General features: G+C 39.8%; 2 protein-coding genes across 23 annotated transcripts; one reads left to right on the top strand and one right to left on the bottom strand.

Moving 5' to 3' along the window:
- Positions 1 to 7,783: 7,783 nt before the first annotated feature.
- On the bottom strand, positions 7,784 to 17,691 carry WDR12 (WD repeat domain 12). Its single transcript, XM_037396776.1, has 13 exons — positions 17,588 to 17,691; positions 17,409 to 17,503; positions 16,160 to 16,254; positions 15,390 to 15,496; positions 14,428 to 14,543; positions 13,864 to 14,018; positions 13,071 to 13,116; positions 12,163 to 12,248; positions 11,825 to 11,965; positions 11,615 to 11,720; positions 10,713 to 10,845; positions 9,850 to 9,922; positions 7,784 to 9,138 (listed from the first exon to the last, which is right to left on the bottom strand). The coding sequence occupies exons 1-13, from the start codon at positions 17,626 to 17,628 to the stop codon at positions 9,061 to 9,063; spliced, it is 1,272 nt and encodes a 423-aa protein (XP_037252673.1). The 5' UTR covers positions 17,629 to 17,691; the 3' UTR covers positions 7,784 to 9,060.
- A 160-nt stretch (positions 17,692 to 17,851) lies between these two features.
- Positions 17,852 to 59,269, top strand: CARF (calcium responsive transcription factor). 22 transcript variants are annotated; one of them, XM_037396760.1, is made up of 21 exons: positions 17,852 to 17,950; positions 22,699 to 22,820; positions 24,370 to 24,591; positions 25,579 to 25,699; positions 27,168 to 27,297; positions 28,866 to 28,950; positions 33,333 to 33,522; positions 36,463 to 36,583; positions 37,520 to 37,663; positions 38,087 to 38,320; positions 38,700 to 38,862; positions 39,862 to 39,937; positions 43,542 to 43,672; positions 44,714 to 45,080; positions 47,440 to 51,788; positions 52,447 to 52,477; positions 53,837 to 53,904; positions 54,456 to 54,508; positions 55,700 to 55,863; positions 55,982 to 56,182; positions 59,019 to 59,269. In XM_037396760.1, exons 2-15 carry the CDS (start codon positions 22,710 to 22,712, stop codon positions 47,556 to 47,558), a joined length of 2,214 nt encoding a protein of 737 aa, XP_037252657.1. In that variant the 5' UTR covers positions 17,852 to 17,950; positions 22,699 to 22,709; the 3' UTR covers positions 47,559 to 51,788; positions 52,447 to 52,477; positions 53,837 to 53,904; positions 54,456 to 54,508; positions 55,700 to 55,863; positions 55,982 to 56,182; positions 59,019 to 59,269. The 22 variants fall into 22 exon arrangements, with proteins under 22 accessions (XP_037252657.1, XP_037252651.1, XP_037252659.1 ...); XM_037396754.1 differs by lacking the exon at positions 59,019 to 59,269 and having other exon boundaries at positions 47,440 to 48,131; positions 51,657 to 51,788; positions 55,982 to 58,888; XM_037396762.1 differs by lacking the exon at positions 59,019 to 59,269 and adding an exon at positions 54,044 to 54,121 and having other exon boundaries at positions 53,863 to 53,904; positions 55,982 to 58,888.
- The last annotated feature ends 374 nt before the right edge of the window (positions 59,270 to 59,643 follow it).

The raw sequence follows: 59,643 nt of genomic DNA, 5'->3' as shown, positions 1-59,643 counted from the left end.
TTCTTTTTTCTCAGAGCAGTCAAGCTTTCCAGCAAGAAAAAGAAAACAAGCTGCAAGTCAAGTTGAACAGAATTCTTTTTCAGGGGTCATGGAGGTATTTCTGGTGAGAGGGTCTTGTGTCAGTATGGTGTTTCCCCGTGTCAGTATGGTGTTTCATGGGGTGGCAGTGCAGCAGAATCACGTCCAAGGACTAAGCCAGATTTCTACTTGATACAAACAGATGACGTCTCTGTTTGAAACAAGAGTCGAACTTGATTGCTGACAAGTGCTGAGTGTAAACATTTTGTAAACAATTCATGAAATACGATCAAGACAAAAGTTACACCCATAAAAAAGCAATGGTTCATGCTGTTTGGGCCTTTCATTGAAGGTAATGAGGACCGCAGGCACGGAGGGAGGATTAGCTTCTGGAGAATGGGTACTGGCTTAATTTACAGGGGTGCAGATACCAGACTGTGCCCGTAGACCATGGGTGATGCCTCTTCACGGAGCCCTGCTGTTTAGCGCAGGCGAGCTGTTAGCAACCAGCGCTGGTGCTTATCAGTTGAGCATCACCTGTGCTTCCTTCCACTGACTCCCTGTCCTTCAGGTGCTTGGTAGTTCTTCTGAAGGTGGGAAAAAAACTAATAGCAGAGACACTGGCAGAATAAATGTCAGTGATCAAAGGTGTGACAAAGGCTGATACTGCCTGCTGTAATGGCCCTAATGTTGTAATATAGTTGGTAATGTATGTGGGAGGAGAAATGCAGTGGCAGTGCATTAGGCACCTGGAGTGCCTGCTCTCTCAGGACATGCTGGCCTAAAGGTCAAACCCAATATATTTAAATGGAGGGAGACTTTTGCCTCACTGATCTTGAAACACCTGTGAGGAATAAGAAACTAGTAAGATACTTCAGTTCTAAAACAGGGAGTGGGTGGCAAAATAAGGAGAATAAACAACAAGAAAAGACTACTGCAGAGGGAAATTAAAAAGCTTATGTTTCTCTGTAAATTTCTACAGTAGCAGCCCCGCAAACTGCTGTGTCAAAATTATAAAAAATAATTGTAGAAGGCCAGTAGGAAATGGTGAAAGCAATACTTGAGCCAGCTAAACAAAATTACTAGCTTCAAATGTGTCTGTCAAGGTATGAGAGATACAGTTCAGACATCCCAAAACTGAAAATATTTTTCAGTTGCTGCATTATACTGCAGCAAGCTGAGAAAAGATTAGAAATAGTGATTTCATTAATAAAAACAGAATTTTCTGGTACATAGTCTAATATTATCATCATCATTACAGTAGAATTATCATTATTCTATGATCTGGTCAGATAAAATTTTGTATCTCGTAATCCTCTGTTTACATCTAGCAGGCAATACTATAGATACTGCAGAGATTCAGAATGGTGTGTGGTGGGATGGTGCCTGGGTTGCAAACTGCTCTTCTGGCAAAAATGATGGCTTTTTAACAGGACGCTCTGGACTCGCGCATTCAAATTGCAGCAGCCTAGAGAATGGTAAAACTGAAATAGGAAAACAGTACTCTCTTCATCTTCTCATCTTTGGTGAGTTCATGCTGGATTCTGTGGTGCCAGTATCTCAGGCAGCATTTTTCATACTAAACATCTGTTGTTTTGATTCCTTTGTTTAAATAGATTGGATTAGAAGTGGAGAAAAACCATCATCTCCTCCCCCACGCCATTCTGCTCCAAGGCTTAGTTACTATGAAGACAAATCTTATTTATTTCCTTCCAGAAAGAGCTTCACTGACATGCAGTATTAGATTTTTTGGAAACTGGTTCTGACTCAATTTTCAGCTATGTCAATATACAAGATCTAATTATTGTAAATTACATTCAGATAAGGCTGCGTGTAAGCTCCTCTGTAAATCTATATAAAGTCCATTGATTCTGATAGGCTTCACTGTCTTAACTGACATGCTCTGGAATTACAGCAGGGTGACTGAAACCAAAATCTGCTTAGATCTGTGCTGTTGAGATCTAGGAAGCATTTTGTTTAGTGTTTTAACTGCAGGTGATAACTATTGGCCGTAGTGCAGTTTTCTGAGAAGCAACAGAGACTGTCCATTGAGGGTCTTTATATGGCCTTAAACCTAAAGGCAAAACCTTATTATGAATTAATTTATTATTCTTTTAAATGCTGTGGATATATCAAAAGGACCACTTGCATGTTGATGCAAGACAGAAGAAAGTTCTTTTGTGTAACACAGAGAATATACTTGATCCCTGTTCCAAGTAATAAAAACCTACTGCCAGCAAATTCCAACATTTCATCCTGTGCATGAAGTCCACCAAAATAATGATCTCCTAATCCAAGAGATGTGCTGAAAGTTAAGGTCTCATTTGAAATTGAGAGTGGAAGAGTCAAACATCACTGTGATCTTAGCAGCACGCAGATGGATTCTGGGCCCTGATGGAACAGAGTGTAATTCTGTCAGATTTGGACTTTATAATTATTTTTTTTTTTTAGGGACAAAAAGAGTTCCCAAACTTGCATGAACCTTCCAAGATTCAGGCTAAAGTTGATGCAGAACGTGAGAGGGAAAAGATAGGTGAGAGATTGAAATTTGTGCATTTTCAATTAGAAAGCAAATTACTGTATTTACTTTAACAGGGGACATTAGAGATGTTTGCTGTGAGTCCAAACCACGTTGTAGTATGATCAGCTCTTCCCACGAATGCACACACACGCCACACCTTCCAGACTCTGGTTCAAAGTACATGTTTTCAGCAGATGCCTCTGGGTGTCCACATTCGGTCAGCCACATACCTTCAGGCTTAGAATCACACAAGTGAGGGGTTTATGTCCCCCCAGTAGCCTTCAGTGCTGCAAGTACTTTAAAAAAGGAAAGTGTAGTTTGCCTGTTCTTGTCACCCTCCCGATCTCCAGACAAGCCCTGTGTGACAGAGTGTTCCCGATCTGGCCGGCAGACTCCATGGTAGCGCTTGGGTTAGTGCAGGAAACTCAGAAGTGCTGAGCGGTTCCACCAGACTTCCAGTGCACGCAGGGGTGTGTGCACAGACGTGGCAGTGACACCATTTAGAGAAAAATTTAAGAAAGTTCTCTTTGCTCAATAGGTTCAGAAAACTAATGCAATTCTAACACTAGATACCTTTTTCTTGGGCTTCTCAAATGATACAGGTGGCTGAGACTGCCCTTTTGAAAGTAACCGGTGCTTGTTAGTGGCAGGAAAAATGATGCCATTTTCATGTGTTCTTATTCTGCGTATCAATTCATACTGACACTGTTCACAATCCTCAGGTTTAACTCTGATTTGGCACCCAGCTCTGCATCAGATGTCGCCAGGTATTCATCTTCATTCTTTGGTGGGCTTGTTTCAGTTTCCAGTATTTCTTCTGCATTTTTTCAACCACTGGCCAATCCTTTGACCTGTCTTGGGTGCAGAAATCCATGAGATAGCTCTGTGTGTGTGCATGTGTGACAGGCTCAAATGTTTTTCAGCTGGGACAGACGTAGAGTTAAAGGAGAGCAACTAAGTCAGTGAGCATTTCCTGAGTGTTCTTCCAAGTGATCTCAGCTACGGTTCACATGCAGTTTACAGCAGCTGTGGTCTGACCGAAGATCCCTCCTCTAAATTTATAGACCATAGACAATAGAAAGCATGATGAGAGGGACCCTTTTGGAGGAGCGATCTAGATTATTGGGATGGTTTGCTATAACTGGTATATCATATTTCCCCATGCAGCTTTTTGTGAATTCTGGTTTGCGTTCAGAGGTTGCAAACATTTAAAGAAAGGTCTTTGCTGGAATTATAAGCTGAAAGTCTCAGTCGCAATCACAGGGCATTTATGTTGATGTTTAGTTTTACAGACATCTAAACTCGTACTAAGATCCCCTGATGGTCACAGGCTACTAGTTGCCCAATGGAATAAATCGCAAAGATATGCAAAGTTGACATTTTGAAGTTTTGGATAGGAATATTGCAACTGATACAGAAATTTACATTTTTGTGGTTTGAGTTAAGTTTTCAGCATTCCATACGGTGCATGCCTTGATTTGGACGGCTTGGTAGACTCATCCAGATGGAGCAGCTGTCTTTCCTCGACCAGGCTCAGCCAGCGTTTTGCTGGCAGCTGAAAAGCCACTCATTTCATGCTATTTACAGGACAATTTAAATTGGTTTTCATGACAATGAATTTTAACCCAAGTTTTGCCCCTAATTTGGGATCTCTGCCAATGTGCTTACATCAAACAAAACTGGTGACTTAACTCAGTTGGCCTTTTTTGGGGGTATGAATTGGGACATAAGCCAGTGTAACTGGTTGCTGTCAGACAGTGGTGTGTGCAGCGACTTGTGGCTGTGTCTCCCACCTGGGCTGCCCGGGCAGGTGCCAGCTGCCAGGAAGGCTGGGGCTCAGGCTGGCCTTGGTGCCAAACCAGTGAAATAGCCGTTCTGTTTGCTGGGATGTTGGGCTGGAAATCAAGGGTAGGTTGTAGTTCTGCCCATCAGAACAGGATCATCAGCTTTGCTGTCTGCAATGCTGTCATCTTAGCCACAACTCTCCCCCAGAGGTGCAGCAGGGATGGTGTGATGGGGCATCCTGCCACGGTTGTGCGTTCTCAAAGCACGTTAGGTAAAACCTACAGGCAAACAAAAACTAATCCTACCAAATGTGAGTACCTTTTTTTATTTTAAAATACTTAAAAAAAACCAAAACAAAAAACCCCCAAGGAAACAAAAAGATGCAATAAAACAAATAAAAGCATTAAATGAAGCAGGATGATAATCCATAGTATCTTCTGCTGGGCTGGGGTACGTGGGGGCCAGCTTGGCAGCCCCGTTCTGACAAAAAGTAGAAATCAAAAGTCAGGTGTGTTGACCTAGTTCACATTAAGTATTTAATCTGATAATTTTCACCTTTCCTACAGCAGGGGAAAAGAGTACATGCTGAAATTTCAGTGAGGTCATGGAACAGATCTGCCCAAATCTGATGTTTCTTTTAAAAAAAAAAATAAATGTTTAGAATCACACAATCCTGGAAATAACTTTGTAGCCTCCTTTAATTCAGTGATGAGAAAAACCATTAATTTCTGAAATTCATTAACTTTATATCCACGTTCAAGTAGGAAGTTGATAATTAACAAGATACAGATCAACTTAAGAGTGTGTGTATTTTTCCACTGGGGAATCTGCACATGCCTATCTAGCGCTTTCTGTTGTAGAAATGTCACAGAACATGCAGGAGAAAACCTCGTGTCAGGATTTTTCATTGAAGTGTGTTCCTTTTTCTGTGTAAGTCTTTCCTTCCAAACTCTGTGAAATATTTTTGTTTAAATTATAGAAGTCACTTTAAACACATGTAGATCTATATCCTAATGTATGTGTGCTGAAGTCTGGGGGAGTGTTGAGCTTACACTGGACATTAATCAGCTTGCGCCAAAACGCAGTTAAACTTCATGTAAGTTTATTTTCATTTAGGAAAAACCTCACCACCAGGCTATGGGCTGTAGGTTGACAGGAACGGGAGGCACCACAGCACTGGCTGGAGATCTGCATCCTGGCCCCGAACTCATAAAAACTGCAGCCTGAGAAGCCCCTGTCAGCCTGTCCCCTCCTGTCACCTGTGCCTGCAGGGTGTGCGCTGGCTCCGGAGCAGCTCACACCCAGAGAGGGTCTGGGTCTGGCACCAAACCGTTTGACTGGGGAGCTGGTATTTTGCATCTGGGGGTCTCAAAGAGCGACTGGCTTGTGGGCTGAGGCTGCCCGCAGTGCTGCTGGTGAGCTGACGTGCTGTCCCTGGTGGTTATCTGTATGGCTTATGCAGAAGGCGCTTACCCTGCGGGTGGCACCACGGTGAGTGGCATTATCCACACATGCGGGTTTAGGTTGTATGTCACTTCCACTGGAATGCTTAAGTGTCCTTCCCTCCCCCCTTGATTTTAGTTCAGTCTCCTCATTGAGAGAAGGCTGAGAAATTAAAGATTAGAAAACTAAACAAAATGCCAACAAGAGAGAAAACACAGTGCTCTGCCAGGGCTGGCTGTGGGGGAGCGAGGGCGCTCATCCAGAAGCAAAGATTAAAGTCTCAAAGCAAGAAGCTGAAAGAACCAGCTGGGAAAAAGCAAACATTAACGGAAAATGCAAGTGTGACACTAAACAGAGGACTGGGCAGGTGAGCCCTTAAAGTCTTAAACTAACACTTTCAATGTGTGTCTTCAGTGCATGACGTTGTTTGAACTGTCTTTAGAGGCAGGGCATGTGTGCTACTAAAGCTAACAGTTTCTGCCAGCTGTCAATGCAGAATTAAAAGTTGAAATATAACAATGTACTGCACAACTCTCAAAACCGAACCTACCTCCACCCCATTGATACAAAAAATAAGTTTGCAGTACTCGACTACTGTCTTTATTCCTCTCACTTGTAGTATCACTGATGTTTAAGGAAAGCTAGGAGTTAGTACATAAAATTTCATTCTGGTTCCATATTATGCTACCTGGGCACTGCAAATATGCAGAAAGGTGGGGGGGTTGTGTGGTTTTTTGTTTTGCTTTTGGGGTTTCTTTTGGGGGGTGTGTGTGTGGAAGTATTGTGAGTAATGTCGCCATCAGCACCTTGCTTCTGGACTGTGTTTCTGGCTCAGTTCTTCTGAGAAATTTTAAAATCAACTCGTGCTGGCTATTCTAATTTCACATTATTTTAAATGAAGGAGTGTGTTTGGAGAAATAAAGATATTCTTACTAAAATGTTTTAAGATGACAGATTATATAAAGAACTGTCACTCAGCCAAATCTAAAAAGTATTTTTGTAGGTTCTAGAATAACTTGTAGATGGTGATACAGATGCATTTCAAAAACGTTGTACTTACGCTGTATCACTTCATGTTAATATGTGCTACTTAGTTGGTTCTTTGTGTGTCTGACATTCTTCCCAGTAAGAGAACCCAAACTTAAGAGGGTGTGAAAACCCTCCCACTTCTGAACTGTGGTCTACCAAAACCTGCCTTTCTAGTTACTCTCTATATTTACTACAGGTGACAAGTGTAGTAGATCTCATGGATTCAGTGTTTGAAACTTAAGAAATCCCAGTTGGCATGAATTATTTAAGTCTAAATAATAATAATCATAATCTCTCTCCATTAAGCTGACAGTCCAAGTGATGTGACCTTTTTAATAAGTATTTTTTAAAGCTGGGAAAGCAAGAAAACTGTATTAAGGTTAACTATCCTGCATTCACAGGTCTTTAGACATATGCACGTAAGAGCACCCACTTACTTTTATCAACTACTTAATTGGCTGGAGGTGCTCCACAGCTATCTGACTGCAAAATACAGCTACGCTCAAGCATAATTTACCTGAAAGAAAAACTGAAGAGACAGTAATAAAATTGGCATTTCTTATAATACAGAAAATAGCTCAAGACTGTAAATTAAATGGTCACTGTGAGTCTTGAAATGAAAAACTTCACTTGGTTAAGACCTCCAAAAGTAAGGTGTACTGGATTAAGGATTAGCTAAAGAGGATATTACTCTTTTCTGTTTTCATACTAAAAAATTATTAGAAAGTTTTTCAAACTTTCATGAATATTAAGCTAATGATTGCTAAATTAAGACTAGCTAGCCACAAATGTGTATGTGAAATTAATCTGCGATAGTAGGGAGGAAGGAATGCTGCATGTTCCAGCACATACTAAATTCCTGCTCAAAAAATGCTTTGTATTTTTGGTAGGTTTACAAAACAAAACATTTATTCACACCATATTTACATGTTCCAGCTTGTGGAGTAAGTAGAAGGCAATGTTTTAAAGGAAAAAAAATAGAATTAGTTGCTATAATCAGGTATATTGCTTTATAAAGGATAAAGCACATACTAAGAACGTGCACATGGATTAAGATGATGGCAAGACAACATATTCCTTGTAAGTAGCATTTGTAAATAAAGGTTGGTCTGTTAGTTGCAGTACATTACTTGCAGAGCCAAGGGATCAGAGCTCTTTCCCCTGTACTCTTGCTGTTTTCTCCATAGTTTTGCTCTTCTAGTTATTTCCTAAACAGCTTACTCAGAACTTGTCCATATTGTAAACCTGGAGGTCAGAGTTTTCACTCTAAACAAAAATTAACCTTGCAATTTAATCATTTGACTTGATTGTGCTGAACAGGTCTTACATTTATTGAAAGCTAAGACAGCAGTGAGGATATTCAATTTTGGTTTCCACATTGTGAAACTTATGTGCTGGTTTGGCGTCTTAATAAACTGCAGTGATAGCTTTTTCTTCTAAATATTGAATTAAAAGCAAGACCACCTGCAGAGAAAAGGAGCTTGTTTGGATAGTCCTTGCCCTATCTCAAACCAAAAGTTATTGCGACTTTTTATATCCATTCTTTCTACGGACAAACTAATTTTTCTTCTGCCTTCTCTGTGTGATCCTCCACTTGTTTCTGTACAGTATCACAGTTATCGTACTGCAACATAACACATACCGTAATACAAGGCAGGCACCTTCTTTGAAAGTAATTTACAGCCCTAATTTATGAGCAAAACCAAAACGGAGTATTTAATCTGCTAGTAAATCTGTCAAGTTCCTTTCCATCATACCACTTGTGCTGTAAACATACTAAGTCTTTATTCTAGAAAGCAGCCTGGGTTCCTCAAGTAAAGGCTTAATCAAAAAACTGCCAACAGCCATACTGAAAGGAGGGCTGAAGTCTGATTTTTAGCTGCAGTGAGGCACTAAACCAATGGCTGTAGACAACAGCTTTATTTTTTTTTTTTTAAGAGAAAGCAGGTAAGCTCAAAAAATAATTTAGTCCAGTGAGTAACTTTTCTGTATCAGGAACAGTTTACTCCTTATTAAAAGGGCTATACAAAGTCACTTAAAAGATGTTAATTCGAAACTGTCAAAAAGGGAGGAAACTCCCTTTGCTTTGTTTCACACTGATCACATTCCTAACTGCTTGTTGCTATTTTTCTGTGACAAATACCAATACAGGTTACCAATACAAAAACCAGGAACAACAGCTCTCTACACTAACAGAATGACTGCTGCAAAAAAAAAACCCTTTTTTTTTAATTTATTAAGAAAAGTCTTCTGGCTGTTAACCTTCATGCTCCAACATCAGAGGCTGTAGCTGGGTATCTGTAGCAATACAGTTTGTTGTCTGCACCTCCACTCAACAGCAACTGATAGAGGAAAATAAAATTGTGATTAATACCAGAACTAAGCAAAATACCAAAACAAAAGTTGAAGACTGATTTTTTTTTTAAGACATAAAAAGAAGTAATGAATAATGAACTGCTACTGCATGACTAAAATCCAGAATCAAAGTGCAGAAGCAACCTTGTGTCTTACCCTCTTCCTCCTCAAAGCAGAAACAAAGTTTTTGCAGGATTACTTCTAAATTTACTGAGAACAGGAGCCACAGAGAATCCTGAACCTCTAACAAAATGGTTTTTTTCCATTTTATACATGTGTGTACCACTACAGTAGCAGAGCAGTTTGCTATAGATGATTATATAGTTTTCCCCTTCTACATGTACTGCCATGCCCCAGCTGTCAGTTCATGCTACTGCTTTAGTCTCCATGGCAGCAAATGGTGCTTTGGAATATGTATTTTCCCAGTGAGGTGTGCTGTTCTCATGTCTCCTTGTTTGGAGTATCGGTGTAACACCCACTTAATACTACAGAGCTTATACTCCCATCCTACTCCTTTGTACAGTAGCGTGGGCAAATGCTGCAGCACGTATGACAGTAACACCTAGTTATCGATGACAGCACAACTAAAACTTCTTCTATCTTTAAGCATAACAGAAAAAATAGTCCATGACTGCTTTTAGCCCTCTTCCTAAACCACTATGTATATAAATTGAGTAACTTGCTCTTCAGATTCTTACCCCTGCTTCTGTCCAGTCCACGCACAAAACCTTGTCTTCATGTGCAGCCAAGTCATACAGAGGAGCTTTGCAACTGGGGAAACACACTTATTTATAGTGACACATTTGAAGTTAAGTGAGCAATCACAGAAAACAAAGTTGGTCCCAGGAAAAAATACTATCATGATGCTATCAAACAGATGCGGTCTAGCAGTTATGAACACTTGTAGAGAGTACAGGTATCTACCATCTGTGACATTTTCACTACTTTCTCCAGAGCTGATTGCATCAGTGTTAACCTCTCCTGCATCCCCAAAGAGAAACACAGCAACATTTTTCACCTGCTGGCAAACTACCTTGAGACTGAAATTTAATCAATCTGCTGATTAGGAACAGTTTATTATATAGTTTCTTCCATGTGTAGATGCTGTGTGTTTTCCAGAAAAGACATTTATGTCTTCTGAATGCAAACCCTTTCATCGCTTGGAAATTTGTAATGAAAGGTATGAAAGAGTATGAAGTGAAACTTCCCGCTGTTAGGGTCATTCCATAGAGGAACGGTAAGCAGACCACCTGCGGTCACTAATCCTAGTAGCAATGTTATGGGTGCTGCCTTCTGCATGTCAGCCAATAGTGCTGTTAATGCCAGGTAAGTGCCGTGTTGGAAAGCCATATAGCTCTTGCAGATATTAAGTCACAGGTCCTCTGATAGACTACAAGTATTTTTCTCCCTTTTGTTATACACTTTACTCCTAAGACCTGGAGAATTTTCACAAACGCCACAGAAGTTTCCAGTGCCTGAAACTGCTTTTGCTGTTTCATTAGGTTAACTTGACTCTACAAGCTTACATGCTTTTGAACAGCAAAGAACACATTTATTTTACCTCCTTGTGTCCCAGAGTTTCACTATGTTGTCCAGAGAACCAGAGATCAGCTGATGCTCGTGGGTAGGTGACCACTTCACAGATGTCACCCAGCCTGTGTGAGATGTGAGAGACAGGAGAACCAAGGAACCATCTGAACAGAAGAGAGAGAGGAGGCCGGGGGGGGGGGGGAGATATCAGTAATGCATACAAAATCCAGTGAGAAAAGCAGTCAGCAACGTATTTGTGTTCAAGGCAAGTGTTTCTGCCACCACTAATTCTAACTTCAAAAAAATCAAAGTGAACTTTAAAGAAAGCAAACAAAAATATAAGGCACAGAAGCTGGGGACACACACACACAAAAAAAACCCCAAAAGCCCAGAACTAAAAATCAATTTTCTTGCCACTAAACTCCGTTTTCAAAGATTTTTGAAACAAAGGATACAATACATGCTTTTATTATTAACATAGGAAGATAATGCTGTTAAACTCTGGATTAGATTTACAGAAGCTAAACAAGTAAACATGTCTATGAAAAATCTGGTGGCTCAGTCATGTTATCCGCAATCCTGTCAGGTGGGGCACCACTCTGTCATAACAAAGTGACTACTGTTTCACTCTAATGATGGTCTGACCAACTTAAGTGTGAAGGTTAAAAAAAAAGTACAGGCCCGCAACTGCAAAGTTGAACATTCATTAGTAAGTTAAAAAAAACCACCAACCCTAAGCTGCGTTACTTTAAATTATTAGAAATTAAAAGAAGCCTTGCACCAGATTATGGAAAATCTTGGTATTTGATAAAAGCCCCCAAACGGCTTCTTTCAAGCAGAGGGACTAGGAAACAGTTTGTGAGGTGTCTCTCAACAGGGAAAAGTTTTGATTTTGGAAAAAATAACCTGGAGAACATTCAAGTTTTAGCTCACCTTTGCTGCGAGGATCCCATAGCCTAATGTGTCTGTCAGTGCTCCCAGATGCGAGGCGTCGACACAGTGGTGAGTAGGAGATGGAATTAAACACTTTGTTTCCTGTCTGTCAGAAAAGAAAATAATAACTCAGACTGGAGCTACTATTTTGCAGAATTTTTTTGAGCTGGACTTTAACTGAACCTACTGATAAAAGTATAATGATCTCACCAAAGTTGATTTGAGATCTCCAGTCTCAGCATCCCAGAGTTTAATAGTGTGGTCCCATGATGCACTGCAAATTTCTTCAGCATCTGACCACAGCACAGAGGAGATGGCTTCTGTGTGGCCAGAGAGGGTTGCAAGGGGAGTCTAGAATTTAGAGTGGAGAGGGGATTAGATTGAAAGAATACATTTTTTTAATGATATTCAACAAATAAGAATACCTGTCTGATCAGCCTGATACATACCACCAGAAGTTTTCCTATAGTCATTTTTAACAAAGGGAAATTATTTTGCATGGCCACACTTCCAATATAAAATCCTGGACAAGCTGGAGTTCATCTTACCCTTGTTAGTCCCAGCTGTTCAGTTTTCTGCTTCTTCCGTGGTCTGTTAGCTGCTTCTTCCATTTCATCCTCTTCATCTGTAGGTACTGTGACAAAAGACAGTCAGACTTGACCCGGAGGTTTCTGAATTGCATTTCCGTAAAAGTAATTAAGCGAAACGCCATATTTACAGTACCTAACCCATCTATGATGCATGAATATTTTAACCCTATGCCTCTGACCAGACTAGTATTATATCCATTCTGAGAAAAGGAAAATGAATACAAATTAAGTGATGTTCTCTAGGTCACTCAGTTTTAAAGTGAAGTCCCAAATAATTTTTAAGACCATCCTCGTTCACAGAAAATTCGAACAGTAATTCAGGTGTGTGACAAACACAATCTTTTATTTTTTTAGATACAGTACCTATATATATACTCCTAAACTGACTCATCAGGACTTGGAACAGTGAAAGAAAGCATTCAGCTCAAATGGGATTAGTCTACATTCCTAGAAGAGACCTGATCAACTTGCTGTCCTCCCTATTATGGTGTCAATAACAGAACAGGAAAATAACCCACAAACTTAATTTGTAAGAAGTCTACACTCCAATCTGCACACTTACATAAATCGATTAAAAATAAATGAAAGAAATAAAGTACTGTGTTCTGAATAAAATAAGCCATCAGCACACAGTTGACAACCATATCTGAAATTGTGTTACCAACCAAAACAGTAACTTCATATAAAGATGTATATGGCCTTACAAAGCTTAGGGGAAAAACAAGTTCTTGATAGCTTTTACTATTACAGACTCAAATTTTCTTAATGAAAAAAACTATTCAGTATCCATCTTTTAGGTTGTTTTAAGTAGAGTTTTTGATTATTTTTTTGGAGAGCCAAGAATCCCAGCTTAACACTTATCTTACCTGCAGACCAGATCTTTAACATCTTATCCCAAGATCCACTGCAGAACTGTATGAACAGAAACATTGTTAATATTGATCCAGACAGACCTTGTAAGCCATACTAAATACACTTCTTGCTTGAAAAGTTAATCAATGGGTTATAACGCATGAAAACCAGTGCTGGGCTCCTCCAAAAAACCAATTTTGGCATAGATAAACTATTATTTTTCCTCCCTTTGCAGAAATATCTACAAAACAGAAATATTTCCCTCAACACCGAAAAGTTTTATTTTAACCTGTCTGATATTGAGTCAAGCTGGGAGCCATGACTCCACCTTTGGTGTGAGTGCTCTTTAAACTGTTGAATTCCTGGATGAAGAAGGACCTTTTCTACCACCTGGTTTTTCTGAGTACCACTCCGGAAAGTTTTTTTCCCCACCAAAACTGCTCTGAAAATTTAGGTCATGTTTTCAAATAGTTCCATTATAATACAAAATTCATGCGTGTTAGAAGTAAAATTTACTTTAAAATAAACGTTGAACTTCACTCACAGAAGTCAAGAGCAGCATTATAATCTCTTGTGCTATCTAAAGTCACCTTCACTTTCTGTGATACTAGAGGTTAAGTGCATCACTTCAACTAGTGTTGATACAGCACTCCTAATCCTCAGTAACCACCATTTATAACAGGACTGGAAACTTATCAGCATGTCCATCATAGTAACTAGTACCTATGCAGGGACAAAAAGATTATTTTTGAGATATGGGCTGCTAACATCTCAGAAGGCAACAGTTTCTTTCCCGGAGGCACTCACTTTAGTTCTTGTGCTATCAACAGCTACAGAGTCTACACTCCCAGCGTGTCCCCTGCAGCAGTGAAGGGCTTTCACTTTGTTTTTCTCCACATTCCATTCCCATAGCAGGACAGTTTGGTCCATAGAAGCACTGAGTAACAGGCATGATAAACTATCTGAGGAAGGGGAAAAAAAAAAAAAAAAAAAAAAAAAATCATGCTTGCACCCAACTCTGCTTTCCAAAGTCTTTATAGTCTATATATAGTAATTTTAGTCAAGAAGTATCATAGACGAACTCATACACATCTCCATTTACATCATGTCACCCTGCAAGTATAATTAATGTAACTATACATACCAGTATTTGCTACAAAGACTACAAGGTGGTTAGACAATGTACATGTCAAACCTGACTCATTACTGTTGAAGGCCTGCCTTACACCATGACTTCATTTCTAACACCAATGACAGAGATCAAAAACATTGTAGCATTTAAATAATTAAATATTCACGGTTGAGGAATGCTGACATTTCTCCAATAAATCTATTACTACTTGCCTAATATATACGTATATACACACTAACCTTGCTTCACCCATGCCACGTCCTTCACTACTTCTGTATGCCCAGCTATTGTCATGATGCATTTTCCTTCCAAAGACCAAATTCGAGCAGTCTGATCATAGCAGCCAGTTAATATCCTACAGGGTACAGAATTTGAAACATTGTTTTTAAAACCAGCAATGTTTTTATGAAAAAAAGCCTCAACCAGAAACTCGAAAAATATTAGCATAGTAACTGGTTAGCTGAAACAAATTCAAAATACAGCTAATTTGTGTGTTCAAAAAAACCCCTTTTTGTTACAGAGCAAAGCTTCATTAAAACCTACAATTGCAAGGCTAGGAGTACAGACCAAAAAGAAAAGCAATAAGAGTACTGCATATTCTGGTAGGTGAGACTTAAGATTGCTTATGTTATTTAAAATAAAAAGATAATTTGTTGTTCATGGTACGTTACTAGAGGATCTCAAAGCATTTTCCAACTCTTACCTAATATAGGAACACTTCCTAGTTGATTGGAAAATGAATGTGAAAATACAGCAGAAAAACACAATTATGTTTGGTTTTTTTAAAAAAGAAAAGCTCTGCAGAAAGGTACGCTATCATATTTGTTAATACCAAATGTCACATTTGAAGTCAAGGGTTTAAGCTAAAGAGACATAAGGAAATCTTGCTGTCCTTTAAGATAAATAATAAATAGTGTATTAGCCATTTGTATTAACAGCATCTCTTGTTCAGAGACTCTAGCTGTTTTCTATTTGTGTTAAAAGTCGCTATCAGCATAGAATACAGGTGTAAAACTGAATTGCTTATAAAAGCAAGTAGCTGACTGACTTGACAGGTTAAAAACAAACAAAAAAGAGCAAAGAGGGGAACCCCCCTCCCCAGATTATTAAAGACACAGAATACCACTCCATTTGACACCTCTGTGTCCTCTGCACACAACAGGAATAAGCAAGACAAACCAGAATTGGCTTAATGCAGTACCATTCTTCAGTGGCTTGAACAGAACTGATCCAGTCATCGTGGAAGATGCACTCCTCTGGCTGAGGGGCCATGTATTTCTCCACATACTCTATTTCCACCACTTCTTCCTGAGCTCACAGACAAAATACTTACTTAGTATGGTTTTATTTTTTTAAAATCAGTAACATTTAACTGTAGTGTGGTGCAAATATACAAGTTCATTGGGCAAAGATCTTGTTATCCAAGTCCTCTGCCACAGTAGTGGAATTCAAGTCTTCAGATAGAAAAAAAAAAAAGTGAATTCTATTGCTTTCCATACTTTTTATCATATTGCTCTTAGTAGCAAGCTGGAAGAAAAATCGAATAAAGTCACTCTTCCCAGGTTTCTCTTCTGTATTTACCCGTAAAAATCTGGTGTCTAAAATACTTCACAACATTTTCTAGAGGCAATACCAACCTCCCCTATTATTCCCCAATGTAACTAATGCAGTAGGAGACAAAAACGTATTAATGATGGACTGAATAAGACAAGAATTTCCCCTCTGACCTGCATAGACAACAGACTGGATACCAATGCTCCTTGCATTGCTCAGTCCCATACTCTCTAATCACTTTGCAGTTTAGAATGGATTTAAAAATACAGGGCATTCTCTTGGGAAAGTCAGAAAAGAAATAAAAGCCAGCAAGGAAATCTACCTAGTCAGGATGACAGTGTAATACCTAAATCAGGTTGAACTAAACTGGCTGGCTGTTCTACTGTCCAAGATGCGGTGAAATCAAGTATGACTTACCGTGGAGATATTTTCCATTTCAATGTGCGTGCCCAGCGGCATACGCAAGAACTGGCCATTGATAAGGAAGTCAAATTCCACATACTTGTGATCCGCTGAAACAAATTAGGAAAAATGCATGCTCAGGTGTCACTGTTCATTTCATACCATCAAGAACAGCATCACTCTATGGCTGGTTCAGGAGAACAGAGCCAGCAAGAGGTTAGAAAAGACAAGAAAAACCCCACCCCACCCCCAACAAAACAGTATGTTTCATCTCCCAGTTTTAAGTGGGCAGCCCATGAATTCCATAGGATTATGTAAGAGTAAGGGTGATTTGCTGTTGGGGTTCAAAAGGTTGCCTCTTATTGTTAATATATTATTTTCTAAATCCTTTTCTCTGTAGCTACATTGAGCCAAACCGCCATGATGCTTCATCACTGTTCTGTATGGAATTTGCCACTAGTAGCCCACATCTTTGCCATCACTACCTAAAGCCCTGTATTTGAAGCAACAGTAGGGAACTGAGAATTTTTGGTGTGTATTTCTCTCTCTGTACTGGCACAGTTGACAAAGGCCCCACATTTGACATGAGCACTGTGCCACGCACCGGTTTTCTATTCAAGGTCGCTTGCCATTTCACGGGTTCAAAGCGACTTGCAGGAGTCTCAGCAGGTTAAGATGCAATTAAGTCTCATTTCTTACAGAAAAAGGGATTTCTTGAAGACATTGCACAGGTGTCTTCCCCCGATAATCTTTCAGGGCAGGCCCATTTCAGCCTGAGAGCTGAGGGTTGAGCTCTTCTCACAGGCTTTCAGGAAAAACAAACCTTCGGTGTCATGAGTTCTTTTGCCAGGTTTGGGGAACGCTGCCCTTCCCGCCCGCCGGGGCGGTGCAGTCAGGTGCTGGGCCCCTCGCCCAGCCTCGGGAGCGCGGCTGCTGGGCCTGCCCGCACCGGCACGGCGGCTGCCGGGGCGGAGGGGGCCCCGCTCAGCCCAGCCAGGCCGAGCCAGGGGCGGCGCACGCCGGGGCCCGCCCCCCCGGGGGACCCCAGCCCCAGGGCACCTTCAAGCTCAACCGAGGCGCTGAGCTGCCGCGCCCGGGGCCCGTGGTCAGCGACCACCGGGGTGGGACCCGGCTCCGCAGCGGGGCGGCGCTGCAGGAAGGGCGAGGCGCGGGGCCAGCGCCCGCTCGGGGGGTCCCGTAGCTCCCGCCCGCTCCCCTCCTCCTCCTCCTCCTCCTCTTCTCCCTCCTCCTCCCCGGCACCTACCGTCGCCGGCCGCCAGCAGCTTGTTGATGAGGTGGCTGAGGTCAGCGGTCTCAGAGGCCGCGGGCACCGAGAAGGGCACATCCTCCACGGCGTACCTGCGGGCACACAGCGCCGTTACCAACCCCGGCGGCGCCCCCGCCCCAGGCGCGCCCCCGCAGCCCGCCCGGGCGCCCCCTCACCTGCGGTTCTCGGTGCGGAACCGCGCCGTGAGCTGCGCCATGCTGCCGCCGGCCACGTGCCGCGATGAGCCGCGCCCGCCCGCCGGGCACCGCCCCCCCGCCGCCGGTCGCGCCCCCGCCCCGGCCCGGCCCGGCCCGCCGCCGCGCCACGCGGCCCGCCGCCGCTGGGACCGCCCCGCCCAGCATGCCGCGCGCGCCCCGGCCCGCCAGCCGCGGCTCGCGCGAGGCCCCGCGCCGCCGCCTTCCCGGCGCCCCCCGCGCGCCCTCCCCCTGCCCGGCTCGGAGGGCGGGCGCGGCGGCGCGCGTGCGCCGGGGGGCGGCCTGCATGGCGGCGCCTGCGGGAGCCGAGGCGAGGTTGAGTAGGCACGTTCCGCATTCCCCTCCGCTCCCCGCGGGGCCGCCGGCGACTGCGCCGGGCTCTTCCCTCCGGGCGGCGGGCGGGACCCGCGCTTGTCCGTCCCGTCCCCCCCTTCCTCCACCGCGGGACTGTGGTTCGGAGGGGCGCGACCGGCGAGGGCGGGGCGGGGGGGTGAGGTGCGCGCGTGCCCCCTCAGGGCTGAGGCGCGGGAGGCGCTTTCCGCGGGGTGTTCGCGGGCACCTGCGGCCCGGCGGTGCCGTGCCGTGCCGTGCCGCCGGTGCGGGGCTCCGCGGGGCACCGGCTTTGTCCCCGGGGCGGTGAGTAGTTCCCGTGCGGGGCTGCGGCGCTGCTGGAGCCGGCGAGCTGCAGTGCGTGCCCGTTCGCCGCGGATGGCGGCGTCTTGGCGTTACCTGGGTTGTGTTTTCTTGCATGTATAAGTGGCACATCAACAATAAACTTCATACTAAAAGTAACAAACCCAAGACGCAGTAAGCTTTAAAAGAAGCTGTAAGTCAATTTGAATTTTTTGGCAAAAGGCTGCTTGTGTGAGTACCTGCTGAGTGCTTGGTTTATATATACATATAGATATAGATATAGATATTTTCTTCTCCCCTCCCGCCTTTTTGACAGTTATTTGTGGCCGGCCTCTCCGGGAAGAGTCGTGCTATCCCTGTGTGGCGACTCGGGTTGGGGCAACTTGGAGTGGGCAGGTGTCAAGTTGTGATGTTTTGTGAGACTCAGAAATCTCATCTGTTTTTTAAGTACACTTAAGAAATGCTTAAGATCTAACGTTGTCAATGTAACTGACACAGGTGCATTTTCCAGATACTTGTAACTACAGAAAAGTGAGTTGAGAAACCTTTTAAGTAGGAGTCCACAGATGGTCTGTGAATTCTTAACAGTATCTGCCTGCTCTTCTGTGAAAGAGAGAAAATAAATCTCAAACCTGTTGCACGTTAATGTAAAGCTAATTGTAGCTCATTTATTTGGGGGTATCGCTACACCCTAATTTCCTCGCTGTTACGTTTTACTGTAATTCGTGCCCTTCATAATGTTTTACTGTAATTTGCACCCTTCATAGTGGTGGTAGAGAAATGTCTTCAGAGAGAGCATTTAATTGTTGTAAGCTATGCAATTATCTTAAATCTTTTTATAAAATCTCTGAAAAGTTCCATGGAAAACACAAAAAAGATTGTTGGTGAGGCTTTCAACTGTATATTTCCTGTCAAGAAGTATAAATTAAAACCAGAATTGGGAATATTGCTGTCAGAAGTGCTGAAAACATGAACTTGCACTGTCAAACTTTGATTTACTTTTTTTCTTTTATGTTGTTGTTTTGTTTTTTGAAACTGGTATGCTTTGAAGACTTGAAGCTTGAAAAAATCTAAGACAACTCCCTCCTTCCTGCCCTGGCAGAGTATTCCTAGGCAGAATGTGCTTATTATCACAATGGACTTACCCGCTTTTTACAGTTTAGGTTTCTTATAACTAAAATCTTACAACATTGACTCAGTGTTAAAATAATGAGTTTGAAAGGCAGCATTTCCCTTTGGGATCTGGCTGCATGTTGCCTTCACAAGGAGGCCTTGTAATTGAAGGAAGGCAGAAGTAAGCATTTGTATGAGGCCTTAAAATTATGTCAGTCTAGAACTGGTGTGTTTTTAGGGACTGCTGTTTGTAGTTAATAGGTATAGCTATTACCATAGAATAAAGAATCAGAGGCAAGAAAATACAGAAATCTAATACCCTGTCTTAAGGCAAGGCAGAGGTGTGACTGGTCAATAATAGGATTTTAAAGTAATGCTCATTTGACTTTTCTGTTGGTGTCTTTAGAAGTTTACATATAAAGAATCAGTATGTGGGCTTCTGGATTAGAAAGGAGGTTGCAACCATTATGACAAAGGTTCACCTCGGTGAGCACTGAAATCCTGGTCCGGTTGGGAGTTCCTGATGTTACACAAGTTGTGTCTGTGAATGGCGATCAGAGAACCTAGTGTATGCAAAAGGTGCCCCTGGCTTTGACAGCTGCATTATCGTGGGAGTTCTTGATGGCTAAATAAATCAAGATCTGACAGGTTTTTGTGTTTTACTAAACAATCTTGAACTGTCAGTGTGTTTGTCTTTGGAATTGAACCACTGGTGGTAATGTAGGCTAGATTGTGGTGCATAATGTTTGCTCTCTTCAAGATACGGTCTGTAAGAACTTGCATGAAATGCTCATGATGGTTATCATGTTTACCTGTTCTAGCAGTTTCTGTGGCTGCTTCTTCTCTGTAGAGTTGAACCAAGGGTAGCAATGGCCATAGATTTCCCTTTATTTTGAACAAAGTGCTTTCCAAAGGGAGACAGAGCAAAGGAAGCAGTCCTATAGCGTTAAAATGTGCTAACCCTTGATTTGGAAACGGTCTTGGGAGTGGTGGGCTACGTGGAGGGCAGCCTGTGGAGTGGGTTGGGTAGAGCTGCATTAAGGCTAAAGCTGAGGCATGGAGAGCTGCCTGTTGTGTGGACAGGGGATGCAGCTGTTGATCCTGTTTTACGCCAACATTAAACTCCCACTTTTCTCCTTCAACCCATTGTTAAATGTGGGATACAGTGGTGTTACATTGGAAGTTTTTGTGGCACTGATGTAAAATGTTTATGAAAAGAAGGGATAATTGTATATTATTTACTCATTCATGATAAAATATCCATGCATGCATATGTATACAGGATTTAACTGTCTTGTTCGGGGAATTTGTTAGCAATATTTATACAACTATAAAGTTTATTAACTGTGTATGTACTTGTAAGTACCTGTAAAAACGTGTTTCTTTAAAATGAAAAATTTTTTGTTGTTGTTTGGGGTTGCACAGCACCTAGGTTAATGAAACCTGGGTAATTAAACCATGAGTTTTGTTGTCCAGAGTGATGTGTGCGCCAGTGCCTGGGTTAGAGCAGTGATCAGACAAAGTCACAGGGCAAAAACATACCACGGGGATTTTTTAAACACAAAGATAAAACTTTGGATATTTCTGGACTGTTTATAAGAGGAAGCTGGATAAATATCACTGTATATTTACCCTACTGCTGTAATTTTCCCCCTGAACTTTATTATTAACCAATGTTAGATACAGGGTATTGGGCTGCTCAGGCCATTGGTCTGTCCTGATAACAGTGATCCTTGTGTTATGTAGTCAGGTTCCAACACGCTCTGGGTACGTGCCATCAGTATCTCTGGAGCAAACTTCTTCAGTTTATCTCAAAGAGCTGAATGTGCTGCTTTGGCAAAACTGACGTATCTTTTTTACATCTTTTAACTGAGGGGAAATGGTTGACTGATGATGAAATCTGGTTTTCTCTCTGTTTTTTTCATTTACTGCCAACATGCTTCAGACATTTTAACTGAAACATCTCATAATTGTTCTCAGATCCAAAGCTACAAAATATTTGGTACACGTGAGGTAACTTCATTTGGAACTTGGTTTGGAGTGTCATCACTTGAAAGTTGTATGGAAAAATAAATCTGCTTTAGCTTAAAGTATTTAGTATATTGAGCATATGAGCAGCTTAACTTCACAATGTTGTTTGTATCAGCAGGATGCTTTAGTCAGCTTCAAAAGCCAAGGAGATGTGGATTTACTTTGCCCATTGTCCTTTATATCTTTGCAAAGCAAAATAAATTTGTGATCTCAGGGTTGCACGGTTCTTTTCAAGTCACTCTCAAGCCTTTTACATTCTCTTTACCAAAGCTGTGAACAGTTGAAATATCACAGCCAAGAAGGCCCATCTCAAGGAATTTACTGTGTAGTGTGAAGAAGATAAAGCTGGTAGGAGTCATGTGCTAATATAACGCTGCCTGCCTTTAAAATAATTACTGAAGGGAAAATCCTGAACACCTTTCCCCTTCCCTCACCCCAAACTGCAGGAATTAAGTTTTCTTCTATTCAGTTTGGCTATTATGTGCATAGTCTAGTATATATGTACTCTAGTAACACAGGGGCCAGGTTAGTAATTTTGGCTACTTGCTTATTTATGAATGTTTGGGATTGGTCACTGCTTTAAAAGGTGTACTGTGTGGGTGAGAGCATTATCTTGTGAATGTGGCAATTCACTGTCCAATATTCTCTGTTTGCTTGAAGGTTTATAGTGGGCAGCTGAGCTCCTTTAAGTCCTTTTCTTTAGGATAGGAGGTAGATCTCCAAAGTGCTGGGAGCTCTGTCTTTGTCTTTCATCACATGATTAATGCCAAATTCTGTTTGATATACCTGCTGGTTTTCCTGCCCTAAGCTTGCAGCTATAGACTAACAATAGTGATTTTATTTCATTTTTATGGTGCTAGAAAACAAATGTGATTTACTTTAAGATGGCTGCATGACAGAGTTGAGTAACGCAAATCCTATCGATTATGGAAGTAGATGACTAGTATTTTTGTAAAGCAGAGCTGGCATATCTGTAAATATCAAGTGTTCTTTAGATGTGTATGGTTGTTAGTTGAGTGCTTGTGGACATATTTAGATGAAAATCGTGTGAGTGTATATGTGTGCTTTGTATCTGTGTGTGCAATGACAAGTCAAGCAAGTTGTCTTATACAAGAGGCTAAACTATACTCCTGGAGCAACACACTGACATTTTTTTGCGGGGAGTAATAAAGTGATAAAGAGGCAAAGACTTCTTGAGGGCTTTGCTGTTAGCTTGCAACAGTGTTAGATCTTGCAAGACTAAATGTGTAAGAGCAAAAAAACCCTGCAGGCTGAAATTTTTATAACTTTTTCAGGTCATCTTGTAATGGAAGAAGGTGGAGCTGACCATGATGTTGCTATGGAAGGATCTAATGATTTGTTCATAGACAACTGTAATGGCACAGAAGAGTCAGAAACGAATGATCGGGTTTTTCAGGTGAGATAAATGTCCTTTCTTTCTTGATGCTTTCTTCACATTGTTTTCTGATGAATTTACATGTGTTTTTCTTGCCTTTATAGTAATACATTGTGTTTTATAAAAAAGTACAAAAGTTCCTGCCCTTGGGTTCTTGTGCCATTCAGTTTTGAACTGATGAATATCCAGATGTTATTTTTAATGACAGCCTTTAGTAACTGTATTAATAGATCCTGTTACAGTGCTGAAGAAATACGTGATTTGTTATGTTAACAATATTAGACAGTACTTGATGACACGCTTTGGAGTAGGAGGGGTTCAGAACACTTGAAAATCAGGTCAAATTGCTTAGTGACCAAACGTGACAAATAAGAACCCAGGGACACAGGACATCTTTGTAGGTATTGGGGAAGGGGAGTCTTTAATGTCTTTGTTATCAAATATTGCCAGATATTCCTAGTCAGAGAGATTTCTGTGCATAAATGTTCTTCTGCAGATTACTTCAGCTAATGTAAAATATTCAGGTAGTGATTTAGTAGTGTGCTTATTGTCTCTGTGTAATGTCTTTAACACAACTAATGCCATTTATTTGTTGCTGGTTTTCTGATGTAGTTTACAGTAGACTGTTTCAGCACAGAAGATTTATACCTGCAGAATTTTTTAGAAGGTTATTTGACTTTAATATTAAATTTAAAAACATTTCCCCCACCCTTTGGATTTGTAGCTCACAAAGTTTTGTAGCAGAAACATCAGAATTGTTTGCGTGACTGCTACAAAAGATAAAACGAATTGCACTCCTGCTTGCATTGGCCAAATGACAGCCTGACATGATATTTTACACAAGGGCTGCCTATTTTCCATTATTTTCATGTTTAATATTTGTGTTCTCAGAGTTTCAACACGACAGATACTTGTGCTTAAATACTTTAATGAAAATGGGATGTGCTGTAAGACCTTGATTCTGCAAGCTTGATGAAAATAAGCTCTGATTACCTATTTTTTGAGACTTGCAAAATCTGAATCTTGATCTTATGCTGTATAATTCTTGGACTTGAATTGGAGGGTTTGTTGCTTATTTTTCTTCTGTGGTAAGGAATTAAGAAAATATATAGACACTTTTGCCTTCATAACTAAATACATGTATCTAAAGACCTAGTGGAATAATTTCTAGAATTTCTTTTGAAGTCAAATCAAGTTGGTGGGTGTTTTACAGTTCTGGTTTTGGTATAAGTTCTCTCAGTTTCTGAGTAGATTTGAGATGTTTTAAAATGATGAGTGGGTCTGGGGAACAGATTTTGGGCACAAGGGGGTTTCTTTCCCCATAGTAGAGAGGGTTGCTTCTAGGAAAGCAGAAATATGAATACACTTTCAGCATGGAAATGGAAAACAAAAATGGAGCTGCTAGTGTCAGCTAATAGCCTCTTTGTCATAAGGACAAGAGCTCCCTCCAAATATACAATACAGCACACTGGTTTTAAAAGTTCTTTTCTTTCTCCCTTTTTTTTTTTTTCCTAAATAGAAATTGCTACTCAAGATTAAAGTACATTTTACTGTTTTTCCTCTGTGAAAGCAATTAACCTGCATGGATTCCAGGGATCCATTGTTCGGACAAAGTAACTCTCCTGCAGCCTTGCCCATCACAGTACGCCTCTCAGGAAGTTCTCCATCATCAGCTGTGCCTGTGCGGCCACCCCAGCTGCAGCCTCACTCTGCAGAGGAGTTTCACTTGGTAGACCAAACTGGGCAGCCTCTCTATGAACTGCAGCCCCTAGGAGGGCCCAGTGCACCGATGGTGAGTGTGTCTGAGAACAGGGCAGGTGGTGTATTCACAGATGAGGGAGCTCTTTGAAGAACTCTTTTACATGGTGCTTGCTTGTTGTAACAACAGCTGATTCAGACTTTATTTCTAGCAACAAGATGAAACTTTTCAGTGGTTCAGTTCATGCTCTAGTTGCCCTTCCTCAGGTAGGCCAGTCCTGTCTCCAGCCATTACTAAGTTTGTTAAACACCACCTTATGTCTTTTGTCTTTATCAAGCCCGGATGTTATTGTGTGATGAGATCTCATATTTCTATCACTGCTGCTTTCTCTACATTCCCTGGATGTAGAGAAATATTTTGGGGGAGGTTGGAACATGAGCAATAAGCTAACCCATTGTGTCTCTCCCAACCAATAATTTGCTTAAACTGTTGCTTTGTAATTCTTAACATTTATTTTGTAAAAAGGTAACTCACCCAGGGGGTTTGGTTGGCATGTGTTGTCACTAAAGAAACTTCACCCCCTTAAAGTGTAATAAATCAGAAATAAGATTCTATTTTGTATTATTCTAGGTTTTATAACATTGTTGGGAACAAGTCCTTAGTAATTATGGGAAAATATGCCATAAAGAGTTGTTTAAGTTTTCCAGAATTCTAGGAGATTTAATTTTTTTGTTGTTTTTAAAGTTCTGGAGCTTTTTCTGTCCGCTTTTGCATAAAATGCTGCCTATAGAGGTCAGTTTCTTAATTGTAAAGGTTAAAATTTTTACATGTTTGTAATTAATTCTGCTAGTCCATGAAGAGTTTTGCAATGATTCCAACTATGAGTGTTTTTCAGGTTTTTGATAGCCTTAGTAAGTGTTGTAAGTTTCAAATAAATGTGTCATTCATTGTAGAATCTTGTTAGTTTGGTGTGGTTTTTTCCTTTAATCAATTAAAGGGCTATTTTAAGAGGGGGAAAGTAATTTTGACGATCACCATACAAACTAGTTTCATTCATGCTTTTGTGTGATTGCCTTACAGATGATTGTTGCCAGCCAGTCAGAAAATGGACAGGTGCTGCATGTCATTCCTTCTGCCCAGCCAGGAATGGCCCAAGTGATTATTCCTCAAGGTCAGCTTCTGGATGTGACCAGCACGCAGGGTGAGTTTAACCTGTGGAACTTGAGGGTGTGTGTTCCTGTGGCTAACTATAGCCTTCATGATCTCATTCTAAGCACCTTGATTGTATGTGTTTCCTTCCTTTAGTCAGTTATAAGACAAAAATGCATATTTACTGAATCTCCTTTCTGATTATGAGTCTGGCACCCCACACACCATGTTTTCTGCTGGGCAAAAGCCTTATGAAATAAAAACTACTATGCTTACTTTAGATATGTGATGGATAGATTGAGACATCAAGCACAAAGCTGTTTCTTGTCTTCCTTACCTTTAATAAAGATATTTGTGCCAAGTCAGACAGCTGTATTATCAGCTTCAAATTTTCACTGTCTGTTTACTTCATTTTGAGTGAAGTAGTTTATTCATGTAACGCAATCAGAGGAATTAATGTTGTTCTGGTCTGCCAGAGATCACTGGTGATTATGCATTTTCATGAAGCCAGGAATGAAGGACCTAGGTAGAAATTCAGTTCCCAGTGAGGTTTTTTTCTGGAGACTTGCTGTGTAAAAGACTTTGTAGTTACTTGATCTTCAAAAGACAGTTAGGAAGACTTATCAGTAGTTTACTATGGACTGTCGGTCCCCAAGTTTCACTTGCTTGCACATGGTGGTAATGCATGGAGTGGCACAGGCTTCAGAGAGATCATAGTGTTTTAAGGGCGTGTGTATGCTCCAAGCTTTGAGCCAGAGTGGTGTTACTCTGATGTGCACACCTGTAAATCTTCAGGCACAAGCTTTCTAGCGGAGTGATTTCTGTACTGTGTATCACTTTCTCTCAGAATGGGGGAAAAGCTTTCATAACTGAAGGGCAAAAATCCTGCATCTAAAGAGAGCTCCCTTTTTATGTTGAAACCAAAGTATCAAATGTCTGTTTTGACAGTTTTCCCTCATGTTTTCGTTTAACTTATACACACAGGCTTCAATCTAACAGTACTTTTTGGCTTATGAATGCTCCCTGTTACCAAGAAAGGCTAAAACATTTGTTCTAACTGCGTGTCAGATTCAATTACAGGAGGCTTTTTTTTCTTGTTTAGGTGTTCTTCTCTTAAGTACAAAGCAGTGTCTTAATCTCCTTTTCTCTTATTTTAAAAGCAAGCAGTGTGTGATTTGCAGCTGAACAAAATAATTGTGCAATCCTATATCAATTTGTGGAAATGTAAAGCAGAGTAATTTACAAGTTCTTTTGATTATTTGCTTTGCTGTGGAAGGATTCATTAGCAGTCGTGTGATTATCAAAGTCCTTGAGTACAAACAACCTTGTCAAGTGTATCTTCATGTGTGTGCCAAGAGTTTGAATGTTGATTCACAACTATTAAACTACTTTATAATCTACAAATCTTATTACATATGTCAAAATGCTTGCTTTTCCAACACACAAAATTTAATCATAGCTTGTCTTTTCCCCATTCTGACTTCAGTTATTAACCAGAAGACTGTTCTATTTTTGTAAAGATGTTGCGGAAGAGAAGTGTGGTGATGGGAACTTGCAGACTGTGGTGGTGGCTGCTATAGCAGACAGTGCAAGCAGTTACATTCTACATCCACAGGCATCTCTCACTGTATCGAAAAAACCAACCACCAGGTAGGTCAGGAGTTAAAAGGGTGAACAATCACTTTGATGTACTGTTAGTGCTGTCTTTTTTTCTTGCAGTTTGTTTTTGCATTCGTTCACACAAAATTACCATAGAGTGGAGGTTATGAACCCTTAGTATTAGTGAATGATGTGTAGTTAACTGTTTAAAGTTAGCTTTTGTATGTGCCAAAGCAGTGGAGAAAGCAATTAAAGCACCTGTATTTCAGAGAGAGTTGGATGTATTCTGACCAGAGCAATAGGTGGGCATTTAAAATAACACAGTGCAAATCACTGAAATTACTCCACATAAACACTGATACTGCCAACCAAGAATTCAAAGTGATCCAGTGAAGGAACTGCAGGGAAAGTTGAAATTTGAGGGAGCAGTTTCTTGTAAGAGTATATTAAAACCTATATAAACCATCCTCCCACAAGAAGAGTTGATTGAAGAGATTAATTTTTTAGATAGGAATTTTGGTAGTTAGCATTAACAGGGAGAGCCTAATCTGTGTTCTCTGGGTAACTTCTTCAGTTTCCTTTGATAAAATACGAGAAAGTAGCTGCTAACTATGTGCTTCAGTGGAACACAGAGGCAGATTGGTTAGCAAAGTTTCTAAGGTTAAAATAGTTTTTAGGTTTCTCTTCTCTCGATGTCCACCTAATTCTGTCCCCATGCTAAGCTTACTATTTTAATTCCTGAATACCCTGGAATTCTTCTCTGCTTAAAAAAAAACACCCAAAAATGCGAAACCAAACATAAAACAAGAACAAAAAAACCCAACCAAAAAAACAAAACCAAAACCCAAAGATGACATTTGCTCAGTGGACTGCAGGCTGGCTTTGCATTGGTTTATGCTCTTTTGAAATCAAGATGTGGAAGAGATTAATCTCACTACAGCACAAAATTATGTATATTCAAGAAACATTTAAAATTAAGAGAAACAGTTTGTGAATGGATTTTGTGAACACAGTCTGTACGTGTTAGAAAAATAAACCCAGAAAGGAGTGGACAAGAGTATGGACAGGAGATGATGCACTTGAGTTCTGGAATAATAAAGATTAAGTAAGCGTTGTTTCTGCCCCAGGATTTAGGGAATGGAGAAACTAGATAATTACTTAAAATAGTTATTGGAGCTGGTTTTCAGTAATTTAAAATATACTAAAATGTTTAGCATTTAACAAGTGTTTGATATTGGATTTAATCTTTAGCATTCTATGATCAGTCTTCACAGTAAAATTATTAAGACAATCAGCTGATCTATTTTACTGTGTTTTGTGTATTATCAAGCAGCGATATTGAGAATACTGAATGCTCAGAGGTCTTCCTGAATGTAGGAAACGGTGCTTTTTTAAAATACTTGTATTTGCTGTGAGTTATTTTAACAATGAACTAGAATATGAGGAAAATGAGCCCTAAGTTTTTAAGGCAAATTGATACAATATCTGTAGTTTGATCACATGCTGTAGGATTATACATAATGTGCTGATTTGATGTTACTTGTAGGTTAGACTAAATTATTGCTTTTCTGGATGTCTATATAGACTTCTGCTATTTATTTTTATTTTTATTTTTTCAGGGTAGTGGAAGATCCCTTTCCCATCCCTCTCCAGCCATTGCCACCAAATACACCTGCATGGGCACGCCGTCTCAGGAACTGTGAGGTGGGCTGCAAAGAATTCTGACTTGATGTTTAATCATTTTAGATCTAAGATGTTGATGCTATGCCATGGAAGGAATAATTCATAGTTGTAGAAGTTGTGTTCAAGCTTCGTGATATTAGGAAATACTACTGGTACTAGCTGGTACTCCTAGCACATTTAAACACATAAAATGCTATGGAATCCCTTCCTTTTTTGGAAATGCTAGAATAACTGACCATCAATAACTCCTGAAGCAAAAAATGTGGTTCTTAAATCTTGATGCCATACAGCAATGGGAGAAGCTGTTGTGTGCCATGTTAAGAGTTCACTCTGGAACTATAGTGCAAGCTCTGCTGTCTTCTGCTGAGCAGACTGTTTTTTGTTGTCCTTAGTGATTCATTGATTAAATAATAAAATTGCTCTTGTATGGCCTAAGTCTGCAACTGTTCATATTAGTTTGTGTTGCAGAAATCAAGATCCATGTGACTTGCCAGGGTCAAGTCTGGGACTTTGAGCACCTTAATGTAAATGTTTTACTAAGGATTTCTATTTGAGGTATTCTCACAGGGATGGGATTTTGTTGTTGGGTTGGGGGGGGGTGGTATTTTTGGATTTTTTTTCTTTCTTTCTCTCTCTTTTTTTTTTTTTTTTTTTTAATCATACCAACATGGTTACCTGTGCTTGTCTATTCCCTGGAATGGCTTTTGACCTAAACAGGTCTTTATTTGCATATTGTTTGATGCCTGCAGAACTGTCCTGATGACTGGGATGATCTCAACAGCTAGAATGTATCATAAATCACTCAAAAGGAAGGGAGGGGAGATGGGAAGATTCTTGAGAGATCACCTACCCCTTCTTCCTGTTGCCCCTTCCTCATTTTACCAGACTTTTCCTGATAGATGTTTATTTTACTGTCTCTTGATACTGTTTTAAAGGAAAACTCATACTCTGTCTAGCTGGATCACCTCTTCAGATATCCGTACCATTTGAGGTTTTTCCTATTGACTTGGCCAGTGCTAACTGGAAATTGCAGTTGCAGTGACTTGGAAATTGAATTTCTTTATGTATCCCCTCAGAAATAATTTTTAAATTAAGTAAATATATGAATCTGTTCCTCTTTTTTATACGACTTATTTCGTACAAATAGTACTGTTCATTATTATATCCACTTAAACATTAAGAGGTCAGAAAACTAATAATGCTAATTCTTCTATGACGGAGATAGCATTTTCACATTCATTTAATTCAGTTGGCCAGTTAGTTGTTAAAGTCCAGTAAGATGTATAACCCTTATTACTGTGTTTTTAGCACTGTGTGGCACACACTTTCCTGTCTTGCTATCCATGTAGCTGATGTGAATAATCTATTTTTGGTTTCATTTTGTAGGAGGACTTGTATTATCTGCTTTATTTGTCTGAGTCTATTATGGGAAATTTCACCTGCTGTGTTTAAAATTCACAGCAGCAGCATTTATAGAAAAGGAAATCAAAATATTGTCTGTTTGAATGTGTTCTGAGGACATAAACATCTGCCTGTGCTGTTCAGCAATACTATTGCCTGTATGCATGAATCTTCCCTGCTCCTTTTTAAAAAAAAAAGATATACTTTTGCTGTTCTCCCCACAGAGTCAACCCATCCAAGGAGGAATAACCCAAATTCTCTTCCTCCTTGTGTGTTATCAGCTGAGTTGCTTTGCTGAGTTTGTCAGTTACACAATGTAAATCCACCGGAGACTGCTAAGATGCATGTGCCTTTTTGTGGGCACAGACTAGAGACAACAGGATTTTGAGGTGTCACTTACCTTTCAGGTGTGACTGTCTTGCAAAATGTTTTGTTACTCATAACAGGATTGAAGGGTCCAACTGGAATTTGGAGATCTAGTAGAGGTGCGGATAAATATTGCAACTCACAATTCCACTCTTTCAGTTGCTAGCTAGAATAGAAAAACTTAAAACATTGTTGAGGTCTGTGTGAATTTCACAGAAGATGCCAGCAGGTGAAGCCATGGCAAAGCCTGGATACATACTGCCAATTGTATATCCCAGGAGGCTGGCCAGGAATGAGCTCTGAAGGGCAGTGACTCCTTTGGCAGTTAGTACTTGCAGGCAAACACAGAGCAGTAAAAGCTGCAGCTGTCCATAATTAGCATTAAGCTGTGTTTGGTGTCAATTCCCTGACTGCCTTGAAATGTTCAGCTTATGCTTGCTGTGCCTAGACAGTGTAATGCCTCTGGTATCCTGCTGCTGTTGGTTTACTCAAGGAAAACCGCAGTCTTGGTGTGTGTACCTCAGTGTAAGGTCTTACGTACCCTTGCTGAGATGAAGCTGCTGGGAGAAAAGGAATTGTGCCTTTTTTTGGCTTGAACCTTGGCTGGAATTAAAGGGTTGGAGGGTATCTGATTACTTCAAGGTTATTACATTGTTAATAAAAAGTGGATTTTAAAAAAATAGTTATTTTCTATAACCTACTTACTTTTCACTGGTCTGATCAGAATGCATTTCCAGCATGTATCAGAATACTGAAATAGTGTAATTTAAAACTGAATCAATCAACTGTACAAAGCTCAGCTTATCTATTTGTGTGGAGCAGATGGTCTCATTTGCCCATTTGTTCCTACTTGGTAACCTAGAGAGCAGAGAACCTATGTGCTGTATGATTTTCTTCTAATCCTCCTCTCCTTCCACCAGTTTTGGGAAAATTATTATCTTGTGAAGAAGTAAAGACAGAATAGGATCAGTGCCTTCACCGTTACTGATACTTTTCTGGCACAAAAGTTGTATCAGTCTTCTCATCTCCCTAAAATAAGGTCAATGACCTGTTTATAGTGAGAGGTATAAGTGGAAAGGAAAATGTTGGTTATGCAGGAGTGGTACTCTGTAATCCTTTTTGCGAAAGGTGGCACCCTGGGTTTCTGTGAAGAAGGTATTTGCTTTGCTTCTCTGGATTTTTCGGATCAAGTTTTGGACAGAAATGTTGTTTATAATTTCTGGCTAAACAATTGCCAACTTCTCTTCCTCACTACAGCTGTGTGAGTGCAGCCTATATAGACTTAGCTGCTGGAGCACGTGCTTGCAGTGCAGAGAGCTGCTGAAGTGTATGCAATTGGTAACTTAGAATAACTCATGCAGCTGGTGCGTATGTAACCCTTTGCTTTTGGGCTTGCGCTGGCAGCAGCACTGTGCTGGTCCAGTTCATTCACCAGGTGTTCATTTGTTCTTTGTTGATTCTAGGTCTTGCTAACAACAGACATTCTGTTTTCCTTAGGTAGAGGCAGGTTTTATGCAGCTGTCACTAAAGTACATAATAATCTTGGAGAGACACTGTTGCTGGTTTTGTTGTCAGTATTATTTAAACATCTGGCTGCTCTGTCATTGAAGACAGCAAAATAGATCTGTCAGGCTTAAGTACTGATTCACCATGCGTTTGCCCCACAGATACACTCTGAGTTGGCAAACTACTCTGCATGTTACTTCCAGCTGCTTGGTCAGCCTGATCCTGAGCTGCATATGAACAGAAGTGAGCATGGCATGCTGAATTTGGCTGAAAAGCTCTTCTCTGTCCCAGGGCTTTTGCTGCTTGCTGGCTGGCCCTGGCAGACCAGCACTGAACCAACTGTGATGGCTCAGAGTAGCTGAACAGCTGTCACAGGGGATGTTGCAAAGTCAGCAAGTTGTTTGTGGTTTAGGGTTTTTTTTCCTTTTTTTTTTTTTTTTTTTTTTTTTTTTTCAGGTTAGATGCAGTTTTTCTGGAGATGCCCAGAGCTTAGCAGAGTTCATTGAAACTATCATCAACTTGCACATGGCAAATCTGGTATATTATGTTTCTGTCTAACGTTGAGAATCAAGAGCATCTTGAAGACTGGGAGGGATGAAACATTCAATTCAAAGTCAGCGCACTAAGTGGGTGAGGCAGTTACTGGTGGTACAAGCAGGTGTATTCCACTCTGGCTCAGTGCAGCGTGTGTGTGTTGAAGTAGACACATAGACAGTTTTTTAGTGCTTCAGAGATTCTCTGTGGCAGTCAAGTGAAAATGTTTGCCTAAGACAAATTTATCTAGGAGGTGACTACAACTGAAGTCTGTAATGGGGGAAACAACAGGAGTAAAGTTGTCCTGTGGAAATCAGAGTTGGCAGTAACTGTAGTCTTTTCAGGGGTTCTTGGTGTACTTAGGGCCCTGGAGGGCTGACAAACTCCTGACCTCAGTGGGGACTGCTCTGGTGTTAGATCCTATGCTAAACCTATTTGTGAGGATACTAGTGTGGTGGAAAAAAACCCCACGAAACACCAAAAGTTTGGGCCTGTGTCCTCACCTGCCAGAGTGCCTGACTGCTTTTGTTTTCTTGTGTAATGTTCAGCAGTCAGCTAGGTGAATAATCCTATTATTTCACCTCCTTTCCATGCAGAAAATTGGGGACTCGTACCGCGGCTATTGTGTGAGCGAGACAGAATTAGAGAGTGTTCTAACGCTACACAAGCAGCAAACACAAAGCGTGTGGGGGACGCGCCAGTCTCCAAGCCCAGCCAAACCTGCCACACGGTTGATGTGGAAATCTCAATATGTCCCATATGATGGGATCCCCTTTGTCAATGCAGGTAACTAACTTTTATTTTAATAACTACTTTCAAAATTTCAACATCAATTGCCAAGTAGGCATAAAGAAGGATCTTTATGATGTTCCTTAGTGTTGATAAAGTCAAGGCACAAATGTAAAAAAAAGAGCAGCTTGGGCACCTCCGTGTCACAGTCCGAAGGAGCTTATTTCCCTGAAACCACAAGCTTATGTTCTGTTGTAATCATTTTCTTTTGCTCTTTAGAAATAAGTTAGTTAAGTACTATTTGATAGGAGTTCTTGCAGCAAGATCTTTAGGTGGAAGTCCCATCTGCTCTATCAGGACGTGCAAGTTCTTACAAGGGTAAGAGCTTGTTCAAGTATCATTGCCTAACATGGAGATCCTTTGAAGAGTTTGTTCAACAGAGGCCAATAAACTATTCAAATGGCATCCTTTAAAAAAAATAAATAAATTAAAAAACCAAACTAAACATCAACATACCTCAGGAGATAGATTATTGTTTTTTAAAATTAATGTGCAGACTTCACAGGTTCGTAATAACATATTTAGCTCATGCAATGCCTGTGTGAAATTACTAAGAGTTCATTTGGGTAAGAAATTAACAGGTTTTAATTGTTGCATAGAGATCATGGTTGACTGGAATGTAGGTTATGTGCTTGTATTCTTGGTTTTGTTTTGTTTTTTGAAAGTAACTGAAAAAGTGAAATGTTAGCACCAGTTTTAATGCTTCAGCCATAAACTGTAAGATACAATAAAGCTAAGAACAAAACCAAAACAACTTACACTTTATTTTTTCCCCAAAACACATCTGAGACCTCTTTAGTTTCCTGTTAAGATCTGTCTGATAAATGAGTTGCCGCACAGTAAGATAGATAGAGCAAAATCACACACGGATTTTTTTTTTTCTTTAAATTGTTGTAGACTAATAGAGATTCAGATTATTAAATTGTAAATTTTTTTTTCCTTTTCTCAGACTCCCAAACGGGTATTATCTATATTTCTAATGTGTTGCCTTTCCAATACATTTAGGTTTAGTTTATAACTCCTCTATGAAAAGCATTCATTAAAATCCTTTACACCTGTAGAGTAGAGGCTGTAAATATGATTTACTGAGCTGGAATTTAAATCCAGGGTAACTGAATTCTAAACCATGCAGGACAAAAGTGGTGTTCTCAAGGAATTTATCATTTCTGTGTAAGTGGAACGAATCTGTAATACCTTCCGTGCTGTGCTTCACCTGTGGGGAAATACAGAAAAGCTGGTTAGCTCCCTGTAGCGTAAAACATCCACTAATCATCAAAATCTTGATCATGATTTTTAATAAGAGTTTTGGATAGTTGATACTCTTGTAAAAAAGCCCTATCAAATTGCTTTTGCGATTCATATTAGCAAGGACTAGTTCAAAACTCCTGAAGTCTTTTCAAGCCTAGAACTTTGGTTTTAAGTTTGTTTTTTAAAAATATACAAGATATCTGTTTGTTATACATAATTATCTTTTAAATTTCCTTTTCTTTATTTGCATTGATTTTATATTTTTTTCTTAATGTCACACTCTAAGGCAATAAATAGATCATTTGGTATCTTATGGAAACGCATTATGTTGCTGTTGTGATACTTAAAAAGGTTTTAGTTATATCACTTGTGGTATAGGCAGCTCCTTGCCTGCATATTGGAGTATATGAATTATAAATAAAAGGTAACACAACACAGAAGAAATTTGGAAGATCCTTTCTTGACCACTTCAATGCTATGCTTGTTACCCCTTTTGTTAGAGGTCTGACTGGAAAAAGTCACTTACTTCAAGTTTAGAGCTAAGCAATGTTTGTTTAAGCCTGTCTGGTTTTGTGTGGGTATGCCACAATGATACAATCTTATTTAACAGAGAAGATAGGTCAGACTTGCAATTAAGAATTTATGGGATGGCATGGTCTGAAGTATTGATTTAAGACAGGAGGCTGGACATAGCTGCTGACCTTTTGTCATGGTTTAACTCCAACTAGCAGCTAAGCACCACACAGACACTCGCTCGCTCCTCTGCAGTGGGATGGGGAAGAAAAACAAAGGGTAAAAATGAGAAAACTCATGGGTTGAGATAAAGACAGTTTAATAGGTAAAGCAAAAGCCGCGTGTGCAAGCAAAGTAAGGAATTCATTCACTTCTTCCCATCAGCAGGCAGGTGTTCAGCCACCTCCAGGAAAGCAGGGCTTCATCACGCCTAACAGTTACTTTAGAAGACAAACCCTGCCTTCCCCCCTTCTTCTTCTTCCCGCTGCTTTATATGCTGAGCATGACATCATAGGGTATGGAATATCCCTTTGGTCAGTTTGGGTCAGCTGTCCTGGCTGTGCGCCCTCCCAACTTCCTGCGCACCCTCAGCTTCCTTGCTGGTGGGACAGTGTGAGAAGCAGAAAAGGAACAGGGCTCTGTGTGAGCACTGCTCAGCAGCAAACTAAAACATCCCTGTGTTATGGACACTGTTTTCAATACAAATCCAAAACATAGCACCATACCAGCTACTGTGAAGAAAATTAACTCTACCTTAGCCAAAACCAGCAGACCTTTGATTTCAGCTGTGGATTTTCTCAGTTATTTTGGGATTCTGCTTCCCTTATGTTTATTATTAGCATTGTGCTCCTTTGGTAACTTACAAGGCTGCTCCTCTTGTAAAGTGTTGGTGTTCACCAGGGCAGAATCCAATATCTTGCCTTCATATATGTTGCAGGAGTGTTGTGAGGTGTAGTAAGTTTGCGAAATGCTTTGAAAATGCTCTGTGTTCCTGTGGGAGAAGCATTTGCACTGTATTTGAATGCTTGCTACGCTGAAGTGTTTTGTCTTCTGAAGAGCCTGGTGGTACACAGGAATAACTGTTTTGGATCTTTCATCTTTTCTATAGTTACTGCTTTACTGTAATTATTTCAGTGGTTGCTTGAATAAATAGAGTACATTACTTTCTGTTCCCAGGAAGCAGAGCCATTGTAATGGAGTGCCAATACGGGCCAAGGAGGAAAGGGTTCCAGCCCAAAAAAGCGGGTGAGCAGGAAAGCGCCTCTGGCCATCTGTACAAAGCCACTTGTCCAGCAAGGTAAGAATTGTCTATAAAGCTGGAAGAGCAACTCAGCATACTAAGAAAGCATTCTTTCTGTGAGCCTTGACGGCACTGTTTGGGGTGGTAGCTGATAGGCACTGTAGCTCTTAGCTTAGTGTCCTTGATAACTCGATGTTGATACTCATTTAGATGGGAGGAAGAAGTGCTGTCCTGTTAAACTGATTAAGGCTGAGATTTGATAGGTTGCCTGGATGCAAAGTAGCAGTACATCGGGATGTGAAATGCAGGTGGGAGTCATTCTCTACCTGAGCATTAGTTAGTTATCGTGGTGTCCTTTAGCAACCATTTTTAGCCCTGAAACTTTGTCATCTTATTTGTTGTTTTTCCTTCAGGCTTTTAATTACACTCATATCAGTCAATCATCCTAATTTAGCAGGTGTCCTATTTGCTGAAGGAGTTCCAGTTCTTCCTGTTCACTGGGGACTTTCTCCTTATCCAACACTAATGGTTTTTTTTTTCCTTGTCCTTGAGACATCCTCCTGGAGGGGTGCTTGTTCAGTTTTTACTGAGCTAAGAGTGTGTTTACCTGGACAGCTGCAGCAAGATACATATGTGCTCAATTCTGGCTTCAAGCTGGGTAAACTGCAGCCTGTTCAGAAATGGTGGCGTGCTTTTACTATACTGAGGGACAGAGGTGTTTTGATGAGGTGCAAAATCACTCTGGCTGAGTGGTTTCTAGACCGGAACAGAAGTGTGTCTGTCTGTCTGTATCCATCTTCATTCTCTGTTGATGTGTCCTTAACAATTCTACATTTCGCTTAGAGGCTCCTTACCCCCTGCAACACTCTGCTTGAACTTCTTGTATACTACTGTCTACATTGATATGAAGTAGGTGGGGGTTTTGCCTTCCCCTCCCTGAGGGCAAAGTGTACTGAAGGAGAATTTTGGTTTTTTTTATCCCACCCTTGGAAGGATCTATATTAAAAAGGTTCAGAAGTTTCCGGAATACAGGGTTCCTACTGACCCTAAAATTGACAAGAAAATCATAAGAATGGAACAGGAGAAAGCATTCAACATGCTGAAGAAGAACTTGATAGATGCTGGCGGTGTCCTCAGGTGAAGCTTCCACTTCTTTCTTTATCTTGACAAATGAAGCAAAAAAGAGCAATAATTTGCTTGGTTTGCTTTATTTTTTACCTAATCAATTTATTAAGGCTCTTGCTTAATAGCAATAGTAAAAAATCCCAGTGTCAGCAAGACTTCTGTGGCTCTGGTGTATTAATTTGGTAAATGTGTTCAGCACCAAGCTGTGGAACTTCAGCAGATGTTTTCATGCAGGGAATAGACAGAGATAGTTGTATTATTTGGGGGGTTGAGCTGGTGTATTTTGCAATGAAAAGTGTGAGATGGCCCTGAGCTTTGAAAGGCAGTATCTTCCAGTTCAGGGGCTGTAAAAACTTAAGTTCTCTAACTAGGTTGTTTGTGATTGTCAGACTGTTCCCCCAAGAGACTCATTTTCTTGCCTTTCCTTCTTGCCAGGTGGTATGTACAGTTACCCACTCAGCAAGCCCACCAATATCATGAAATGGAAACTTCCTGCCTCCCTTCTTCACCCTCCCATTTTTCTGTGTCTTCTCCTGAGGAAGAGGAGGAAATTGTTAGAGATGAGAACTGTACTTTGCCCTCCCGACTTCATCCTCAAGTGGCAGACAAGATACGAGAACTGGTGTCTCAGGGAATAGAGCAAGTCTATGCAGTGAGGAAGCAACTAAGGTACATAACTGTCCGGCATGCTCTCAGTCTATATTTAGTGCTGTATTGACTTTTGCATTTGATTAATCTGGTTTACAACTAAATGTCGGTGCTGATGCATATTTCCCATATGTCATGAGAATCTGTTTTTCCCAGCTTTTGTCTTTTCTTTCCATTTTGTTGTAGGTAGCCACTAAAAGCTGCTGTCCTCTTTAAAGTTAGTTTAATAAATGGGGATTTTTAATTCCAAACTCTGTAGCAGCACAGAGAACTGCGTCAGAAGATCACCTAACTTGCTCTTGTCATGCAACAAGGGGAGGGAGAAGGTAGCAATGTCTATAACAGGGGCAAATAGCAGGATATGTTTTAACTACGCATAATGTTCTTTAACATGTGACAGAAAGTTTGTGGAAAGAGAATTATTCAAGCCTGATGAAGTGCCAGAAAGACATAACCTGTCCTTCTTCCCCACTGTGAATGACATCAAGAACCACATTCATGAAGTGCAGAAGTCCCTGAGGAATGGCGAGATGGTGTATAATTCAGAAAGTATCCCAGCAACAGTACGTTGGCATTTGTGTTCCTTTTTGATTTTTGGAGTTAAATACTGGAAATCTTACTTTTAATTTTTACCTCTTAGCTGTATTTCATCCAAAATTCTCCATGACTTTCTATTTCCAGCAGCAATATTTTCAGTGGAATCCCTGGCTGAGCAGGATTGGATTAAATGTGAATAAAACTTTCTGACCTTCTTCAGTATTTATTCTCATCATCATTAGATCGGTATTAGTTGATTGACAAATTATACTATACTAGCACTTCATGATGACTGAATGAACTGGAAGACGTGGCCTAGAAAAACTGGCACGCATCAGGGAATTTTATTCATGACTTTGTCATTGTCTGTGTTTTGGAGAAGTTACTACTACTTTTCTATATCTGAAAAATGGGGGTGAAGTATGTCTCAGATGCACTCTAAATTAGGGCTTGCACAACATTTTGAATGTGTAAATATTAATAAGTGCACTTTATAGCAAGTTAAGTAAGCATGAAATAGATACTTCAGAATGCTCAGTAACTCTTAGGTGTTGTTCCTTGATTTTCTTCCACATATTGAATAATAAGTGATACACAGTGATCCTAATTTTTCCAGTTACGAGGCTCACTGCTAAGGAACTGCTGATTTAAAATCAGCTTTGACAAACTGTACTGTTAAATCACGCTGTGTCATCAGTCTTTTCCCTCTCCGTGCATTGCTCTTGGCCCAGGTGAGTGAGTGATACTTGTTAGTTAGCCAACTGGTTTCACTATTTTCTGTTTTAAAGTCTCTGAACTGTCATGAGCAGACTTTAGCTTTCCTAGGATAGTGCATATTAAAATCCTTTTACAGTTGTTTGTTTGGGGTTTTTTTGTAAACCAAGCACTCCCAAAATGCGTGATTATAAGAAAATAAGAAAATGTAGTTTTAGACACTGTTTTCCTACAGATCCTATATTGAGACTATGTTCCTGTAGTAGACAAATTTGCACCCTTTCCAAGAACTGAGATATTTTTCCTTTCAGCTGCAGTGGACCACAGACAGTGGGAATGTTCTCACAGAAACAGTGACTGTTACATTTGCATCACCACCTTCAGATGGTAGGACTGTATTAATAACTTAGCTGTCTCCTGATGTGATTTGTTTTACTAGCTATGTCACAGAAGTTTGGTTTCCTTCCAGAGAGGTGGCTGTCATGTTCTGTCACTCAGCTGAACTTAAGGATTATTTTGGTGTGTCTGGCATACTTTTTTTTTTAACTATTTGACTGCATGTGTGGAAAAATAATTGTGATGGGATTGGCAGAAGTACAAGAATTATAAGTTTGATTTTTATTTAGCATCCTCAAGCAACTGAAGATTTTAACAGGATGGTTATGGGGAAAGAACATTTTACCTTGGATGAAGGTGCTAATAACACCTGTGTAGAGAAAATTAAATACCTACTGAACAGATAAATCTGTCAGGGCACAGAATACCCAGGAGCCAACTAGGTACTTGTTCCTTGGTGGTTTGTGCTTCACACATGCTTAAACATCTTGCTAAAAAGGACTTGAATGCATATTGGGATTCCTGCTTCTCACAAAGTCATTGGCTTGATGAATTCCACTGCTAGGATCAGGCCCTGAACAACAAACACTGTATTTCTGTTGTCAGAACTGAGAGCACTCTTTTCCTTTTTCTCTAATGCTTAGAATAGAAATAGAAACACAGGTGTTTAGTGGCAGCAAGGCTGTGAGATACGTTTCTGCAGCTCTTCATGTGGTGTAACTTCTTTACTGATGCGTGAAACCATAGTATCTCTTCCCAGTGATTGCTGAGCCACCTAACAAAGCATTAAACTTCCTCCCACTCTGCTGCAAAACCAGTGTAGACAGTGTAGATTTCTGTAGAAACTTGATTTTATGCATTCATGGTCAAGGCTCTGGGTTTTTTTAAAGACACTAGTTACTTTTTGTTGTTGTTGAAAGTGGTTCCTGCTACTATTACTTGGACTTCAAAACATGTACTAAAACGAAATACAGGTGTGTTTAACTAGATCTACTTGCTACCCACATAGTTAAGATTACACATAGACTGAGATGCTCCACTCAATCATGGTTGCTGGTAAATTTAAAATTAGATTATTCTGTCCTTTTCCCCAGGTTTCAAGAATATTTTGTCTAGTGTGACACCAAAAGATCCTTTCTGCATGTTTGTGGATGCTTTCCCCCTCCCTTATTTAATAGGTTTGATATGAAACTCAACAGAAAAGTGTTGGTTTTTAGCAGGGATATGATTGCAGCAAGGTAGAAGAGTTTCTATACTTTAAGATAATGCTGCAAACTTGTTAGATGTTTTTAATCTTAGTGACGCTGCCAGCTTCTTTTTTCCATTTAACTAGAACATAGTAGCAGGAAATACAAATCCCCAGAGATTTGGCTGACTGTGTGATTTCTCCTAAATGACTTGGTGAACCTGATTTACATGGAGCAGTTCCATGTACACCAGTGCATTTACAGCTAATAAGAAGGCCAATGTTGGACTTAAATGTTTTGTTTGGGGTTTTTTAAACTCTTATTTTAGCTGTTGCTGCTATGGATCACTTTGAACTGAAAAGCATCATGCATGCTTGGTGCTCTTAGGGTAAGAATTTCAGTGTTGACAACTGTCAGAGGACAAGAGGTAAATTTTTAGCCTCAGTTGGAATAGTGTCCCTCTCTTTTAAGGAAGTCTTGTTTTTTAGGAAAAAAAGGAATTTGCAATATGAGCGTCTAGACTTACTGCACTTAAGCTTGCATATCTGTACTTCCATTTCTGTGTTTTTAGGGAGAGACAGAGAATAGTTGTGCCAGCTGTGATAGAGCTCAGCAGGGATGACTTTTTGTATGAACTGTCTGAATGCTAGAGAAGGTTCAGGAGGACCAATTCTTCCTTTCTTTGTCATTCACAGATAATTTTCTAAGGCAAAGTAGCCTATCAAATGTAGAAACATCCATCCAGTGACATACTGAATTTTAAAGGAAGCTAGAGAACTGGATTTGTTTAGTTTTCCATCCATGTGCACCAATTCAGTAAATATAAGCAGATACTCTTAATTCCAACATGTCTTGTCTCCCCGTGTATGTGTGGGTATGTGTTTGTACACATTGCAAATTGTATTACGAGTCTAAGCTAAAAAAGAAGCCTGAGTTTGAAAAAAATCAGCTCTCAATGTATGTGAAGTGGTGGCAAGGAAAAATAACACTGACTTTTCAAACTACTGTTTGTATAATTTTTTTTATTTCAGCTTATGCCAAATGAGGACAAATTTACATTTAAGAAATCAAACAATAACAGAACTAAAGCCAGCTGTTTGTTTTCTTATTGTGCAGAACTCCATATCTCCATGTGATGCAGCTGTCATTGTTCTCTCCTAGGTTTAAGAATCAGTGTAACTATCAAACCTGTGCTCACTTTTATGTCTTTTATGAAGTATAATGACAAGTGAGATAAAGTACCTGTGTGTATATATATATATATGTTTGGGGTTTTTTAACTTCCGGCATTCATACCGAACGCCCATGCAGTGTAAGGAGTGGGTAGATTGGGAGTTGAACTATTAGCTTTATTCTAGGCGTGTTGGTGTAGAATACAACCTGAGGAAAGAACTGCTATGAATATTCACATACGCACACAGGATCTCTGTATGGTATTAAAAAGACCCTAAATATTTGAAGTACTTGTGTTCAAGGAGATGTACAATGTGTATTTTATGCTCAGTTACAATAAAGAGTTAGAGTTTGCAAACCAGTAGATGTGTTGAAAGTGTTACCACTCACTTAGATTGCTGGGAACTTTCATGTGATTTTCTGTTAGAAAGCTTTTTGCGATTGACCGTTCTCAATTTTTTTCCATTCACCAGGCTAATCTACACACACAAGACAAACTCTTTTATAGTTGTAGCAGTGAAACTGAAATAAGAGGCTAAGCATTGTCTGCTTGTGTCTGGATAAATCTTAACTAAAATGTTCTGGGTAGCTCAGACAGGAAATGGAATGATCCCGTGACAGGTTTTCTTGCAGAAATTGCTACAAGTGAATCTCGGGTTTTACAGGTCTTGAGGAAATTAAGTCCGTCATTCTTGCATTAAGTAAGAATGTTGAAGATATGGTGTAATCTGTAGGCTGGAAAGGTTGCCAGATATAAATGGACTTTTGGTGTGATAGTGCATAGAAATTATCTTAGTTCCACAAAGATGTTTGGAAGGGAGTGGTGAGACTTGAAGGATTTCCTGTGTAGATTTTTATTTTGGAAGACAACCCTTTCTTTTGATGCCTGTCTGTTATTGAGCCCTTACTGAGGTGTATGTATTGTCAAGTTATTTGACTGCTTTTTTGATAGAAATGTTCCATCTTTTGTGTTATAACTAGAAATTCAAAGGATAGTGTAGGGTGCAGTTACTTTGCTGTTCAAAACTGATTTATTGGTGGTGGTTTTTGTTTGTTTGTTTTTTTACTCTGAACTGGCACATACAGTCATTCTTTACAGTATTGTCTTTCTCTCATACCCAGCCTTTTTTGTTTTGCATCCAAGTTCTTCTGCAAAGAGAACAGCAAAGATGTATATACATGTCTTTATATGCCTGTATTGAGATTGAAGGGGGTTGTTCAGTTCACAGGGGAGGCTCTTAAATGGGAAGAAGAAATTTGTCATAACTATCTGCTTCCTCTCTGTGGCACTGTAGGGAGCTCAGCAGCAGAGTCAGTCATCAACAAAGCAGAATCCAACCAGAGCGGGGAGTCCTTGCTACCAGAAACAGCTCAGCTGTTGTCTTCACTCTCTTCACTTCAGCCCAAGATATTTGCACAACTTCAGGTACAGTCAAGTCGTTTACAGAACATCAGATGTTCTGCGATGGGAATGCTGAAGGTGAGCTGAGAACAGCAAGTTCCCTCTCAGCTAATTATCCCAAACACTGGCTTGGTAACATGGACTTTGAAATAGCTGTCAGCTCTTACTTTGACCTGTCTTGCATGTCACATTTAGCATATAGCTGTAGTGCAGGGGATCCCACTACCATCTTTTGACACTTTGAAGTTAGGGTCTTTTGTGAAGGCAGAACCAGGAAGATGAATGTAGTGGGCTTCTGCCTCAAACCAAGTACCTATTCATTTTTGACATGGTCCAGTCATTTCATAATGAAATGTTGCAAAACTGAGGGGAGATTGTCAGTCTTATTTATTTCCTTTAAATCCTCCTCCAGCCTCTTAAGAAAGTATGCCAGAATCCTAAAACTGCTCCCAGTTCAGATCTGTAAACTTCCAGGTTGAAAGGCTGAAGAGGGGGATAAGGGTATCATGCTAAAAGAACTTCTTCTAAAGTTCATCTCTGTTCAAAGCTGGCTCCGTTAGCCTTCTTCCCTAACTATGTCTTTGAAAAGCTACCTTCACGCTTCCTGAATCCCAATGAAATGAATGATCTCTTCCTTAGAAACACAGTCTGCAGTAAAATGCTGTTTTGCTTGCTGTTCCCCTTTCTTTCTGAAGACAACTTGGCTGCACCTCACACTCTCTCACTCTCTCTCTCTCTCTATTTTTTAAGCAGTACGCTTGGCTCTTAGTGCTCACCTCTTGTGTGAATGGGCAGGATTGAGGAATGATTGGAAACTGAATATCAATCCAAAACTAGAGCTTTACAGTCATAAGTAGTCTTCTAGATACTGCTGGATACCCATTGTTCTAATTGTTTTCTAATACAACTTTAGCCTCAGGTTGCTGGGATTGACTGTTCAAAAGAGATGATGTATAGGAAGTCAGAAGCTATCCAGTTCCAGCATTGCAAAATACGTGCCATTAAATGCAAATTACTCTTGCTGTAAATACTGGTATGTTAGTTCTTCTGCCTTCTCTTTCGCAGGGATTACAGCTGCAGTCAACTTGTACCTCCACAAATGGATCAACAGCCCTGATAGCTGTAAATAACCATTCCCCTCCCAGCCCTACAAGTCTCCTGGAATCCATAGGGAGTGCAATAACCAACCATTCTCTAGTACTTAGTCAGGGACACAGTCTGCAAGCAGGTGCTGGCCTAGCACAGCATAGCACCACTGCCTCTGCTTTTGAGACTTCACCTGGCTCTGATCAGAGTCTGGTCACCACAGGCCAGCTGGTAGCAGTTGGAGGGGTAGATGACTCCAGAAGCCTAGAAGGAGCAGTCCACCAGATTCTCTTAGGAGATGTACAGACTGTTCCAGTACGGATTGTGGACAGCCATCCAGCACTTAGTAAGTTGCAGTCTTCCCAATAATACGTAAATGGAAAATATGGTGGATTTTATTCTCTGTGTCTTGAAGAAAGGAGAGAAATGTGTTGATAAGGGGGAACTCCAGCACAGACTTCTTTCAGCTGATTCTAATTAGCTTTTACTGTGAAAACATGATGACTGTAAACCAAACCAAACCAAAAAAACCCACAACAAACCAAAACTTAGTTTTTAGTGTAAGAAGATGACTTCTTAGTTAAACTGCTTATCACTTTCTTTGACCAAATACCAATTTATTTGATGAACGCAATATTTTTGCCAAAAATCCTAATATCTAGCTAATATTATGATCGTCAAAATATTTTTTAAAGGAAAAATAAGAATAGAAAATAACCAATATTGAATCTAGTTAGAACTCTTTGGACAGAAATGTGGGGGTTTTGATGGCTTCTTTCTTTGCACCATCCCAGCAGATTTCTGAGTATTTTTTATAATTTTTACTAGAATCCTGTAGTCATCAATATGCTTTAGAAGTGTTCAGATCAAGTTGTATGTAATTGCTTGGAATTTCAAACTTCTGTTTGAAAATATTTTTTAAAAAAATGCATAATAAATGCCATAAATAACTTTCTCTCTATTGAAATAGAAGTCTCCTTAAAACTATTGTTATCAAATATAGATACAGTCTTTGAATTCTCAGCCATGGAACTGGATTGAGAATGAAAGCTTGCATTCTAAAAGAATGCTTTCTGATTCTTGGTGGAGAAAGTCAATTAGATATGGAGCATATATAGATCAGTGCAACATATCCGTTTGACTGTCCAGAGAGTCTGAAATGTTAGCTGTGCAATGCTTTATTATTTCTATATTATATTTTCTTGTCATCAGTGACTTCTAAAAAGATGACTTTTGAGTAGTTTTGCCAGAACATCTATGCAAGTATGTGCTGGATCATAGCCTACACCTTCATAATGCCATAGCAATAATTATCTCCATATGTCCTGATGACTTTTGCAGGTCAGCAAAACTTAATTTGTACTAAATTCTGTAATATTCTGAAAATGGAAATATAAAACTACATGAAGAAATAAAAAGGAAATTAAGGGTTCGTGAGGAAATATAACAAAATTTGTACATGTTAAAGTAATACTGGGATATTTTACTGTGGCAGTATTGTCAAAGTTAAATTGTGAAGGGATTTTCTGCCTACTGTACTGACATATTTTTGTAACTGGTTGTTTTCCCTTTTATAATTGAATTTGACTACTTTCCTGAGAAATTCTGATTTCATTCAGGGTAAAAGGATTTCAGAGAGGTTATCCAATGCACCTCTTCCATTCAGTCGTTTACTCCATTTGTTAAATCTAGATGTGAATGCCTCTCAAATATTTTTGTAAGTGATGAGTGTTGTAAGTCAATTTTTAAAGAACTACTGTTTTACAGAAAAAGAAATGTGGTCAAATATAAAAATATATAAATGCAAGGACTAAGTTTTTTGGGTTGCCTTTTTTTTTTTTTTTTGCTGCTCAAGGTCTCAGTCTATCATCTCCATACTGAATTTGGAAATTGTGAGAATATTGGTGCCAATCCTAAGTTATATGGAGGAGTTGCCTGTAAAATTAATAGATTTTTTTTTTTGCTTTTTTTTTTTCTTCTTTTTTTGTTTCAGAGACAGGTTCTTTGTCTAGAGAGCAGGGGGACAAAAAACAGTCTAGACCAAAAAGGAAATAATGTCACAGATTTTATGTAGAGGAAACACCATATACTTGAACTTAGCAGTTCAGTCAGTGTGTATTTCAAGATACTCTTTTCTTCTCTGTGTGCATACACTTACACAGTGCACTTGGTTAAAATTATCCTGTATGTTCTGGATTTTCTCTTTTCCAAGTGCTAACTTAAGAATAAGCTAATTCCTGCTGAAAATGTATGTGCAGTCATAGAGAAGTGGCCAGTTATGCCTGAAGTGTAAGTCATTCTCTAAATCAACATGCTTTAGAGTTAATTTTTTGATCGATAAGCACCTTTATTCCTCCTTTCCCCTAGAAAAGAAGAGAAAAAAATCCAGTAAAATGGGAGCTTTATTTTTCCATGGGGAAGACGAATGACATTTTGTGTGAGACTAATTTTCTATCTCCAAACATACTAATTTTTTTATAAAATATTTTAAATATTCCTACTCAAGGGAGCCCTTACTGCAGTAAATTCATGTCAACTTGCAATGTCTTATACCACAGTAGATGACATAACTGTCTGTCAAACTAAACAGTAGTGACCTCCTGAGTTCCTGAAATATTTTTCTTTTAAATGCATACAGTTATTTGGGCTGAAGCATTGTCAGTGGAGTTTGAACTTCAATGTATGAATTTTGTTTTGTTTTTAAGCTGAAGAAAATACAGAGGGTGTTGTCTGTGTGAGCCAAGTTAAACAAGAGCCAAGAGAAAAGGCATTGTCTATGAAGCCAGATAAAATCAGAGACTGCCATAGTTCCTCACCTATTTAAATCTGTGAAGCCTGGAAGGATTTTTCAAATCGGAGAACTCTTAAGTGTCTTGGAAGCAAAGGCGGGTGCTCTCAAAGTAATGCCATTCTTTTAAAATTGTATTGTGACATTCAGACTAGGCATATTTTACACTAGTTCTGACAGACAGCTCTTTTGATTTATGATGGATGTGGTTTAGTGCCAATTCCAGGTCATTCAGTTGCCCGGTGGAACATCACCTCTCTTATATTTGAAGTTTTGAGTAACTTGGATGCTATCCAAATGGCCCATTTTGGTCAACATTTCTGAAGGTCTTCCACAATTTAATTCCTTAGCTTTAGAATGTGGATCACACTGGGTTTGCTTTTTTCCTTGAGACTCTCGACTGTTACGGCACTACAGACACCATAGAATCTGCCAGCTCCAAGACCACAGAATCTGACAGCAAAGTGTATCAATACAGCAATGGTTTTGTGACAAAATGAAGGTCCAAGATGCTAAATTTCAAAGTGATGAAGGACATAGATGCTTAAGAAAATGCAGCTTTGACATGATCATAATGTTAACGGCATGAAGATCAAGGAGAGGAGAAAGGTGAGGTTGCCAGGTGAACGTAAGGTTGTATAATGAAGAAAAGTATGTGAATTGTAATTCTGAATGTTTTCAACTTTGACATCTTCTAACTTATGTTCTGGCTTTATAATGAGGTTCATTGCTGCATGCACCCTTTGCAGTGGTACTGTATTAGCAGTTGGTCGTAACAACTAAATGCAGGAGTCTTGTCTCACGGAAAATGATTGATGCTGCCATTTCAGCTTATCTACCTTTTGCTTTATGCACTTAAGCTATTAGCTCAGACAAATATGACTTACGCTGCTGCTGTTTGTGATGTAGGGCTTATGGATACATGACTAACGAAGAGAGGCTCAAGAAAACAAAGCAAGTGATACAAATCTAAGCAATATGTGCAGGTGTGCTATGACTATAACATTCAGAAAACAAATTGATCTTTTTCAATGGTGGCAGCTTCCAAGACTGAAGCGGTCTATATTACTTAGAATAATTACCAGGAATCTTAAAAACTGAATATGATAAAGAAATATCTTTTAGTAATATTTAAGCCAAATCCGTAAGTGACAAGCACTGAGTTACATAATCCGTGACAGACGTGTTTCTTTAAGAAAAGAAATATACTTACAAATAACCTGGAATCCATTTAAAGCAGTAAATGAAATTAAACTGATGCCAACGTAGACACCAAGTGAAATGATGATATCATTTGTTAGCTTCAGATGCTGAATTCTTAGAGCAGCATTCAGAGTATTTTGAATACAGGATTATCAGCAGTTCTGTTATTAGTTCCTACTAACTGGTTGAGAACTTGATCATAAAATTTGATTAATTTTTTTTCTGCATGAAGTACAAGAAAACAATCTGAGGACTTTCTCTTTTTCAGATTTAAAAGCAAACAAAAAAACCCAACCAAAGGCAGGAAAGAGATTGGTTCATTCATGTAGAGGAGAAAATGTTAGTAATATTATATGAACATAAAGATTAACATTTTAAAATTGTTAGATTTATTAACATACACTCAAGGCATTCACGAACATAGTCTAAATAGTGGCCATTTAAAATTAGTTTTTAATTTTATTTTGAGTATTTAAAGCTAAAACTTTCGAAAGTCTCACATTGAACTTGGGTTCCTAATGCCTTTATATGCAGCATCTGTTAGGTAGGTGCTTCTAATCTTACCTTAACATAGATTAAGTTCTGTGAGGTTACTAACATTGCTAATGCTGTTCTTTTAAAGCTAATGTTTATGGGTTAGCTTAAATCAGAATTTTCCAACAGGATCATGCTATTATTAAGTAAGAGTCAGTATTTTATCATGCAAGTGCATAGAGAATCTCCAGTTCTTTGGAGTCTCTTGTATTTGGTTTCTGCACTGACTTGTTTTGTGGTATGCCTTACTCATTTCTGGTAGGTAAAATCCCACAAGGTTCACCCTTTTGGGCTTTTTTCTTGTTAATTGTGAGAATATGTTCAAAATAGATGTTCTCTGCTTCAGTCATAGTTCTGGAGCACACAGGCAGCAGTCATCTTTACTTTTCCAGCTTGGTAACTATATACCAGAATGGGTACCTCCTTTCATGCTGCTGTATTGAGTGATCACCTTTGTTTTTTCTTAGAGGTGAAACAAATGCATTCCCAAGTATATCACCTTTCTCAATATTACTCATTTTTTTTGAGAATAGTTCCTCATTTTTGAGAATGCTTGTTCTCAAAAGAATGAACTGCAGCTAAAGATTACCAGCAAGAGGTTATTTCAGTTTTAGTTCTCTTCAAAGCAGACCATACATTTGTGGTTGGAGTAAAAGTATGAGGAAAGAGATGTTACATTTCCATCACGTCTTGCTTAGTTCCCTCATTAACAGATCTTTCTTTAACAGCCACTGTTCTTCGCATCATGAGCTACAGTCTCATCCTGTGCTGAACAGTATTTCTGATGGTATTTCTATTTTGGGTTTAGTACTCACAGATGGAGGAAATACTCTTTTAGTCCATCTTGAATTGCAGACTGTGAAATGGATTTTATAATCAACCCTGATCTGCACAGTACCCTGAAAACAATAGAACAAAAAGTTGGGAGAAATTTAAAGAAGCAGTAAAGAATTAGTTGCTTTTAAAAGCTGGGGATGAGAGTTGGAACAGTACGGCTCATCGAAAAATTTTGAAATGCTTATCTAGCCAATACTCACGCTTTTGTTTTCAGTTCCTTCATTTTCACAGAATTTCAGTTCTTTGTCTCCCAAATACATATTCCAGTTTATTAAATAGTGTTGTTTTTTTAATTTAGTGTAACCTTTCCTCTTTAAAGAGTATGTTTACATTTGTTCTGTACATGTTGCTAATGGAGGAACACGAACTCCTCACGCATATCCAGTCTATGTTCAGTTTAACATCTTTGTTCACTAATGTCCACCTAAATTTTACAGAAAAGGCTCTATTACAGATATGGAAAAAATCACAAGTAAACCACTTTCAATGCAGTCAAATTTGCTTGAATAGAATACTCAAAGCTTATTTTTCAGAGAAAGCTATATAGTTTGGTGCAAAGTAGTTGGTTATTACTTTGGAATAGTAGTAGTTTTTCTGATGTTTAGTTTGTTTTCTTGTGTTTATTAAGTTCAGGTGTTTATTTTGCAAACCTAGAAATCTTGAGCTTCAACGGTACTGTAAATGAACAACTTATTCTCCAATTTATGCTCGTTGTTGGTTACCGGTAACAGTGCTCAGTGGGCTTTACAAGAAGGGCTGTGCTTATGTATGTGCATGCAAAAATAACTTTTTGCTAAAATGTAGAGAAGACTTAAAAAGGCATGCATCCATAGCTGTCGTTCAAGGGTGGCAGCCTCTTGGATGGAAACGGTAGTGTTAATGAGTCCTTTTTGTGGTATAAAATTGTTGTAGTTTGTACAAAATTTAGAGACAAATGTCTGTATATGTATGTGTGTGTGTATATATATATAGTAACTTAATGTATAATATTCCTATTCAAATGCACACTACTTTTAAAGTAATGGTCTGTGTTGTGGTTACGGGGGCTCATGGGGAGAAATGCAAGAGCTATTTCAGGGCAGTGCTTTCTGGGGATGAAGAACAAGTAGTACAGCTCCAGGGAGACCAGGTGGAAGAAGTTCCTGAAGGTGTGTGAAAAGCAAGGGTGCTGTGGGGAGGGCTGGAGCGGGGGCTGTGCTGGGGGGGCTCCAGGGCCCTGGAAGCAGGTAGCAAGCTCATCACAAAGGCAAGTGCAGCTCCTGAATGTGTGCCAGTAGTGGATGGGGTGAGCTCATGGCAGGAATTTAAAGGTTTGAAAGAAAAGGGAAGCCTATCCTGCCCTCAAAACCAACAAAGCTGCTTGAGTTTTGGTGAGTACCAGAGGCAGGTAGATGACTTCCCATAGTCTGAGATGCCCATTCTTCTAATATGAAGAAGCAGCTCCTCTTGGAGCTTTAATTTAGGAGCATAAAGTCTTTTCCTTTACATGTTACCAAGGTAAATATACCTTTTCTTCCCAACTGAATTAACTTGCTGTTCTCTTCGTCCCTCTGACTGCAGCTCTGTCTACCTCAAGCGTGCTCAGTATCCACACAGATGTGTCTTCCTTCACACTTAGGGCTTCCACCCACGTCCCATGCCCTCAGGCCCTCTGGTTCTCAGTGTTTCACTGTCATACTGTTGGAGCAGCTGGTGAGTTCACTGCATAAGTAAATAATGGTGAGATTTGCTTCTTGTCAGTTTTTCTTCCCATCTCCCCAGGATCCTAGGTCCCTATGCTCCTTATAATTGCATTAAGGTTTTTCCTGGCTTGCTTTTGGGCTTGTCATCCTTAGCTGGATCAGTATCAGGCAGCCACATTTCACAAGACGCTTGTTACATTCACAGCAACTGAGAAGATCTGAGAAAAGCATAGTTTCTGCCAGCTGTTAGGGCTATATATTGAGAAACTGACCTCTCATTTTATACTACTTGAGTTCCTGATTCTGGCTGTGGATAGTAGCTGGCTTTGACTTGTCTGGCTGTTGGCGAACTTACAGTTTGCTCCGTTAAGCCTATTCAAACAGATTTGTTCTCAGAAGATTAAGCAGGAAGAATCTGTTCCATTAGGGATAGCAAGCGTGATATAGCTGAGGATGGTGCTGTGAAAAGTTACTGCTTTTCATGGATCTCTGATGAGAAAATTCTTGATCTGCCCTTCCCTTCTGAACAAGGCTTCCATAAGAATAAACTTCAGAGCCTATCCCATCAGTAATGATTATTTTCTCCCAGCAACAGCGCACCTCATTAATGAATGAAACAAGCATTGTGTAAAACAGGCTGTGTTGATTTTTTTAATTTTTTTTTTTAGGTCAGAAACTATCCAGGAAGCAACAACTAAGGTATGATGTGGGGGGAGAAAGAGGGGAAGGCAAAAATCTTGTCACATGACAGTAGTGTATGTGCGTGCATTTGGAGGTTTTTTCCAGTGTAAGCTGTTACACCCTAGTATCTCATTCCATTTCTGACGCATATGACAAATGAAATGTTTATTTTCTGAAAGGATTTGATGTGTTTTCTGGAGAGTCTTCAAAGGAGTGATAATAAACAGTACCGCTGTTCTGTAGAAAATATTAGTGGGCATTTTTCGTCTAGGACCCCATCCTATTCCAGTACAGAAGGGATTTTGAAAACATGGAAAGCTTTCTGAGGACAAGTACTGATTGTCCTTGTCCTAAGGAGTCTTCCCTGGACAGAAAAATAGGAGCACTGGATGCTGTGGGAATAGTTCTCATCAGTAGTCCGTTAGCCTCTGCTAGATAGAGGAAACCTTGCAAAAGGCATGGGTAAGTTAACCTCTTTATGGAAAAAGTTAACTTTGAATAGTTAACTTTGAATGCTTAATAGTTCTAAGTGATATATGCATAGAGGATTGTATGTATCAGGTGAGAGGGGAAGGAAAAAAGAAAATGGAGACATGAATATAGTGTTTGCATGTTAATTCTTTAATAGAGTTTTAATTATACCTTACTGTGGTTAAATGGTGCAGATATTTTAGGGCACATGTAATCAGATCTTTTAATGTGGATAATTGGAATTCCTGTTTTTACTACAACCATCCTTAGCTCTGCAGGGCAGCTCAGTTGGTCATTTGGCTTGTACTGGCCTTCTGTTAATGACAGTCTGCCTGTTTAAACAAGAGCATGCTGTTCTAAGCAAATTAGATTTCTTGTTCTTCTTGATCTTTTTTTCTAATAGAGATTGATAAGGCTCACAGGAGGATGAAAATCTGTTTGTAGTACAGTGAGTTCATAAGAGTTGATTTCTGGGTCCTCAATATGCAGGAGCTAGAGAGCAAAAACTTACATACTATTGCCATTTGGTCATTTTTCTAATGTACTTGGATTTCTACAGTGGGGGACAGTGTCAATACAGCATAAATTACCACTAAAACACTGTTAAAATTTTAGCTCTAACCTTTGGTTAAATGTTGATAGTTCAGTGGCTCCAGGAGAGACCAGACACTTACTTCTGTTCTTTGTAGAATAGTCTTTGCCTCTAGGTACTATTTAAAATGTAATTGGGTATGGCAATTGAATGGCAGTAGGAATGCCATTTGAGAGAAAGATGTGTTTTGGCAGATCAATGGGAAAGGGAGAAGTTTAGTCCCAGCATCCTCATTCCAGACTGACATTCTCTGTGCTGGTCCTGAATGCACCCCTTGAGAAACAGTGATGATTTGTCTTTGTGTTCTGACATAGCTGTTCTTTCTGCTTCCCCACTCAAGAAGTTGCACAAGACTGGAAGGGACATGGAGATCATGAAGAAGGTAAGATCTTATGGGAGGACCTGCAGGAATGGAACAGAGGGGATTAAAGGCTGATGACATGACTTCTATAAAGCCCGCATTATTTGGTGGGAGGAAGAGGATTTTTCAATAGAGAATAAAAGTAATTCTTCCTTTTCAGAAGTATTAAAATCACTGTGTCTCTCTGTTCTGCTTGATGAGATGCCTACTGTTTGGACAGATCTCAATGTTTTTATGAGTATGTACCAAAATGTTAATGGATGCTTATCCATGCATTGCCGTCTTCACATGTCATACTGAAACTGTAGGCCAATAGTGCCTCTTGATCTTTATATTGTCTGTATACATTTTCTTAAAGTAAATGAAGCTTGTTTTATAAAGAAACAGTGGAGAGCTTTTGTCTGAAGTCCTTTCAGATGTATGTTTTTTACAGAGTAAGCTTTAACTTAAAGTGAATAATGTTGTATCTCTTAAGAAATTCCTTATGAGGAAATATTAGTGTATACTTCTAACCCTGTAATAACCTAAAACAACCAAACCCTTTTCCAATTTTTTTTCTTCTTTTTATCCAGAACAGAAAGCATTCAAACTGTCCTTCAAAAACACCATGTTCAGAGCCTGAAAGGTTTGGCACTTTTCTTCCTCTGAAGGTGATCTTCCACCTATGCTGCAAATCACTGTGTTCATCGTCTTCCACAAAAAAGAGCAGCAATTATAGAACCAAAATCATGCAGGGGAAGGAATGGGGTGGGAAACGGGGATGACATCAGAATTCTTTCTTACCACCTCTCCCATCATGAGGGCACTTCCTTTTCACGTGCATAATCTGACCTGGTCACTTGACAGCATGTCAGTAACAGTATCTGCAAACCACAGTTTGTTTATAAACATTTGTCACATCAAGACTAGGTGTGGCAAATTTTCTTTGTGCTTGGAATTTGCATTGGTTTAGTGAAGCCACTGGTGGTATAAATAGTCAAGTCTCTAGAACTGACAGAGCTGTGAATTTGGTCTTAATCTGAGCTCTAACTGAGCTAGGACAAATTCTGAGGCTATGCCCATGTGTTCTGCAATACTTGTTGAGCAGAAGAAAAACCTGTTTCTTCCAGCTCCCAAGAAGAGCTGCATTTGTGTTTCTACCTGACACACAGCTGCTCATATTTATCTCTTCATGGCTTTTGGAATTCTGCTTTCCAGTTTAAGAGAAAATAGAGGTCTCCTGTATGAAAAATTGACGGACAGCGTAGATAGTCTGAGTTGGGAGTACCTAGAACTGTCACCCTCAAGTATGGTGTAATTTAGGAATGAGAGCTGGTAGAAGGAATAAGCAACTGCAGAATATCATGGTAAAAATGGTCATTCTTGCTCTTAACGTAGTACCCTCCTCACACAGTACCTTTTCTTAAACATCTTGAGAAACACTCTCAAACAGAGAGGTCAGCAGTGGAACTAAAATGAATCTCAGTTTCTTCCCTGCTCCCCCCAGCTTACAGTTCAACAGTGATTTTGCAAATTAGCCACAAGTTTGGCCTAAAACATATCTTCTATCCTAGATCTAAGCGTGGAGTGTTTAATTCCTAAAGGACCATGCTAAAAATTTAGTCATGCTTTTTCAGGTTGCAGTTCTTGTAGACATAAATGTACCTTTTTCTCACAGATATTTCTCTTAAAAGTTAAAATTAAATGGGAGAGAGAATTGGAAATTGATTATTTATGTTTCTTATAGATGACGCTTCAGTTTTCTGAAGTGTCCAGGTTTACCCCCTTGGCTTTTACTTTTAGCTCTTAGTTCACTATGTGTTGGATGTTTTCTCAGGACCACTTACCTCTGAGAGTACTCCACACAACCAGCAAGAGACCAGAACAGAGAACAGAAGAGGAAGTTAATTTTGTGAAAAGCTGCTTGCAGGAGTTAGAAAGCCCTTGAAGTTACAGCTCAAGATTGCAGTTTCCTCTGGTTGAAGTGGTTCACTTTAAATGGTAAATATTTTTTTTAATATACAACTTTTTTATTGTTGATTTTGGTGCTATTTATACTCTGAGCTCACATCTAATAAAAGCTGGAATGGTAATCATGTATATTTGCTTTTATCTTCAGTGCACTAGTCATCTTCTGAATGCGAACTGATGTAACAACTCCATGTTCTTGGCTGTTGACAAAGCTCTTATCGCATCTGAGGTGTTTCGTACATGGAATGGGATGGAGAAAGTGGGAACCTTCTTGACCTTCTACTGAGAACAGATGACCTGTGGAAAGAAAGCTTTACCAGTTTTAGATTGCTGTCTTCACAGTAATTTGGTGGGTGCACAGGTTTTTCATGTCAGGTTCTAGTGCATGTCTAACTTTGAACATAATACAAGCCATAAAATTACTTTCCCCTGGCCTCACCATTTGTTTTTGGGTTTTGTTTTGTTTTATTGTTGTTGGTTTTTTGTTTCCTACCACTGTACATACTCAGCACTTTTTGAGAATGGGGGAATTGTTTTAACATGTTCTCATCTACCACTTTTCTGCCATTCTCCCATTGCCTCTTTCTCCTAGCACAGAAACAAAACAGAGCAGCGCAGAAACAAAAAATTACTTCTTTAAATAACCTGCTCTGTCAACCTTAGTTTCCCATGTTTGGGGATTAATTTCCTCTCTGCTTTATTGTGCTGGAGGTTGATTCCTTGCATGAATGAAATGTAAGATGCTGTTATCTTTTGCTTGACGAGGAGGAGATACTGGGGTGAGCTCCACTACCACCTTAACTCCAAAAGTTCTTGCAGGAAGCACTTGCTACAGGTTCTGCTCCTGCACCTGCATTTCCATGCAGGCCAGCACAACTGCAGGGCTGTGCTGATGCGAGCAGCATACTGCACTATGTGTAGCAGCAAATTATCAGTACAAATAACTGTCCTTTGCCCCCTTATATTGTTTTGAATCCAGATTAGTCTGTAGGCCTGGCCCATTGTGCACCCCACAAATGACAATTTGGGCAAAACTTGAAGGGGAGCACAGGAGAGGGTCAGGAAGTTCTTTAATGTCCAACTTTTAGGTTATGCTTCTGTATTGGGTGCAGGTGCCCAGATGTGGGTGGCCCTGTGCAAGACACAGCTGGTTCCAGCCAGCTCTGCATTGGACCCCACTGCAGGACACAGCTGAGCTCACCAGCAAAGCTGGTGGCACTTCTGTGGAAGCATGTTTAAGAAAGGGCAAAATGCTGCATGGCAGGGAGCAGTGAGGAAGAAAGTGAGAGAAACAGTTCTCTGAAAACCACGGTCCGAGAAGGAGGAGAGGGAGGAATTCCTTCAGGTGCTGGAGCAGATTTCCCTGCAGCCCACAAAGGATCCCATTCTGGAGCAGGTGGAAATTTTCTGAAGGAACTGCAGTCCACAGAGAGGAGCAGGCTTATGCTGAAGGACTGCAGCCTGTGGACATGACCTATGGTGGAGCAGGCGAAAAGTGCGAGGAGGATGGAGCAATGCAAAGGAGCTGTTACAGACTGACTGCAACCCCTCATTCCCCTTTGCCCTGTGCTGTTTCAGGTGTGGGGGAAAGCAGAGGTGTTGGGGGGTTTAAGGTTTGAAGTTGAGCCTGGGGAAAGAGGGGAGCGTGAGGGGAAGGTGATTTTTAATTTCTTTTTACTTTTCACTATTTTAATCTATTTGACTGGCAATAAATTAATTTTCTTCACATTGAATCAAGTACTTGACATTTATATCTGGACTCAAACCACAATGGGAAATACTGAAATCATTTTTCTTTGATCAGTGCAATCCAATATTGCCTTTAATTTTTTAAGTAGGACACAAAATGGATCAGATTTTAGTTTTTAAGAAGTCCATCTGTGTGTAGAAAGGAGCGCACCTTGTTTGAATCAGGGAGTGCATTTTTGGATGTATTCTGGTTAGGCCTTTCAAGTTCTGCTCATTCACCTTTTCACTAGAGTAAATCTCAGCTGCACAGTCAACTCAGGAACAGGTCTAATCCATTGCATTTCTGCTGAAGAAGAATATCAGTCATATTTTTACAGGTTTGAGCATGAGAATCATTCAGAGGAGAGGATGCTGCAGCAGTAGAATCTACTTGATCTACTTTGGTAGTGGTGTTCTTGGAGATGTTAAGGATGCAGCATCTTCATGGCATTGTATCTAGCTGTGTTTCAGAGAGTAGCAAAGTTTGGGGTGAGTGACATCTTCGGTGAAAGTACTGTTAATCTTGGGAAAAGAAATAAAGAGTTTGGGAATGCGATTTATATTCCTGTGGTAATTTCAGAGATTATTTTCCTGAATGAGAAGAGAACTTCCTTTAGAAGATAAGTTTTGTATGTGAGTTCTTACACCACCTACTAAAAATATCTGGCACTGGTCGCTGAGTGTACCTAGACAGAGTACTATGTGACATGACACACATGGTTTCTAATATAGGCACTGTTTGGAATACAGAACTGATGGATGGCTTCCTAGCATTAGCTAAATTAATTTCTTACCTTCTGTCCATGTCTTGCTATGAAAGGAAGACTGTAAAAAGGAACATGGTAAATTGTTAGTTGTCTGTATGGAGGACACAAAGCTATTTGTGGTGGATAAAGAAGTCTTTGGTAATGAATTAGGTGAGCTTCAGAAGGGATTGCACTGTCATTATGACTTCATCAAGTATTTGCTTCCAATGATATCACTCACTTTTATTTTCTTACTGCTGACTTATTGTATAATCTATTCCATAAGCTTTCCTGGCTATCTTAAGGCTGTAGAAGAAACGCATATAACAATTCTCTTTTCTCTTGAAGTTCTGTGAAAGGGAAAGGAATTCCCCTTTTTGCAGCTCTCGGGGACAGCCATGCCTGCTTGGCCACTAGCTGCTCTGGAGGAACACATGATAATCCATATTCCCTAGTTATCAGAACCTCTTTTGCACTGAAGTACTCCGTAAATCTATGAACTTGGATCAGGCAGAGTGAACTTGTCAATTATTTAAAAAAAAAAAAAAAAAAGCAGGCAAACTACCCTGGAACCAAATTTAGTACCTTCAGGAGTGTGGCCTAAGGTTTATCAGTAGCAATTGTAAAAAGATCATTGTTTTCATAGTGAAACGTGGTTTTATTTTGCCAGTTCAATCTATGAAAAAAGTGTCTCCATTCCTTTTATTTCAGACTTGTGAACTTCTGAGAGACCACTAGCAAGATTAGCTAATAACTGCAAAATGGAAAAGTTTCAGTGTGGACAGGTGGTAACAAAAGATAGCATAAAGTCAGCCAGCATAATTATCATTAGTAAGGTAAGATCTTTCAGACACTAACCACAGGCTAATACTTCTGGTGGTATGCTGATACTTATTCTGATCTTACAAACAAAAACAGTGATTGTGAGCCATTGCAGAAAGAACCGGGAAATAAAGCACTTTCTAAAATACGGCTCTGTGGTGATTTTGGTTTCTGTTGGCTTTGTCATGCTTTCACTTAGCGTTCAGCTTCTTCACATACCCTGTGTAGGATCTGTTTTATCCCATCTCATGTAGAAAAAGTTAAAATAAGTTAAGAGTTAATACATAGAGCATTATACACAAATTCTTCATGCAAGATATATGATATTTCCTATATTTTCTAACAGAAATAGTCAAAATCTTTTAATATTATTGGTAATTATGAGAAGAATTTGAGAGTAACTTCATGTTCTAGATTCACTCTTTTATCTGTGTTTCTCTTTTGGAATTGATGAATTCCCATTTCTTTAGGAGCAGTTTTTCGCAATGAAGTGACTGTTTTCAAATGAGCTATA

This window comes from Falco rusticolus, chromosome 8 (genome assembly GCF_015220075.1).
Source record: "Falco rusticolus isolate bFalRus1 chromosome 8, bFalRus1.pri, whole genome shotgun sequence".
NCBI lineage: Eukaryota > Metazoa > Chordata > Aves > Falconiformes > Falconidae > Falco > Falco rusticolus.
Note: the sequence above shows the minus strand (reverse complement) of the source record. Positions and strands in the feature narration are given on the sequence as shown.

Bases quoted from the DNA above. Each gene is read 5' to 3' on its own strand.
- WDR12 (XM_037396776.1), bottom strand. From the start codon at position 17,628: ATGGCGCAGCTCACGGCGCGGTTCCGCACCGAGAACCGCAG. The intron at 17,504-17,587 runs GTGAGGGGGCGC...GTGTGCCCGCAG, and splicing joins TTCCGCACCGAGAACCGCAG to GTACGCCGTGGAGGATGTGC. The intron at 9,139-9,849 runs GTAAGAATCTGA...TTCCTCTATCAG, and splicing joins TGGACTGGACAGAAGCAGGG to TTGCTGTTGAGTGGAGGTGC.
- CARF (XM_037396760.1), top strand. From the start codon at position 22,710: ATGGAAGAAGGTGGAGCTGACCATGATGTTGCTATGGAAGGATCTAAT. The intron at 22,821-24,369 runs GTGAGATAAATG...CCTCTGTGAAAG, and splicing joins CGAATGATCGGGTTTTTCAG to CAATTAACCTGCATGGATTC. The intron at 38,321-38,699 runs GTACATAACTGT...AACATGTGACAG, and splicing joins GCAGTGAGGAAGCAACTAAG to AAAGTTTGTGGAAAGAGAAT.